General features: G+C 54.8%; 1 protein-coding gene across 1 annotated transcript; it reads right to left on the bottom strand.

Moving 5' to 3' along the window:
• Positions 1-30,201: 30,201 nt before the first annotated feature.
• Positions 30,202-53,893, bottom strand: LOC142924194 (uncharacterized). Its single transcript, XM_076066002.1, has 13 exons — positions 48,981-53,893; positions 47,779-47,878; positions 46,005-46,162; positions 44,332-44,468; positions 42,945-43,091; positions 41,783-41,921; positions 37,148-37,229; positions 35,296-35,468; positions 34,240-34,300; positions 32,988-33,105; positions 32,028-32,499; positions 31,240-31,529; positions 30,202-30,940 (listed from the first exon to the last, which is right to left on the bottom strand). Exons 1-13 carry the CDS (start codon positions 48,981-48,983, stop codon positions 30,601-30,603), a joined length of 2,220 nt encoding a protein of 739 aa, XP_075922117.1. The 5' UTR covers positions 48,984-53,893; the 3' UTR covers positions 30,202-30,600.
• Between the last annotated feature and the right edge of the window lie 18,196 nt (positions 53,894-72,089).

Below are 72,089 nucleotides of genomic sequence, written 5' to 3'. Positions count from 1 at the left end.
CAATCGCCCTCCTACTCACTCGTCCACCCACCCACTCACTCGTTCACCCTCCCACTCACTCGTTCACCCTAGCATACACTCGTTCACCCAAACACTCACCATTCAAATAACTCGTTCACCCACCCACTCACCCTCCCACACACTCGTTCACCCTCCCAATCCCACCTACTCACTCGTACACCATCTAACTCACTCGCTCAAGAATCCACTCCCTCACCCACCCACACACTCGTTCACCCTCCCGCTCACCCTTCCACTCACCTTCCCACTCACTCGTTCACCCACCCACTCACCCTCCCAATCACTTGTTCACCCTCCCATTCACTCCTCCACCCAACGACTTACTCGTTCACCCTTCCACTCACCCTCCCACTCACCCTTCCATCCATTCATTCCCCAACCCACTCACTCGTTCACACTCCCACTCACCCTCCTACTCACTCGTCCACCCCTCCACCCACCCACTCGCTCGTTCACGAATCCACTCACTCACGTTCACCCACACACTCACTGGTTCACCCTCCCACTCACGCTCCCACTCACTCGTCCACTCACCCTCCTACTAACTCTTCCATTCACCCACCCACTCACCCTCCTAATCTCTCGTTCACCCTCCCACTCGCTTATTCACCCTCCCACTCGCTCGTTCATCCTCCCACCCACCCACTCACCCTGCCACTCACTCATTCACCCACCCACCCACTCACCCTCCTACTCACTCATTCACCCTCCCACTCACTCGTTCACCCACCCACTAACCCTCCCACTCACACGATCAACCCCCACTCACTCGTTCAACCACAAACTCACCCTGCTACTCAATTGTTCACCCACCCACTCAGCCTCCCACTCACTCACTCCCACTTACTTACTCTTTAAATAATCTGTTCCCCCACCTACTCACTCGTTCCCTTCCGCTTACTCTCTCACTCAACACCCCACTCACTCGCTCACCCTCCCACACCCTCCCACTCACCCTCCTTCTCACTCTTTCACCCTGCCACCCACTTGTTTGCCCACCTACTCACCCTCCTACTCACCTTCCCACTCACTCGTTCACCGACCCACTAACCCTCCCACTCACTCGTTAACCCACCCACTCACCCTCACATTCATCTTCCCATCCACTCACCCTCCCGCTCACTCGTTCACACACCCACTCAGCATCCCACTCAATCGTTCACCCTCCCACTCACTTGTTCCCCCTCCCAAACCCTCCAAATCACACTCCCACTCACTCGTTCACCGACCCACTAACCCTCCCACTCACTCGTTAACCCACCCACTCACCCTCACATTCATCTTCCCATCCACTCACCATCCCACTCAATCGTTCACCCTTCCACTCGCTTGTTCACCCTCTCACTCACCTGTTAAATCACATACTCACCCTCCTTCACGCTTCCACTCACTCGTTCAATCTCCCACAATCTCCCATTCATTCGTTCACCTATCCACTAACCCACCCACTCACCATCCCACTCAATTCTTCACCCTCCCACTCACATGTTAACCCCTCCTACTTACCCTCCCACTCGTTCACCCACCCAGTCACTCTCCCACTTACTCGTTCACTCACTCTCCCACTCGGTGGTTCACGCTCCCACTCACCCTCCCACTCATCCTCCGACACATTCACCCTCCCACTCACTCCATCACCCACCCACTCACCCTCCCACTCACTTGATCACCCTCCCACTTACTCGTTCACCCAACCACTCACCCTCCTATTTCACGCTTCCACCCACTCGATCACCCTCCCACTCACTTGTTCACCCACCAACTCACCCTCCCACTCACTTGTTCACCCAATCACTCACCCTCCCACACACTCGTTCAATCTCCCACAACCTCCCACTCACTCGTTCCCTCACCCTCCCACTCACTCGTCCACCCTGCCACACCCTCCCACTCACCGTATCACTCACTAGTTCACACACCCACTCACCCTTCCACTTACTCGTTCACCCACCCACTCACCCTCCCACTCACTCGTTCACCCTACCACTCACTCTTTCACGTTCTACTCACTCGTTCACGCTACCACTCACTGATTCACCCTCCCAAACCCTCCAACCCACCTTTCTACTCACTCGTCTACCCTCCCACTGACCCTTACACTCACTTGTTCAACCTCCCACCAAACTGTTCACCAACCTACTCACCCTCCCACTCACGTGTTTACTTACCCTCCCACAGACTCGTTCACGCTCCCACTCAATTGTTCACCTTCCCACACCCTCCCACTCACTTCATCACCCTCCCACACCCTCATACTCACTCGCTCACTCTCCCACACTCACCCACCCACTCACCCTCCTACTCACTCGTTCACCCACCTACTCACCCTACCACTTACTCGTTCACCCACCAACTCATCCTCCCACTCACTCGTTAATCCACCCACTCACCTTCCTACTCACTTGTTCACCCTTCCATCCATTCGTTCCCCCACCCACTCAATCGTTCACCCTCCCTCTCACTCGTTCAATCTCCTACAACTTCCCACTCACCCGCCTAGTTACTCGTTCACCCTCCTGGTCACTCGTTCACCCACCCACTCACCCTCCCACTCTGTCGTTCGAAAATTTATAAAATTATGCAAATGTATGAAATTATAAAATTAAGCAAAATTATAAAATAATGAAACGTGTGTATTTCATGTTAATTGATGTTAATTTAGGGTAAGTGTGATGTCATCACTCGTATGTGTGATTAAACGTGTGTAAAATATCACGTGGAAAAGTAGGTATATGATCTATATGTGTGTGTTTCGGAGTATTATTAATGTGTGTCTGGCAAGAACAACCCCCTACCTCCTCGTTGGTGCCAGACGGCAATGCTTTGGTGGGTAGTGCCATGGGGGGGATGGCCTTTTTAGATTGTCCATTCCCCTCATGGCGGTTGTCACCAACTACAGCGGCCAATAGGGGGCTCTGGACGGGTGCGAGGGGCTGGTAACTTCTCCACCTTCAATTCATTACCCCAAAACAACGACTGAATTTTTTTATTAAAAAGCTTATGCCGGAGGCCCGGGGGGACAGGCGTCTATGACGTCTCCTGACCAAACCCCATTTGGCAGAGCCAGGAGACTGAATCCTTACCCTTGGGCCTCCTCTAGAAACAACAAAAAACCACTACGTGTGGCCACGTGGAATGTTCAAACTCCCACTGCGGAGGAGAAGCTGCAACTCCTCTGTTGGGAGCTGGTCTGGTACCGCCTGGATCTCTGTGGTATTCTGGCGGTCCGGTGGGGCAGGAAACTGCCAACAAACAGGGATTGGCTCTTCTTCTGAACAAAATAATGAAGGGAGCGTGCCGGTGAGGTGTGCGAAGCTGTAAGCCCCAGGCTACATTGGGCTCGCCTTCCCATCAACCAGAAGTGAGGAGTGTTGGTCGTGGTTACTTATGCCCCCACCGAAGACGAACATCCGTGGAGGGATGCAGGCAAGGCCGATGAGTCAGATGCCTTCTATGACCTCCTGTAAAAGGTGCAAGCTAAAGTTGCCCCTTGGAAAAGAGTCATCTTGTTGGGTGACTTCAATGCCCGAGTTGGTCATGATGCTAGCACCTGGTCTGGAGTGATTAGAAGGCATGGGCCAGATCAGCTCGATAACAACGGCAGAAGGTGGCTAGATTTTTGTGCAGCCCAGGGGCTTGTAATTACCAACATGCTGTTCCGGCTTCGGCGTATCCACACAACATCATGGATGCATGCCGGGTCTAAGCAAGAACATCTGCTGGACTACATAGTCATGGAAAAGCGGATGTGGGCCCATGTCCTTGACACCAGGACTTACCGTGGAGCTGATCTGCCCACTAACCATCGGCTTGTCATCTGTAAGATGACATGTCGATGGTCAGCCAGCCCTGTGAGTGGCTGGCTGAGGTGCCATCTGTTGAGAAATTACCAAAGGCGATCCGGAGTCTGAGACCAGGAAAGGCACGGGGCAGAGCTGATCTCCCAAGCGAAATGCTGAGGGAGGGTGGCGTTTGTGCACATGGCACATGCCATATTTTCTGTCCGTCTGCTACAGCAAAGACGTAGGGAATTCCAACAAGACCTACATCTCTGCATTATTGCCCTGGTCAAGGTCTATGATACCATCAGGCCTGGGCTCTGGGTTGTTCTTCATGATTTCAGAGTTCCTGACCCTCTGCTCACGATCATTAAGGACCTTCATGATGGTGAGCGGGCCCGGGTAAAACTACATGGCCGAGAGTCGGAGCCTTTCCCTGTACACCTTGGGGTGTGACAGGGATGTCCTCTGGCTCTCACATTTTTTAGCATCTATTTCAACCACGTAGTTCGTGAAGCCTTCAACAACTGTACCGGAGGAACTTCCATCTGGTACAGATACAATGGGAGGCTGATCGATGCCCAGGTGTGGTCAAGGGATGGCTCCCTATTGGTCAACCATGTTAGGTATGCTGCTGAACTGGAGCGTGCCACTAAGCAGTGGGGCCTTACCATCAGCTCCACCAAAACGAAGCACCTGTCTGGGTATTTTGTAGCATCGGACACTCCTCCCCCACAACTCTCAATTGGTGATGAGGCAGTTGTGGAGAGAGTGGAGAGTTTCCCATGTCTGGGCAGTGTGCTCATGACCGGCTCTGGTTTGACAGCAGAGGTCTCATTTCGAATCAGTCGAGCGGCATTATCTTTTCATCAGTTACTGTACATAACGCTGTGTGGAAGCTACCTGGTCTGTCGTCAATCCCCCTAATGGAACATCTTCGCTGGTTAGAAACATGTAGGCTGGCCTGCCTACGACCCATCCCCGGTTTATCCAGGCTGGCTTGTGAGGAGCTCACAAATCCTTGAAAGATCTGGACAAAGCCCATTGGTGAGCTCCTCCGGCAGGCAAGGCTGCGTTGGCTAGGTCATGTAGCCCGCCTGCCCAGCCACTGCGTGCCTAAACAGCTTTTGCTTGGCCGGATTAAGGGGGCTAAATGGGCGTGGCATGGGCTAAAGAAGAGATGAAGTGATGTGGTATAGGAGGATGTGGAGCTGAGTGGACTTGCCGATGACTGGATCCATCGGTGTCAAGGTCGGGCTCTTTGGAGGAGGCTCGTGAAGGATGATACTGGGCAATTGGAGGCAGTCGCCCTCCAACAACAACGGAGGGCAGAGGAGCGACGCTCGCAACAAGGAGCTGAGCGCCGGGTGGCTAAAGCACAGCAATTTGGCACAGTAGTGGGCACAGATGGTGCATCAGCCAGTCTTTTTTAGAATGAATCATCAGCCAGTCATCTCAGTCAGTCGACCCCTGGCACCTGGGTCTGCCCCGCAACCTCCTGGCAGCAGGTGTTCGACACTTCACGTGGCCTCAACGTGTACATAGCCTGGCAAAGGTGTCGTGGTGACGTCACCGCCACTTAGTGGCGAATGGCGGTGTGTTAGTTTGTATTACGATCAATAGGTGTGTGTAGTTACATGTATTATTATTATTGGCTTTTTCGTTGTCTTGGGGGTGTATTATGTGTGTCGTTATTTGTAATTGATGTGTGATTGTGAGGGTGGGGCTAGGCTTCATTGTCTAGGGGCGTATTGTGTGTGTGTGATTAACCTGTGTATCCATGTGTAATGCTTACCATCGTTGTTTAGGGGTGTATTCACAATTTTGATAATACAATAATTTTCATTTTAACTTTTACTGATTATGATTCTCGCTTAAACATTTACTGATCATGATTTTGTGTATTTATGTCTGGTCTCAGGACTGAGATCTCGCCACAGGATCTTATAATTAAGATAATTACGCATGAACTTAGGAAGGAAGCACTCACGATCTTCTGTGTAAGCAACTTTTATATCCAGGAACACTCTAATGTTAACACACTTATGTAGGTGGTGATACAATCTTGATTTGAAGCTTTTGTGACTGCGGGAATCTATACTCTTTGATTATTTCGGTAAAGTCACGTAGGTAGAAATAAAATAAAACAAATCATGATGTTTCGATTGCAACAGAAGCAATCTTCATGAGGTGGAACAACCACAGCAAGAAAAATGCTGAAGTAGGCGAGAGAGCTGCCGTGGCAAGAGGTTTTATCAGTAAGAAAGGCGGGAAGGGCAAGGGGAGATAGAGAGAGGGGGGAGGGGGTGTTGAGCAGGGGAAGGGGGGCTGTGTGAGCGCTAGGGGGAGAAGCAGTGACGCTGGGGGGGAAGTAGGCGGGGCTAGAAGTGGGAAGCTGAGTGTGGGACACGGGAGGAAAATAACTCGGAAAAATTATACTAGTGTAGAGTAGGAGTTAGTGACGTCATGTCACGCTCGCCCTCTGGTACGATGACGTCACGGATAGTGACGTCATGCACAGGGGGCGGGACGGTGACGTCATGTCCCCCTCGGGAATTTAAGCCGGAACCCGTCACGGGTTCAGGGTCGTCTGGAGAGTCCGGGAACGTCTACTGCACAGTCGGGACCCAGGGGGGGGGGGGGGGGGGGGAATTGGCACCAGGCTAGGGTAGCCTGCGGGTGTGCTAGGGACCTCCCCAGTACCTTTCCCCTGGGGTGTGGAGTGTAGGCACTGAGTGTGCAGTACACGGAGTCGTGTGCGGAGAAGTCTTTAATAAAACAACTGGCGTAAGCCCTTAATTAAACTGGCGTGAGCCCCTACACGAAGATCTGCCTCGGAGTCATCATTTACGCCTCACCAACTGACGTCAGGAGTGGACTTTTTCAAGGCGATGCTCTTGAAAAAGCGGAACCCACTTGTTGCGTCTTCCAACGACGCAGAGGCGGCAACCCGGGACCGGACGATCCCGGGCTCCGTGGCCCCGGTTATTGCGGCCACGGCTGGTGTGTCTACAGCACCAGTGAAGGACATCGGGCGCGCTGGGGAGACGCCATTACAGGTCCTCTAGCGACCACGTGGCAGGCCGCCGCCATCTTGACCATCGCGGTGGAGAAGCGGGCGGGACCGGCCATTTTGGAGGTGTCACGTGGTGCGCAGCCTGCTGCTGAAGCAGCTGTGGCACGGGAAGGAGCCGCAAGGAGAGGACGCCGTCGTCGCTTCGGAGGGCTGGTCGGCGTGCAAGATTCTTCCCAGCGCTCCACCCTGCCGTCCTCCGCTCGTCACAGCTTGTCAGGCGAGGTGTGACGCGACACACACCGGCCCCTGTTGACACCTCATCCATCTTGCGTGCGCCTGGTTGTGAGTTAATGTTATTTTTTATTGTTTTCCCGCCGGGATGCCGGGTGTCCAATCGCTTTTAATAATTTGCGTCTGTCCGTGGCGTTCATGATGGGTGTCCGCATATACCATTTTTGTTCATTACGGCGTCGGGATTGTTATGTTAAGGAGCCAGTTAATGATTAATTTGGCTAGGTGGGGGGTCTCGGGCTCCGTTAAGATCCAGTGGATTGCCGGGTTTATGATTTGTTGACACTTGTTGGTTGCCGTTGCGTAGTCGCGATTGTTTTGGGTATACAGTATGGAGCTTCGCTTGTGAGTGTTGTCAACGTGTGACTGTGGAAAACCCTGTTCATCATTGTTAATGTATAGCTGTGCTGTGATTGTTCAGTGTATAGACTGTATGAAGCATTGCTCGAGATGGTTGGCTGTATGCAGAATGCATAGACTGCATATACTGTATTACCCCATTTGGCGATTATTAGGCATTTTGTGTATACATTATTTTTTGCTGCTCAAATTGGAGTCCCATGGTAAATGTTGAGGGGGGTTTTGAAATGCAAGGTTCAAATTGTACGTGTTTGTGAGGGTGTGAGATTGCGATTGTGCGGGGGATGATTGCCTTGGTTTGTGGCTCTGCCGTCATTGGTACGGAGCATTTAAATTGAGACGGTGACATGCTGCCAGTGGTTGGAATTGTTGTGCTGGCTGTCAAATTTCTTGGGGCACAGATCCTGACCAGGAGGGTCCAGGGGGTGTTGCGTGCCTAACATGGCAGTTGTGGTCCCGTCATGCTATGGCTGACGGCTTGACCTGGCTGCCCGGAGATTGAAACACTCCGTGGTGTGGATAGCCTAGTGGGCTGGGCTCTCACATGGCTTGGAGAGTGGGGTCCTGTCATGCTACGGCTGACGGCTTGACCTGGCGGCCCGGAGGTTGAGACCCTCCGTGATGCATCTGGAGCTGGAGGCTCGCCCTGCCAGCCTGGAGATTGAGACACTCCGAGGCGCGTTGCAACAGAGGGCTGGTGATTCGTGGTGTTCGGGCGTTGTTGTCCAGTTGCGTTTAGACTGTATCCGTCAGTTGTTAGGGTGCATGTCGTGCAGTAAGTGAGCGCTAGGCAGTTCTTCCATCTTCGCTCTATCACAATCTGGTGGATGGAACGGGGGCTAGGGGTCGGGGAACCCTGCCACCCGTGTTGTGTGGGTGAAGGTGAACGTACAGTTGTACACCGGAGATCAAACTTGATTCGTTCCAACACCGATTTGTTCCAACACCAATTTGTTCGGGTTCTGGTGCATTCCATCTCCGAGGTTCTACTGTATTTGGGTTCATCGCGGCGTTGGTTGTGCATCCAAGGCGTCTGAATTTGTGTTATTTTGTTCTTCTCCTCTCTCGCGCTGGCCGGAATCCCCTCATCTCCACTACACAAGGGCCGGGTGTCTATTGTGTCCGCTGAGCCGGGCAGCACGAGTTGTGATGGCGCGAGCGATGCCGTGCCTTTGTGTGCGCCTGCAGAAGCCCCGCCAATAATTCCACCAGCGGCGCCTCACCTGGCGGATTGGCCGGCGGATTGGACACCTGCTAGCACACCGCCGATTCTGACGCCGACGCGCACGGAAGAACCGGCCGGCGTCACGCACACGCTCGCAGGGCATGCGGATACGGTGACGGCCAGTGAGGCCGTTTCTTCATCCCCTGCCTTCGTCAGACACGTTCCGGTGTCCCGTGTGGGGAGTTGTCTTCCCATTCGGGTTGCCGGGCTCTGCTCTCGTGATGGTTGCAGCCGGGTCGACTGATTTTTTTCACGGGGGGGTGATGTAGAGTAGGAGTTAGTGACGTCATGTCACGCTCGCCCTCTGGTATGATGACGTCACGGATGGTGACGTCATGCAGAGGGGGCGGGACCGTGACATCATGTCCCCCTGGGGGATTTAAGCCGGAACCCGTCACGGGTTCAGGGTCGTCTGGAGAGTCCGGGAACGTGTACTGCACAGTCGGGACCTGGGGTAGGGAGAAATTGGCACCAGGCTAGGGTAGCCGTGGGTGTGCTAGGGACCTCCCCAGGACCTTTCCCCTGGGAGAGCGATGGGACCCTGGGGTAGGGGGAAATTGGCACCAGGCTAGGGTAGCCGTGGGTGTGCTAGGGACCTTCCCAGTAACTTTCCCCTGGGGTGTGGAGTGTCGGAGAGGTCTTTAATAAAACAACTGGCGTAAGCCCTTAATAAAACTGGCGTGAGCCCCTCCACGAAGATCTGCCTCGGGGTCATCACTTATGCCTCAACACTAGTACCCGGCAGGTATGATGGAAACAACCACAACCAGTTAAGGCTTTACCTGGTTAATAGCATTCTTCCAATGATTGCTCAATTTGTATCCATCTTCTCGGTTGAAGTTATGTCTATGTTTATTTATCTGGATGGCTTCATGAACAAACCTTTGCTCGTTGCCCGAAGGTTTGCAGATCACCTTGGTCTCGGAAAAAACAATATCATGTGAGCCCACAGCGTTATAACAATGGTCAGCCACGGCAGAGGTATTGGTTCTGCCGTGTTTCAGATCTGCCTTGTGTTCGCAAACATGGTCCGAGACATGTCGTTTCGTTTCCCGAATGTATCTGCTACCGCAGATACAACTCAGTTTGTAGACTCCAGGATATTGCATGTCAGGGATTTCCTCCTTCACATATGGGATTAGATCACAGATTTTGTATACTGCATTGAATCGGACCTGGATCTTGTGTTTGTTTAAGATTTTAGAAATATTTTTGGTAACACCTGTTATGTATGGTAAAGTGATGGTTTTGATTGGCTTCTAACGGGATTGATTCTCTATTATTGGAGAAACAGTTTTGCGAATAATGCCGTCCGGGTACCCATTCATCTTGAGGGCCTGGTGTACATGTTCCAGTTCAATGGCTAGCTGGTGTTGGTCGGAAATGCAGTGGACCCTATGTTGTAGTGTTTTGATTAGGGAATTCTTCTGTGCTGGATGGTGGTGGGAATCAGGTTTCAGATAGGAATGTGTGGGTGGCTTTCCTGTGGACAGAGTGTCTGTTCTCAAACAAAACATCCAGGAATGGTAGCTTACCATCCTTCTCCACTTCCATGGTGAATTTTTTTCCATGAAAACATTTGCTATCACTGGTGATAAGAGGAACCCATGGGGGTACCTTCATTTTGTTTGTAGAAAGTACCATTCCAGGTGAAGAAAGTGTTGGTAAGGCAGTGCCTACTCATTGGTTTTCTCAGTAAAGTTACGTATGTAGAAATACAATAAAATTATATTAAAACAAAAAACAATCACGACGTTTCTATCACAACGCAAGCGATCTTCATCAGGTGTCAAGAACAAATCATGGAGGTAAATACAACAAAAAGATGAGAGACGAGAATTCAACAAACCTGAAAAAACATTATGTGAAGCACATCCAGTCAGGCCAACAACACAATTAGACACGTCCTGGCGGACCACGAATTTCAGAAGAGTGTAAAAATTAGTGTTTAACCTTTGGATTGCACATACCAGCATAGATAGAATGAAAAATACGAGGTACACGGTCAGTAGAAATACATATACAAGTCCACCAAGAGGTAAGGAGGGAGGAAAGATGGACAGGGAGGCAGAGAGATGTGGGGGGGGCGGAGGGATGAACAGAAGCTAAAATAGGAAATACGGTTGGAGGGGAGGAGGGGCCAGAGCGAGAGCGGCAGCTCAAACACGCACATCTTACGCATATAAAACGGCAGCTCAAAAAAGGACCACCTCCTGTAAATACAAAACGGCAGCTCAAAAAATGACCACCTCTTGTAAATACAAAACGGCAGCTCAAAAAGGGTACATCTTACACATAATTACAACGGTAACTTCCCCGTAGAAGTGTGATAATAAAGTATTAAAGCTTTCGTCACTGCATAAAATTACCCATTGTTTTTTTCATTAAAGTCACGTATGTAGAAATACAATAAAATTACATTTCGAACCAGTTAAGGCTTTGACTGGTTAATAACATCCTTCCAATGATCGAAACGTCGTTATTGTTTTTTGTTTTAACATAATTTTATTGTATTTTTACATACGTGACTTTACCGAAAAAACCAATGAGTAATTTTATGCAGTCACGAAAGCTTTAATACTTTATTATCACACTTCTACGGGGAAGTTACCGTTGTAATTATGTGTAAGATGTGCCCTTTTTGAGCTGCCGTTTTGTATTTACAAGAGGTGGTCCTTTTTTGAGCTGCCGTTTTGTATGTGTAAGATGTGCATGTTTGAGCTGCCGCTCTCGCTCTGGCCCCTCCCCCCCTCCAACCGTATTTCCTATTTAAGCTTCTGTTCATCCCTCCGCCCCCCCCCCCCCTCTCTCTGCCTCCCTGTCCGTCTTTCCTCCCTCCTTACCTCTTGGTGGACTTGTATATGTATTTCTACTGACCGTGTACCTCGAATTTTTCATTCTATCTATGCTGGTATGTGCAATCCAAAGGTTTAACACGAAATTTAACACTCTTCTGAAATTCGTGGTCCGATTTTGAGTACGGTTTTGAATCTGACCTGGATCTTGTGTTTGTTTAAGATTTTAGAAATATTTTTGGTTAATCTTGCGATGTATGGTAGAGTTAATGGTTTTAAATGGCTTCTCAAGGGATTGTTTCTCCATGGTTGGAGAAACAGCTTTGCGAATAATGCGGTCCGAGTACCCATTCATTTTGAGGGCCTGGTGTACGTGTTCCAGTTCACTGGCTAGTTGGTGTTGGTCGGAAATGCAGTGGGCTCTATGGTGTAGTGTTTTGATGAGGGAATTCTTCTGGGCTTGATGGTGGTGAGAATCAGGTTTCAGATAGGATTCTATGTGGGTGGTGATGTTGATGGTGTTAATGGTGGTGTTGGTGGTCGAGTTGGTGGTGGTGTTAGTGGTGTTGATAGTGGTGTTGGTGGTATTGATGTTGGTCGTCGAGCTGGTGGTGATGTTACTGGTGTTCGTGGTGGTGTTGGTGTTGATGGGGATGTTGTTGGCGGTGGTGTTGGTGGTGGCGTTGTTGGTGGTGGCGTTGTTGGTGCTGGTGTTGCTGGTGGTAGTGATGTTGGTGGTAGTGTTGGTAGTGGTGGTGTTGTGGGTGGTGTTATTGGTGGTGTTGGTGGTGGTTCCTACGATCCATCCTGGGTTTAACCTAGCTGGATTGTGTGAGGAGCTCACAGATCCTTGAAAGATCTGGACACATTTCCACCAGTAAGCTCCTCCGGCAGGCAAGGCTGTGTTGGCTGGGTCTTGTAGCCCGCATACCCAAGCAGTTTTTTTTTGGCCGCATAAAGAGGGCTAAACGGGTATGACATGGGCTGTAGAGTAGATGGACTCATGAAGTACGGGAGGTTGTGGAGCTGAGTGGATTTGCAGAAGACTGGTACCAGCGGTGTAAATATCGGTATCTGTAGAGGAAGCTCGTGAAGGATTCTACTGGGCAGTTGGAGGCAGTCGCCCTCCAACAACAACTGAGGGCAGAGGAGCGACATTCACAATGAGTGGAGCACTGGGTGGATAAAATTCAGCAAGTAGGCACTGTTAGGGGTGCAACTGGTGTATCTACCAGTCATCTCAGTTGGCCAACCTTTGAAACTCTGGGTCTGTCCTGTGATGTCTTGTTAGCGAGCCTTCGACACTTCACGTGGCCACAAAGTGCACCTGGCCTAGCACAGGCGCCGTGGTGACATCCCCGGTAATTAGTGGCGAATGTCGGTTCTTGTTTTTTTGTTTCGTGTTTTGGGTAAGTGGTGATGATGCGAGTTTGTGTTGATGATGTAGGTTCATGGTGTGAATGTGAATCCGCGTTTGTGACTTGACTCGTGTTGAGACGCGGTGCTGTCACGCCCCCTCGACTCTGTGTGATCCTCGCCTTCGTCTCCTGCTCCGCATGCAGAGACGCTTGAAGTTCTGTGCACCCTGCTCTGCAAGTTGCCACGATGGAGGTACGTGTGGCTCCTCCACTCGTGTGGTGAATTATGGATGGACGTGTGCTCTCCACTTTCTGTTTACCTACCTGTCATCTATACATATACCTGCATGTGCATCTGCTTGCCCGCCAGAGTGTGTGTGCATCTATCAGAGTATCTCCCCGAGATCCTGTCTGTGTACCTGCCTGTCTACACGTGAATGTTCTACAGTACTTTTATCTATCCACCACTGGATGAAGGCCTCCTTCCCTGAGACCCTGCTACCCCGCACAATCCTGTGATGTAATAATCCACCAAGCACCGATTTCGTCGCTCCATCTTTCTGGCAGCTGTCCTCTCAGGCGTGTTCCGATACTTGGCTGCAGCTCCATTGTTGTTCTTAACCATTGGCCATCGTTGTCCTGGCCCAGCCCCACTCCTCTTAACAGTTTGAAGGATCCAATAACCTGCGTGTGTCCTCTAAATCCACACGTGTCTCATTGTAAATCCAAGTGTGACATCTGATATTGGCCAAATATCCCAACGCTGAGAACTGACGAAATCTCGGAAGAACCATCCTGGAAGTCGAGCCCAGGATCTCAGAGATCCTGGCTCAGTGCCAGCCTCCTGCACTTTTCCTAACATCTTGCTAAAGCCTATGTGGTGGACCTTTGTTTGTGTGGAGAGGCGAGGAGTAAGGGCGAATCTTGCACCACGTGGAGTGCGCTGTCCTCAGAGGACACCGCCTCCATCTGCAGCAAATTGCAGCAAGGTAAGAACAGTCATGTGGGATGTCACAGAAGGCCATGGTGAATGGTGGAACATCACGATGGCCATGTTACATGGGGAAGTCACAGTAGCCAAGTTGCATGGGGGACTTAATGGCAACCATGTTGCATGAGGGACTGCATCATGGTGGCCATGTTGTATGGGGATCATTATCTGTGCTCTAGCCTTAGGACATCACGCTTTCAGATGCACTTCCGATATTAGAAAGCCACTGGAGCTATACACTTTTAAATCATCTAGATTGAAGACTCATTTCTTTAGAACTTCTTTCATGTTTAGTTTATTGTCCTTTCCCCACATATCCATTTAGCACAATTGGCTATGTATGGTGCAAAATAAGCTCAACATATATACAGACATAACTGGGATTGGCCAAAACATCCCAATCATTAATATATTTTGCCTACAAATTGCTTCAATTTTGGATCAAACAGCTGTTGTTATTCTCATGTCTGCACAAATCCTGGCTCTCTTTGGCCCTCACTTAACCAACTGTGAGAAGCGGGAACTCGCAGCCATGCAGCAAGTGTGGTACTTTGCACTCTACAACAAATCCTAGGGTGTCAACTACGGACAAAATTCCACTCTGGTGAAGCTTGCCACAAAACACCGGCTGTGGGCGTGGTCACAGGGCCCATCGGTAGCAGGGCTTGTGGCCTCTTATTATTGCACCTGAAGTACCAAACAGGGCTATCACACACGCACACACCAACGCACTTCAGAATCCCCTGAAATACTACACATGACTTGCTGAAAAAGATTGGAGGTCAAGGCCAGGTGATCCAGTGCCTTGATCACAAAAGGAACACCCTTTGAGGCCGACGTTTGTGTTAAGTCCGTCTCCACGGGCGGCCGTGCAATGTAGTGGTGACACTCATGCTTCGCAGCGAGGAGGGGGGCCTGGGTTCGACTCCTGATTCAGGCGCCGTCTTGTATGGAGTTTGCATGTTCTACCTCTGTTCTGCATCATTTCCTTCTGGGTTTTCATATCTTTCCTCCCTAAAGCTTAAAATACACGCAGACAGTGTAAACTGGTATTGGGGCAAAACATCCCATTGCTGAAAGATTACCTGCACTGTGTGCTGCCCCCCCCCCCCCCCCCCGCCTGTAACGTGGTTAACTAACTTAACAACCTTTCATAATATTTTTTAAGTGACCTGGCCACAAATTAAAGCTTAACAAAGTAGCATGTTGATTTTAAATGTGGAGGGGAAAACCAGTGGACCCACAGAAAAATCCAAGTGACCACGGAGAGAACATGCAAACCCCAAATGTACAGGTGTCAGGATCAGGATCGAACCTACGACCTCCTTCATACCACGTGGGGGAGATAACATATCGCCACCGCAGCAAGTTACTTTTGAGACGCACACGCCACCCATGCATTGTAATACTGTGGAGCTGCCATGTGTCACGGGTTCATTGGAGGCCAATTATCTTTTCTCCATTAGCCCTGTTACTTTTACCGAGCCACACCTCGACTCAATCAGCAGGGTGGCTACATGGCAGTGGTGATGCTTGTGCCTCTCGGCGAGAATTCCGAGCTTTGGTTCTCAATTCGGGCGCCTTTCTCTTTGGAGTTTTTATCTTCTCCCAAACGATAACCCTTCACCATCCGGCAACAAAGCCAATGAAATCAAGTTGTCAAGTGAGCAGATGTGCCAACTGATTTGGTTTATCTGCAAACCAACGACCTCAACCCACACGGAACTATGACTCTTAATATTGGTTGTGAATGTGCACGTACAATATTAACATGATTATCGTTATCAGAATCAGTGCGGCATTGCAGGGGATGGCACTGACGCTGTGTTTTTGTTGCTGCTTCTGCCTCTCTCACAGGGAGAGCCTTCATGAAGTGATTAGAAAAGCGGGGCTCCGGCGGTTGGACATGGTGATGGTGAAAACCTACACCAGGGGCATCCTCAATTCTTGTGCCACATTAATTCCAGGAAAAACGTCCACGCGAACATCAAGCCAGTGAGTGGACACAGCGTTTAGCCTTTATTTTGGTGCATAGGTGTATCTTTATTGGGGACTCGTTCCACAGAAAAAACCGGCCACATTGGTCACAGGATCAATATGTTCGCTCTGCCCATCTCACTGGAAGGAGGCAGGGTCACGCTATTTTTGGTGCAGATTATCCGGTATGAATTAAACTATAGTGTTGAGTCGTGTCGCTCTTGGGGATTCACCAGAGAGAAAACCGGCAACGTTGATGAGCATTGCCCCAAACTTTGGGAAACACGAACCGGAGCCGAAAAGAACGCAATTCTAAACGTGCGAAACGCGCGTTTTAGCCTGACAACTGCCCGTTGTCGAATTCCAAACTGTAAATGGAAAACGTCCGAAGACAAACGCGCAGTGGAAAGCCTCACGGAATCTGCACGCTCTCTTGTGCATGGCTTGTCTGTAACTCGTTAAAGGGCACTCGTGCAGCTGTGAAGCTCCATACAGCTCTCGTCAGAGCAATGGCAATCGGTTGTCGATAGAGCCACCCCCTTTACTTTGATGGTGCCTGAGAGTGCTTTGAATGTGATATCCATCTACTCACATCGCCAATCTTGACGCATTTGAAAGGGGCACCCCCCAGTGACAACTGTCAGAAAACAGCGAATGTTGCACTTGTTGACAGCCCTATGCCTCATCTAGTTCCCCTGTTTAGCATGTGTCGTGATACGTGATCGGTCCACTGCTGACTGAATTATATCAGCATAACCTCTGAGTTTGAATTCATTCTACTCCTCCTCCAGAAAAATGTTCTCGTCAAGCACACTGTGACTGACACTGTGAGGGTCACGGACTTTGGCACGAGCTTTTTTGTGGAAAGTCCACGTGAGTGACCTCACCTGGGTGTGTGGGTGCCTTCGTGTGGGTGTCTGTATGACTGTCTTTATGCATGGGTGTATCTGCGTCTGTCTGAGTGTCTGTAAGTGTCTGTGAGTTTGTCTGTGTGAGTATCTGAGCGTCTGTGTTGGTGTCTGTGTTGGTGTCATTGTGTATGGGTGTTTTGTGGGGGCTACCGTCCCCCGCCATCACCAAATTGTTGGGGCCGTTGCCCCCCGACTCCCCCGTTCCATTCATACCACTACCCCTCGGTTGTTCTGTGGGGTTCGGGTTAGCGACCTCCACCTCCTCACCTCCCGGGGCCCCTGACTTTGTTGCCGACTGCGTAGGCATGGCTCAATTAGTGGGGCCACCTGCTCTACGCTTACGACGTGCTACGTTGTTCCGTGGCGGCGTGCCGCGGTGAGCGCGCTCGCAAAGTAAAACCCCATCCCGCACGTGAACAAACAGGTACGGTGCGCCGACGCGTGATTCCCTCACACACACGCTCTACGCGCTCAGGCAATAACAAACACGACGCTGCTACCTGCCGAGCCCCGTGCACCAATCCCACGCGAGGGAGTGGGGGGTCGGGGGTGGGAGGCCAGGGGCGTCTGCCGTGCGCGTGCTGCTGATTGGAGGGGGTCACTTCGCTCCGATTTAAAGGGCCGTTCAAACAGCCGTGCAAATACGCGCACGCCAGGCGCTTAGCTCGCTACCTCGCTATAAACAATCGCGCAGGCACACGACCGCAACACAGTCACACAGGCATGCGAGCGCTAAGCACTACTGTAAACAATCGCACAGGTGCGCGAGCGCTAAATACCACCGAAAACAGTCGCGTAGGCACGCGAGCGCTAAGCACTACTGTAAACAATCGCACAGGTATGCGAGCGCTAAACACTACCGTAAACAGTCGCGTAGGCACGCGCACGCGCACGCTGAATACTCCGCCTCGTGGTAAACAACCGCGCATGCACGCGAACACCAAGCACGCTCTAACCTCCTCTTCACACTCCCAAAGACCACACGACACAGTTTATCCCCCTACTAGCTATTTTATTTACCGCGAGTAACCCGTTAAACTATGCGTGATTGTGTGGGTCAGTGGATGCCAGCCTATTCCCCCTGGGCTCCTAGGCTCAATTTATCCTGCCTATCGCTCCGCTCTCTACCCTCGATTAAATAGCTCAAACTCACCGCTCTCTCACTTATGCCTACGTCCACTCTGCTGCGCTGGAAGCTGTAGAAGGGCGATGCTGTGGGTCGTCTCCGTAGAGGGTTGAGCCTGGCTGCGTTGAAGCTCGTCACACGGACGTCTCGAACGGCTGACGCTAACACCTCGCTGCTCTCGATCTCTTGAAGAACTCTCCTACTGTCTCAATCACCTGCCTTTTATCCTACCTATCACAAAAGGCATTTCCGCGGACCTTGCTTGCCCGTGCCCTTTTGTACATTCAGACGCCTGGTTATTCTTGTCCCTTTGTTATCTAGATCCCTAATCCTGCCTATAACAAAGGCGTTCCGCTGTTCCCACACCCCGTGCCGCCCTGTCCATTCAGATGTCGGAATGATCCTGTCCCGTTGTTATTTGGATCCGTAATCTCAACTTTATAACAAAAGGCATTCAGATGCTTGCTTCCGCACCCGTGCCGCCCTGTCCATTCAGAGGCCTGGCTATTCTTGTCGATTTATTATCTAGATCCCTAATCCTAACAAAGGCATTCCGATCCGTACCCCTTTGGCCTCCGTACTCGTGCTTATGTGTGTGCGGTTTCACTCGCGGTGGCTCAACGGCTTCTGCCGTGACCACGTAACTTTAATATCAGGTCACGGCGCTGAGGTGCATGTCAGCCTCGGGGGTAGATCGCCCAATTGCCCGGCCGCAGGAAACCATGAAGCTTGATCCAATTAGGGGCTTCTGGATAAAAACCTGTCGGCCAGGTGACCTTCCCTCCCAGCTCTACGTGGGGTGTGCATGCATTCATGTGGGGGGTGGGTAGGGGCAGCGAGGGGCGCGCCGCATTGGCGCCGTCACTCCCCGGTGGCGGTGTCATCGCGGTGGGCACGGCCCCAATGAAGCGGCTCGGCTGTGGCGGCACCACACAACCCCTCGAGGTGTCAGTCCCCGTCCCGAGTTGACTAGAGCACCTCGCCTGGGTTGCCCCTATGAGGTAGCGCCGCGGGGTCCGCGGGACTCGTCCGGCTCTCGTGGCTGGCCTCGGCGGTGATGGCTCCGTCTCTCGGGGTTCTGGCGGCGGTCTCCTCCTCTACTCCAGTGGCTTTCTCCGGTCCTGGGTACCTGCGGGCGGGAAGACAAAGTCGGGGGCGGTAGGGTTCAGGGGCCGTCGTCCCCGTCTCTCCTGCCTTGGGTCGGGACCCCCTGGAGCCCGGGGCTCCGTGGGGCCCATATACTGTGCGAGGCCCCCGGGTATGGGGGTGTGGGGACCCCGGGGTTTCGGGGTGCTCGAACGGCGGGGTTCTCCCTCGCTGGGGCCGTCCTCCATGGGTTTAGCTGCTGGACATTGACCACCATCTCCCGGCCCCTCTCTCCCCGCTGAATCAGTACAGTCCAGGGGGAGATCTGTTGCCCCACGGTCCAGGGTCCCCGCCAGTAGGTGGTTAGCTTCCCCACCTGTCCGGCCCCAACGCGAGGGGTGTGCAGCCACACCTTAGAGCCCGCCGAGTAGAAGGGGGGCTCTATGCGGGGTCGGGCGCCCTGTTCCTGCCGCTGGTGTGCGGCCTCGCCTTGCGGGTATGCCCGGACCCTAGCTCCTCGTAGGGTCTCCATCAGGTGCTCCACGGGGCGGCTCCCTTCCTCCCGTTGTGGTGGAGGGACACCGAACAGTAGATCTGCGGGCAGGCGAGACTCGGGTCTGTCCTGTAGATGTGTGTACTGTGGTGGCGTAGGCGAACAGGGCATAGGGGAGGTGTTCGTCCCAGTCCCGTTGATTCGCGGCCGCCATGTGTTTAAGCTTCCCGGCTAGAGTCTGGTTCATCCTCTCTACCATCCCATTTGCCTGGGGGTGATACGCCGTAGTTCAGTCCTTCTGGATCCCGAACTCCCGGCACAGCGCCTGGAATAGCTCTGCCTTGAACTCACTACCCTGGTCGGTGATGACTCGTTCGGGGATCCCTTTCTTAAGTACGTAGTGTTCCACGAATACTCGGGCCACTACGAGGGCTGTCTTATCGGGAATGGCCACCGCTACGGGATAGCGTGTGAAGTACTCCACCGCTACGAGAATATATCAGTTGCCCCGGTGGGATCGCGGGAATGGCCCTTGCAGGTCAATCCCAACCAGCTGATTCGTTCGACTGACGCGGAACGGCTTCAGGGGTACCTGATATCGCGGTGGTTTTGGCCCGCATTGCTGACACACGTGGCAGCCCTGTACCCAGGCGGCCATGTCTTGTGCTAACTTGGGCCAGAGATATTGGCGATGCAGGATTTCCCGAGTGCGCCGTTCCCCGTCATGGCCCCCGAGCGGGTGGTCGTGCACCAGCCTTAGCAGCTGGGGTCGCACCTGGGCGGGAACACAGATGCACCCAGGCTGGCCGGCTTTGGTCAGCTCTCGTACCACCCCGTTCTGCACGCACAACCGGGCGTACAAACCACTCCAGGGTCCTGGTAAGGCGTCCTTCTTCTCCCGTAGGGCCGCTTCCACCACCGCCAGATCTGGATCCTGCAGCTGGGTCCGTCTCAGCTGCTCGTCGTCCAGGCCCGGGAAGGCGCAGCCGACGTCCTCTTGGATCTGATCGGGTGGGGTTGCGCGACCCGTCGGGCCCCGGGGTGTGGGCTCCGTGCCCACCGGGTGGTCCTCTGGGTCCCTGATCTCTCCTGCCGGGGTCTCCGTGGCACATACTGCACTGTCTCTCATTGGAGGAGGGTTAGTCTTGGCGTGCTCCTGGGGGCCTGCCACCTGCTGGCAACGGCCCCCCGTGAAGCACGGGCAGACTTCCTCCGCCCTTGTTTCGGCGCACACCGCGGGTTGCCTCGACAAGGCGTTTGCGTTTGCGTGTGTACGCCCCGCTTGGTACTCGATTTGCAGGTTATACTCCTGCAACTGTGCCAACCATCGGGCCATCTGCCCCCGTGGTTCCTTGCTCGTAAGGAGGAACTGCAGGGCATAATGGTCAGTGCATGCCCGACATTTCCTGCTGTACAAATACGGTCATAACTGTTTACACGCGAAGATCACGGCATACAGTTCTTGACGGGTCACGCAATAATTCAGCTCGGCCCCACTCAGGGTCCGACTGGCGTATGCGATGACCCGCTCCATCCCACCCTGCACTTGTGACAGCACCGCGCCCAGCCCACTGCTGCAGCGTTGGTGTCTAAAATAAAATCAGTGGTGAAATCGGGGAAAGCTAGGGTGGGGGTGTGGGTGAGGTGGTCTTTGAGGGTGGTGAAGGCCGTCTGGCAGGCCTCCGTCTACTGATAAGGGTTCTTAGGGGAGGTGAGTTGGGTGAGGGGGCTTGCAACCTCGCTGAATCCCTTTACGAATCGGCGATAATAGGTGGCGAGCCCCAAGAATGATCTGATTTCCGTCAGGTTCCTTGGCCGTGGCCATTCCACTACGGCGCGCACCTTCTCTGGATCGGTGCGCACCCCTGCCTTGCTTACTCGGTGTCCGAGGTACCCCACCTCGCGCTGCGCAAGGTAACACTTACGCGGCTTGAGCTTGAGATGAGCTACTCGCAATCGTTGGACACCTCTCGCAGCCTAGACCAGTGCTCAGACAGAGAACTGCTGAACACTATCACGTCGTCCAGGTAAATCAGGCACTGTTCCCACTGCAAGCCCCGAATTACCAACTCGATCAACCGTTGGAACGTCGCGGGCGTGTTAGTGAGTCCGAACGGAAGCACTCGAAACTCGAACAGTCCCATCGGGGTGGTAAATGCGGTTTTTGGCCGATCCTCCTCCGCCATCTCCACCTGCCAGTACCCGGACGCCAGATAGAGGGTGGAAAAATACCGTGCTCCTGGGAGGCTGTCAAAGGTGTCATCGATGCGCGGTATGGGGAAGGCGTCGCCGAGGGTGACTGCGTTCAACTTTCGCTAATCAACGCAGAACCGGGTCGACCCATCCCTTTTCATCACTACCACCACTGGGGCAGACCAGGGGCTCGCCAAGGGCTGGATTATGTTATCACGTAGCACTATCCGCGACTGGCTCCTTGATCTGGGTCCGTTCAGGTGCGCCCACTCGGTATGCGGGGAGTTTGATAGGTCGGGTTTCACCTGTGTCAATTTGGTGTTTAACAAGGTCTGTCCGGCCTACATCTGAATCGTGCTCACCGAACACGTCGGCGTACTCCTGCAATAACCTGCGCAGCTGGTCGGCCTCCCCCTTAGGTAAATCTGCCCAAGGTACATGTAACGCATCATGTAGGGGGACGATCTCGGCTTGGGGAGTGGGGCTGACTCGCCAGGCCAGGTCCTGGTTGTCCTCGGGGCGGCCAGGGTCCTCTGCCCAGAGGGCAAACACCGAGTCGTTAGAGTGTCGTGCGTGCAGGGGGTGTATGGTAGCTACTGGGGTGCGTCGTCATAGCATCGCCGGGCTACTGTGTGGGTTAAACACCCGCATGAACAGTCGGCCGCCATCTGCGTTTACCAGCGTGGCTGACCCTACAACTCCGTACCGTGCTGCCAACTCCGAGTGAGGAGTTAGCATTACCTCGCCCGATCGTCGGTGTGTGGGGTCGGCGGAGGGGGTTGCCACTCGCACCAGCATCTCGGCGAGTGGCCCGATGGTGACGGCCGACACCAGTGTAGCGGCCACGGGTGTGAAGCGAGGGCGATTCGGCTCGGGTCCCAGGAACGGGATCCGCTCCCCACTGCCCTCCACGGTGGCGCATCGCTGGCGGGGCTGCACGTTGAGCCCCAGCTTTTCCAGCAGGTCCGTACCTGCAATACACTCGTGGCATAACACACTCGAGACATAGAATTCCTGTGTGCACACCTGGTGTCCGAAACGGACCTCGAGGGAGATCCTTCCCAGCAACCCCATCCCGGCTCCGCTCGCTGTGTGCAGCGGGCGATCCGGGGCCTGCAGGCGGCTCACGTCAACCCCGAGCACGCTGCAGTGTGCGGCGCTCACGAGTGAGGCTACGTCCCCCGTGTCCAGTAGGATCCGGGTGCGCTGCCCGTTCACCTGTCCTTCCACCAGCGACGTGGCCCCCGTGATTCCTGCCACCAGCTCCCGCAGCCAGTCGCCCGTCCTCACCGCATCCTTGGGTGTTGGGGTCGGAATCTGCGTGGGGGTCACTCGCTCACCATTATTATTATTGTCGTTTGTTTCGGGACCTCATTGATTGCACTCCTAGGTGGTCCACTCTCTAGGGGGCGTTGGCGCTTAACCCTGGCACGTTTCTAGCGTGGGTGATCTGAGGACAGTCTCTCACTAGATGTCCCCTGTGGTCGCACAGGTAACATGCCTGGGGGGCGGTTCCGTAGGAGGTCCCCTGTCCACCCCCTTTCCCCCTTCCCGTACGTAGCTGCCCAAGGTCGGCTTCTAACTGGGTCACCCGTCCGGCCAGTCCCCCTACTGTGGAGCGTAGCTCACCCATTTCGGATTGAATGGTTTTTACATTTTTGTTCGCTTCGTCCCGTATATCTTTTATACCCGTCTGTATCCCCGCTACCCAGCCCGGGGTTGTCTCGCAGGGCCCCGTAGACTCTCTTGCTCGACCCTTTATCGTGCGGGTGAGTCCCTCTTGCTCCTCCTCTTCCTTTTCCTCTGGGCCCAGGCTCGCGATGGCTCGCTCTCGTCCTGGGCCCCGGAGCTGCGCGCGTTGGCTGGAAAGTCTTTCACACTTACGCGCGCGCTCAACTAGGGCATTAAAGGAAAGGCGGATGCAGCTTAGATCGGGGTGCCACCATGAGGTGCGAGTCAAGTATTGTAGGATTTTCTCGGAGGCAAGGTCCTCAACTGCCTCCGCCGTGTACCCTGGGTGTGCGAGCTGCATTAGCGTACGCACGTCCTCGGCATAGTCACACAAATCCTCGTTGGGTTGGCGGCGGCGTGCCTCTAAGGCGGTCTTTGCCTCCTCCTCATTGCTCACGCCGAACCCAAGTCAAGTTGGCGCATTAGCTCTGCTAGCTGGGTTTGTGTGCTCGCGGGTAGGGTTTCTGTGAAGTCAGCCGCCCGTCCATCTAAGTGTATGGTTAGTTGCTCTAACTCCTGTGCGTCTGTCCACCCATTATTTTTTTTAGCCCCTAAAACGTTGCGGGCAAACGCCTTCAATGACGGGGTCCCCTGGCCAATAAATATATGCCTTATTTTTATGTGGGGTTACGCGGGGGTTCGTACCGCTTCTGACGCCAAACTGTGGGGGCTACTGTCCCCCGCCATCACCGAATTGTCGGGGCCGTTGCCCTCCGACTCCCCCGTTCCATTCATACCACTACCCGCCGGTTGTTCTGTGGGGTTCGGGTTAGCAACCTCCACCTCCTCACCCCCCCGGGGCCCCTGACTTTGTTGCCGACCGCTTAGGCATGGCTCAATTAGTGGGGCCGCCTGCTCTACGCTTATGATGCGCTATGTTGTTCAGTGGCGGCGTGCCGCGGTGAGCGCGCTCGCAAAGTAAAACCCCGTCCCGCACGTGAACAAACAGGTATGGTGCGCCGATGTGTGATTCCCTCACACACACGCTCAGGCAATAACAAACACGATGCTGCTACCTGCCGAGCCCCGTACACAAATCCCACGCGAGGGAGTGGGGGGTCAGGGGCGGGAGGCCAGGGGTGTCTGCCATGCGCGGGCTGCTGATTGGAGAGGGTCACTTCGCTCCGATTTAAAGGGTCGTTTAAACAGCCGCGCGAATACGCGCATGCCAGGCGCCTAGCTCGCTACCTCGCTATAAACAATCGCGCAGGCACGCGACCGCAACACAGTCACACAGGCATGCGAGCGCTAAGCACTACTGTAAACAATCGCACAGGTACGCGAGCACTAAACACCGCCGAAAACAGTCGCGCAGGCACGCGCACGCTGAACACTCCGCCTCGTGGTAAACAACCGCGCATGCACGCGAACACCAAGCGCGCTCTACCCTTCTCTTCACACTCCCAAAGACCACACGACACAGTTTATCCCCCTACTAGCTATTTTATTTACCGCGAGTAACCCGTTAAACTACGCGTGATTGTGTGGGTCAGTGGATGCCAGCCTATTCCCCCTGGGCTCCTAGGCTCAATTTATCCTGCCTATCGCTCTGCTCTCTTCCCTCGATTAAATAGCTCAAACTCACCGCTCTCTCACTTATGCCTACGTCCACTCTGCTGCGCTGGAAGCTGTAGAAGGGCGATGCTGTGGGTCATCTCCGTAGAGGGTTGTGCCTGGCTGCGTTGAAGCTCGTCACATGGACGTCTCGAATGGCTGACCCTAACACCTCGCTGCTCTCGATCTCTTGAAGAAGAACTCTCCTACTGTCTCAATCACCTGCCTTTTATCCTACCTATCACAAAAGGCATTTCCGCGGACCTTGTTTGTCCGTGCCCTTTTGTCCATTCAGAGGCCTGGTTATTCTTGTCCCTTCATGATCTAGATCCCTAATCTTGCCTATAACAAAGGCGTTCCGCTGTTCCCACACCCCGTGCCGCCCTGTCCATTCAGATGTCGGAATGCTCCTGTCCCATTGTTATTTGGATCCGTAATCTCAACTTTATAACAAAAGGCATTCAGATGCTTCCGCACCCGTGCCGCCCTGTCCATTCAGAGGCCTGGCTATTCTTGTCCCTTTGTTATCTAGATCCCTAATCCTAACAAAGGCATTCCGATCCATACTCGTGCTTGTGTGTGTGCGGTTTCATTCGCGGTGGCTCAACGGCCTCTGCCGTGACCACGTAACTTTAATATCAGGTCACGGCGCTGAGGTGCATGTCAGCCTCGGGGGTAGATCGCCCAATTGCCCGCCCGCAGGAAACCATGAAGCTTGATCCCATTAGGGGCTTCTGGATAAAAACCTGTCGGCCAAGTGACCTTCCCTCCCGGCTCTACGTGGGGTATGTGTGCAATCATGTGGGGCGGGGGGGGAGAAGGGGCAGCGAGAGGCGCGCCGCGTCGGCGCTGTCACTCCCCGGTGGTGGTGTCACGGCGGTGGGCACAGCCCCGATGGAGCGGCTCCGCTGCGGCGGCACCACAGTCTCTGTGGCTGTGTGCAAGTATTCGTCTCTAAGTGTCCGTCTGACTGTCTCTGTGTATCTGAGTGTCTGTACTTGTGACTGTTTATGTGTGTAATGTTGATGCTGTTTAAGTCAGTGTGTTAACACACATATGTATGTTGTTCTTGTGATTATTGTGCAGCTATGGATGTTCATGGGACCCTGGAATACTTTTCTCCGGAACTGTTGCTGGGCTATAGCTTGACCTGTGGAGAGGATATGTGGGCACTGGGCTGCACGGTGGCGGAGTTGGCGACGGGCAGGGAATTTTTTTGGTCCGACAGCCACGTGATCCCCCTCTCTTTCCTTGGTGTCGTGGGCCATGGGGGGGGGGGGGCGGGGGGGGGCGGGGGGGGCAGGAGGGTGGGTGGCCACTTTGTGATCTGTGAATAATGGCCGTCGTATGTTGCGTGTGGTTGTGTGTACACGTGTGCATCTTGCATGTGTGGGGGTGCGGTAGTGTAGCGGTTAGCCTGCTGTGCTAGAAACTGAGTTCGAGTCCAGCTCATGGCCAACACCAGTGACGATGATCTAAAGTGGTCCTGGGCCTCCCCTAGTTCGAGTCAGTCTCAACTGAGTACCTGGTGGAGTGTGTGAAGTACCTTGGTCAACGTGGCCCGCCACCCCTGTCTTTGTGTGCTGCTGCTTTTGCTATTCAATACTAACAGCACTTGCCCCATACAGTGTGCCGAAGCTATACGGGTGACCTTTGTCTTCATATCAACCGTGTGCAGATTCTGGGGATGCCTCCAAGGTACATGGTGGATGCAGCTCCCAACAGAACGCAGTTCTTTGGTGAGTTGAAGGGTGGTGCGAGTGACGGACCGGATTCTGTTTTAGGGAGTGGCCTCGGTGTGTTATATTTTTTTGGAGGGAGCCTCTTTGTATTTTAAATTATTTGGGTGTGTGGGTGGGTAAATTAGTATGTGGGAAAGTGGGTGGTTATGTGGGTGAGTAGGCGAATAGGTTGGTGAGTGGGTGGGTCGGTGTGTGGATAGGCGGATAGGTGAGTGATTGGGTAGGTGGAAGAGTGGATGGGTGGGTGGGTAATGTGTATGCGTTGGTTGATGGATCGGTCAGTAAGTGGGTAGGTGGGTGACGTGGTGGTTGGTGACTTGGTCTCTCCCGCTGTGCATGGCTCCTGCAGACCATCGGGGGAAGATGTTCTGCCCAGGCAAGAAAAGGGTGCCGGGGTGCTTCCAACTTCACAGGGTGCTCAAAAGCGATGACCCGGAGTTTGTCGAATTCAACAGCTCATGGCTGCGGTAAGAACCACCTACCACTCCCACCACCTCCCCACTAAGTTTGCTCCCCTCCATGTGATCGCGACTGCTCTCCACCGATCACCAGAAAGATGTGGAGCCGAGTGGACCTGCCAATAAGCGGTACCACCGGCGTGAAGTTAGCCCTCTGTGGAGGAGTGGGAGGTTTGTGCAAGACGCTGCTGGGCATCAGAGGACTGCCACTGCTACTGCTGCTTCCGCTGCTGCTGTGCGTTCCTCGACCTCTTGGGAGAAGGGAAGGAACATCAAAGCTCTCACCATGACTCTCTAACCACGTGGCTGCGTGTGTCCCCCATGCGTATCTCAACAGATGGGATCCGAATTGTCGCATGACGCCAGCGCAGGTGCTGGCTCATAGCTGGCTCGGGACCGTGGCCACCAGCACCACCACCAGCAAAGCCACCACCACCACTGCTGCTGCTGGCAGTGTGAAGAGCTCTTGAGCTGCTGAGCCACGGTAAGCCACTACCTGCTTGTCTCGTGGTCAAGGAAGTCTATAGGGGCGTGCGGGGCCTGGGGCTAATCACAACGTGTGGGCCTTCGAATTGCGGATAAATCCTCTTTCGGTCTTAATTAGAATGATGCATGTGATGTCATTACTTGTGAGACATTCCGGTGCGATAGCCTACGTGTTAAACGGAAGTAATGTCTGACACTGTGACACCGAAGCGCAGGGCCCCCCAAAGCATGGGGCCCGGTGTAGTCGCCCCCATACACCGTACCTGGGGAACGACTCTGCTCCTGTGTGTGTGTTTAGTATCGATTTTTTTTATGACTACGACTACGCCTATTTAGCCAGCACGAGCCTCACTCAGTCTCAAGAGTCTTTTTCAGGAGGGTCCTGCCAAGTTGTTTGCAGTACAGAACAAATTTACTGCTACTGCTGCTGTGTGATCCGAATTGAGTGATTTGAAGATTCAATTTCCAACATTGGCGGGGATGTCCATCCAACACTTGTTGCACAGCGTGTGTGTGAGGCTTCCACTGCCAAACCCAAAGGAATGGAAGTGAAATTTTAATGTGCAATTTTATTGATGGACTTTGTGTTGTCTTGGTGTGGTCTGGGGCAGTTTTTTATTGTTTTTTTTTGCCTTACCCAAGCTTGCATTGAGTATTGAAAAACTGACAGGATTTGATTTAAACAATTTGTATTTATATGCTTTATTTTTTTGTGTGACTTCCTTACACTTTGCACTTCTTTTGGTTTTGTTTGGTTGTTGTAATCTGCTCAACACCCACTCACCAATCACTCTCACGCCTGCCTACCCACCCACTGACTCTGACACCCACCCACCCACCACTCACTCTCACACCCACCCACCCACCACTCACTCTCACACCCACCCACCACTCACTCTCACACGCATATACCCACTCTCACACACACCACTCACACCGACCCACCCACCATTCACTCTCACGCCCACCCACCACTCTCACGAATCACTCACGCACACCCGCCCACTCACTCACTCACACCCACTCACCACTAATTCACGACTCTCATGCCCACCCACTAACCCTCACCCACACCCACCCACCACTCACTCTAACACTCTCCCACCCACCCACCCACTCACTCTCACACCCACCCACCACTCACTCTTACAACCCACCCACCACTAACTCTCACACCCACCCACTCTCACGCCCGCCTACTCACTCACCACTCACTCTCACATCCAGCCACCAAACACTCACCACTCACTCTCACGTCCACCCACCACTCACTCTCACACCCACCCACTCTCCCGCCCGCTCACTCACCACTCACTCTCACGCCCGTCCAATCACTCACCACTCACTCTCACACCCAGCCACCAAATACTCACCACTCATTCTCACACCCACCCACTCTCACGCCCGCTCACCCACCCGCCACTCATCCTCACACACACTCAACACTCATTCTCACACCCACCCGGTGTTTGCGGTCGCGTGCGTATTTACCGAGCGCGTTTTACGCAGGGGGTTTACGTGGCGGCGATCGCATTAAGGGTTCGGCGTGGTGCGTAATTCTGGCGTGTGTGCAAGTAAGGCTGCGCTGCGCACTAACTCATTACCTGCGCCAGCGCTCGCGCAGCAGCCGCGCTATTTTTAGCGCGTGCACGTGGTGGGCAGCAGGTCCGGTTGTGCGCGCGCCCGCAGCCCCCGCAGCGTGAGTGGTGGTTTACGTGGGGGGTGGGAGGCAGAATAACGTGAGGCGGTGGAGAGCCAGCAACGAGCCATGCCCGACAGAGAGGATGCTGGTGCGGGGAGGCCGATGACTCGATCGGCGGCAGCCCGGCGTAAAAGAGGAGGTCCAAGGGGGAGAGGAGGAGGGGGGCATCAGCCCTCACACACCATCTAGCCATTTCTAGCGTATATACGGTGCTCAGCCGCCATCTTGTGTGGGGAAGGCGCCCAACCACCAGGCGGCCACCCACCATTATTTCACGTGGAAGGCGTCCAACCGCCATCTTACGTAGGAAAGGCGCACAAACGCCCTCTTAGGTAAGGAAGACGGCAAACCGCCATTGTGCGTGGGGAAGGTGCCCAACCGCCATTTTACGTTGGAAAGGTGGCCAATCGCCATCTTAGGTAGGGACTTTGCCCAACCACCATCTTGCGTGGGGAAGCCGCACAACCGCCATTTTACGTGGGGAAGGCGCCCAACCGCCATTATGCCCACCCTAGCTGGGCATTATGAACCCACTCTAGCTGGGCATTATAACCCCACAAACGCCCTCTTAGGTAAGGAAGACGGCAAACCGCCATTGTGCGTGGGGAAGGTGCCCAACCGCCATTTTACGTTGGGAAGGTGGCCAATCGCCATCTTAGGTAGGGACTTTGCCCAACCACCATCTTGCGTGGGGAAGCCGCACAACCGCCATTTTACGTGGGGAAGGCGCCCAACCGCCATTATGCCCACCCTAGCTGGGCATTATAACCCCACCCTTCCTGACCATTATAACCCACCTTACCTGGCCATTATAACCCCACCCTACCTGGACATTATGAACCCAGACCCCCACACGGCACTGACGATCGAAGGCACCAAACCCCACGAAAAAAAACGTCTGCAACGTTTTTCACATACTGGTGACTTCATATATAATTATAACAATCATATTTACAATAATAATATACAAAACTACACACGTACAATGCAATTTTAACACACACCACGTGTTAGGGTTGTAGCCTGAGATAAGGGGGGCCCTGGGTAAGCTACTGGTGAGTGTGTGGTGGGGTGAGCGTGTGGTGAGTGCAGTGAGTGGCTGTGTCCAGTCCATGTCTGGCGGCCGCTCTTCAGTCGTCTTCCACAGCTGGTCTCCACGATAGTGAGTGTGGTGAGTGGGTGTGTGGGGTGAGTGAGTGTGGGTGGCTGGGTGTGTGTGGGGTGACTGTGTGTGGGTGGGTGGGTGGTGCGGTGCTGCTGCTCGTGGTGGTGGTGGTTGGCACCGACTCCACCACCACCCCCCCGCTACTCTGCCGTGGGCTGCCCACCACACAGCAGCAGGCGGCGGAAGATCGAGGAGAGCGCCCTGCCCATATGGGCCAGACCCCTTTGCTTCTTTTTCTTCTTCTTCTCCTGCTGCTGTTGCACCTCCTCCTCTTCCATCTGCTCATCCTCTTCTGTCTTCTCGTCCACTTCCATCTGCTCCTCGTCTTCTGTCTTCTCCTCCACTTCCATCTTCTCCTCTTCCTCTGTCTCATCCTCCGTCTGATCCTCGTTCTCCTCCTCCTCCACCTCCTCTGTCTCATCCTCATCCAGCGATGATGACAAGGATGATGATGATGGGGGCTTTTTCTCCGACTCAGCTCTGTGAAGAGAGAGGCAGCAGCACCACAGCAGCACATCATCATAATCATCGTCATGCTGGTACTACAGCCAGAGGTCGCGATCGGTCCCCACGGCCAGAAGTGGACCTGGCCATCACAAATGAAAGCAGCTCAACCAAGTGGCTGATGTCATCATCATCATCGTCACGTGGGGATTCATAGCGGCAGACCAAATACTAAATTCATATAGATGCATCGAGACCCATACTCAGAGACCCATACAGACTCACAACGACCCATACTCAGAGACCCTGCACTGAGCATACAGAGGGAGTCTCACCGTAGATCCGCAGCTCCAAAGGCCTCGCTGGTGATGGGGGTGGCCTCGATGGTGGTGGGGGTGGCCTCGCTGGTGGTGGGGGTGGCCTCGCTGGTGGTGGGGGTGGCCTCGATGGTGGTGGGGGTGGCCTCGCTGGTGGTGGCCTGGATGGTGGTGGGGGTGGCCTCGATGGTGGTGGGGGTGGCCTCGACGGTGGTGGGGGTGGCCTTGACGGTGGTGGGGGTGGCCTCGACGGTGGTGGGGGTGGCCTCGACGGTGGTGGGGGTGGCCTCGACGGTGGTGGGGGTGGCCTCGACGGTGGTGGGGGTGGCCTCGACGGTGGTGGGGGTGGCCTCGACGGTGGTGGGGGTGGCCTCGATGGTGGTGGGGGTGGCCTCGATGGTGGTGGCCTGGATGGTGGTGGCGGTGGCCTCGATGGTGGTGGGGGTGGCCTCGATGGTGGTGGGGGTGGCCTCGATGGTGGTGGGGGTGGCCTCGATGGTGGTGGGGGTGGCCTCGATGGTGATGGGGGTGGCCTCGATGGTGGTGGGGGTGGCCTCGATGGTGGTGGGGGTGGACTCGATGGTGGTGGGGGTGGCCTCGATGGTGGTGGGGGTGGCCTCGATGGTGGTGGGGGTGGCCTCGATGGTGGTGGGGGTGGCCTCGATGGTGGTGGGGGTGGCCTCGATGGTGGTGGGGGTGGCCTCGATGGTGGTGGGGGTGGCCTCGATGGTGGTGGGGGTGGCCTCGATGGTGGTGGGGGTGGCCTCGATGGTGGTGGGGGTGGCCTCGATGGTGGTGGGGGTGGCCTCGATGGTGGTGGGGGTGGCCTCGATGGTGGTGGGGGTGGCCTCGATGGTGGTGGGGGTGGCCTCGATGGTGGTGGGGGTGGCCTCGATGGTGGTGGGGGTGGCCTCGATGGTGGTGGGGGTGGCCTCGATGGTGGTGGGGGTGGCCTCCATGGTGGTGGGGGTGGCCTCCATGGTGGTGGGGGTGGCCTCCATGGTGGTTGGGGTGGCCTCCATGGTGGTGGGGGTGGCCTCCATGGTGGTTGGGGTGGCCTCCATGGTGGTGGGAGTGGCCTCGATGGTGGTGGACTCGATGGTGGTGGGGGTGGCCTCGATGGTGGTGGGCGTGGCCTCGATGGTGGTGGGGGTGGCCTCGATGGTGGTGGGGGTGGCCTCGATGGTGGTGGGGGTGGCCTCGATGGTGGTGGTCTCGTTCTGGAGCCAGCCGTGACTCAGCGCCTGCTCCGGTGTCATGCGGAGTTCTGGATCCCACCTGGGGAGGCGGGGGGGATGGAGACAGGGGAGGTGAGGATTTGACGTTCCCATCTGTACGTGTGTGTGTACGTGTGTGTGTGTAATGGACAGCGGTGGTGTTATGAACCCGGCAGAAACCCGAGTTAGATTCCTGCACACGGCCAACACCAGTGACAGCAATTATATTATCTGAACTGGTCCTAGGCCTCCCCTAGGTCGACTCAGCCTCAAATGAGTACCTAGTGTAAACATCGCCACTGGGGAGACAAAGGTGGCCGGACGTGGTGGTGCTAGCCACCCACCTCCTCTGTGTGTGCCACAGTGCCGGAGGCCTTCATAGGCGGTGCTGCTACTCGCTACTACTAACAGCACTTGCCCCTACAATCTGCTAGAGTCTACACGGGGGATCTTTGTCTGTGTATAGGCGCTGCTACTCGCTAGTACTAACAGCACTTGCCCCTACAGTCGGCTTGAGGCTACACGAGCGGTATGTGTCTGTGTTCTTACTGCAAGCAGCTGCTAATGAAGGCCACAAGCTGAGCTCCACATCCCCGCAGCACCAAACGCAGGGGGACACTTGCCGGGAGTCGTTTCCTGGCCGGGCAGTGAGGCTGGCCGGCCTCATCTGTAGGACAGAGACAGAGAGAGATATACATACACACAGAGAGGGAGATAGAGACAGAGAGATACACAGAGAGACAAAAAAAGAGGAAGAGAGACAGAGAGAGAGACACATACACAGACAGAGAGATGGAAAGAGAGACACACAGAGAGAGGCACGCACAGTGTCACCAACCACCTACCCACCTACCCACCCACTCACCACCACACCGCTACCCCTACAACACCACCACCTCACCCCCACACCACCTCCACTACCACCTCTACGCCACCACCAAAGCACGACCACCACCTCACCACCACACCACCACCACCTGACCACACCACCACTACCACCATACCACGACACCGCTACCCCTAGAACACCACCACACCACCACCATCGCCACCACCAACACCTCACCACCACTACCTCACCACTACCTCACCACAACCACACCAAAACCACACCACCACCTCACCACCACACCACCACCACCTCACCACCACACCGCTACCCCTACAACACCACCTCACCACCACCACCACACCACCACTATCCATTGCCATACCACCACCTCACCAACACCACCACACCACCTCCACTACCCCATCTACACCACCATACCACCACCACCTCACCACCACCACCACACCATCACCACCTCACACCACACCGCTAGCCCTATACCACCACCACATGACCACTACTTCACCACCATTATTGCCACCTCTACACCACCACACCACCACTACCACCATACCACCACACTGCCACCTCTACACCACCACCACACCACCACCCCGCCACCACCACACCACCACTATCGCCACCACTAACACCTCACCACCACTACACCTCACGACCATCACACCACCACCTCACCACTATCCACTGCCACACAACCACCACACCATCACCTCACCACCACCTCACCACCTCCACTACCACCTCTACACCACTACCACCTCTACACCACCACCACCTCACCACCACCACCTCACCACCACCACCACCACACCATCACCACCTCACCACCACACCGCTAGCGTTACACCACCACCACCACCACCTCACCACTACCTCACCAGCACTTCACCACCACCACACCACCACCTCACCACCACCACACCACCATCACACCACCCTTCAACTCACCAAAGTATGCCGCTCTTTTGCGAGCTTTCTCCACCATTTCTTTTGGAGGCATGCCCAGGATCTGCGCAACCATTTCAAGACAGACACACAGAGGGACACACGCATGTTACACGAATGTTACACGCGTGTTACACACGGGGACCCATACAGAGACCCATAGAGATCCAGAGACTTATATAAAACCATAGGGACTCACAGAGACCCATATGGATCCACAGAGACCCATAGAGAGACCCATACGGACCGACAGAGACCCATACATAGACCCATAGAGGTCCAGAGACTCATATAAAACCATTGAGACTCAGAGGCCCACACTAAAACTGAACTATTTTGATTTCACCAGGGAAGGCCCCACTGAGCTACGTGGCTGTTTTTCATTGGCTGTACGACGAAAGACCTGAACGTGACATTATCGTTGTTGCTCAGCGCATCTAGCATCATGGGTGAGTAGGTGGGTGGGGGGAGGGTGAGTGGGTGGGTTAGTGGATAGGTAGGTGGGTGGGTGAGTGGGTAGGTAGGTGAGTGGGTGAATGGGTGGGTAGGTCGGTGGGTAAGTGGGTGGGTGAGTGGGTGAGTGGGTGAGTGGATGGGTGAGTGGGTGAGTGGGTGAGTGGATGGGTGGATAGGTCAGTGGGTGTGTAGGTGGGAGGGTTACTGGGTGGGTAGGTGGGTGAGTCAGTGAGGAGGTGGGTGGGTGAGGGGGTAGGTGGGTGGGTGAGGGGGTGGGCGAGTGGGTGGGTAGGTGGATGAGTGAGTGGGTGGGTAGGTAGGTAGGTGGGTGAGTGGGTGGTTACGTGGGTGTGTAGGTAGGTGGGTGGCTGGGTAAGTAGGTGGGTGAGTGTGCGGGTAAGTAGGTAGATGGGTGGGTGGGTAAATGTGTAGGTGAGTGAGAGGATGCGTAGGTAGGTGGGTGGGTAGGTGAGTGGGTGGGTGGTTGGGTGGCTGGTTGGGTGACTGGCTGACAGGGTTGGGTGACTGAGTGACTGGCTGGGTGACTGGCTGGCTGTGGGCCAGGTCGTCGCTCGAGGCCCCCCAGGGAGGCTCCCCAGTCACCTCGATGCAGCAAGCCAGGTGGTCGTCGCGGCTGAACGAGAGGAAGAGTTCCCTGTCGGTGGCCAGCTTGGCGACGGTGCAGCCCAGCGACCATGTGTCCACAGCGCAGGTCGCCGGGTAGCCGAGAAGCACCTCGGGGGCCACGTAGGCGAGGGTTCCTCCCACGTGCGAGGCTGTGCAGACGACAACAGCAGCGATGATGATGAAGATTGTAGACTAGGTACGTGTGTGTAGGTGGGTGGGTGGGTTGGGTGGCTGGGTTGGGTGGCTGGGTTGGGTGGCTGGGGCAGTGGCTGGGTGGGGGGTGGATGGTTAGGCGGGTGAGTGGGTGGGTGGATGGATACATGGATGGGTGAGTGGGTGGGCGGATGGGTGAGTGGGTGGGTGGGTGGATTCATGGGTGGGTGACTGGATGGGCAGGTCAGTGGGTGAGTGGGTAGGTGGCTGGATGGGTCGGTGGGTGGGTGGGTGCATAGATGGATGGGTGGGTGGGTCAGTGGCTGGGCGGGTGGGTGGATGGCTGGGTGGGTGAGTGGGTGAGTGGGTGGGTGAGTGGGTGGATATCCGGCTGGGTGGGTGGGTGGGTGGCTTGATGGCTGGGTGGGTGGATGGCTGGGTGGGTGGGTAGATAGATGGATGGGTGGTTGAGTGGGTGTATGGGTGGATGGGTGTATGGGTGGATGGGTGTGTGGGTGGGTCGCTGGATGGGGGGGGTCGGTGGGTGGGTGGATGGGTGGGTGGATGGGCGCGTGGGTGAGTGGGTGGATGGCTACCTGGCTGGGTGGATGAGTGGGTGGGTGGGTAAGTGGGTGGATGGCTGGCTGGCTGGCTGGGTGAGTGGGTGGGTGGGTGAGTGGGTGGATGGCTGGCTGGGTGGATGGGTGAGTAGGTCGCTGGATGGATGAGTGGGTGGGTGGATGGCCGGGTGGGTGGTTGGGTGAGTGGGTGGCTGGATGGCTGGGTGGAGGGGTGGATGGGTGGGTAGATGGATGGCTGGGTGGGTGGGTGGGTGGGTGGATGGCTGGGTGGGTGGATGTATGGATAGATGGATGGGTGGGTGGGTGAGTGGGTGGTTGGGTGAGTGGGTGGCTGGGTGAGTGGGTGGCTGGGTAGCTGAATCAGTGGGTGGGTGGGTGAGTGGGTGGATGGCTCGCTGGGTGGGTGCGTGGATCGCTCGGTGAGTGGGCGGGTGAGTTGGTGGCTGGATGGCTGGGTGGGTGGGTGTCTGGATGACTGGGTGGGTGGATGGATGGGTGGGTGAATGGCTGTGTGGGTGGGTGCATGGATGGATAGATGGATGGATAGATGGATGGGTGGGTGGGTGGGAGAGTGGGTGGGTGGGTGGGTGGATGGGTCGGTGGGTTGATGGGTTGATGGGTTGATGGGTGGATGGGTGAATGGATGTGTGGGTGGGTGGGTGAGCGGGTGGGTGGATGGGCTAGTGGGTGGATGGGTGGGTGGGTGGATGGGTGGGTGGGTGAGTGGGTGGCTGGATGGCTGGGTGGGTAGATGGATGGGTGGATGGCTGGGTGGGTGGGTAGGTGCATGGATGGATATATGGATGGGTGGGTGAGTGGGTTGGTGGATGGGTCAGTGGCTGGGTGGGTGAATGGGTAGGTGGGTGGCTGGGTGGGTGGATGGGTGGGTGGATGGATGGGTGGGTGGGTGGATGGGTCAGTGGGTGGGTGGATAGGTGGGTGGATTGATGGGGGGGTCGGTGGGTGGCTTGATGGGTGGGGGAATGGATGGGTTGATGGCGAATGGATGTGTAGGTGGGTGGATGGGTGGGTAGATGGGTATGTGGGGGTGTCAGTGGGTGGATGGGTGGGTGTGTGTGGGTGTCTCCACTCACTTTTGCCATCCACAAAGAAGCTTGAGGCGAAGTTCCTGACCCTGACGATGCCATCCGCGATGTTCGCCAACAGAACGTTGCTCTGGATGGGGAGTGAGCCGCAGGGAGGGAATTCACACCCAGCATGGTAAAGGCGGTGAGCGTCGTTTACGACCGAGCGTCTGTGCAGGGGGACTGCCTCCGCTCACAGACGTTCAACTTACGAAGTTTCAGAGATATGCGCAAAAAAACAGTGACCTCTACATCTGCAGAACGTGAAGAACCTGTGGCATCTACATCAACAGAACATGAACAACCTGTGGCACCTACAGAACGGGAAGAACCAGTGGCATCTACATCAACAGAACATGGAAAACCAGTGGCATCTACAGAACGTGAAGAACCAGTGGGATCTACAGAGCATGAAGAACCAGTGACATCTTCATCTACATAACGTGACGGAACAGTGGCATCTATATTTACAGAACGTGAGGAACCAGTGGCATCTACATCTACAGAACGTGAAGAACCAGTGGTATCTACATCTGCAGAACGTGAAGAGCCAGTGGCATCTACATCTGCAGAACGTGAAGAACCAGTCGCATCTACATCCGCAGAACATGAGGAACTATTTGCATCTACATCTGCAGAACATGAAGAACGAGTGACATCTACATCTGCAGAACGTGAAGAACGAGTGGCATCTGCATCTGCAGAACGTGAAAAACCAGTGGCATCTACATCTACAGGACGTGAAAAACCAGTGCCATCTACATCTACAGGACGTTAAGACATAGTGGCATCTACATTTGCAGAACGTGAAGAACCAGTGGTATCTACATCTGCAGAACATGAAGAACACCAGTGACATCTACATCTGCAGAACATGAATAATCAGTGGCATTTACATCTGCAGAGCGAGCACCAGCACCCCAGCGTGTACAACAACCGCCATTCGCCACTAAGTGGCGGTGACGTCACCACGACGCTTGTGCCAGGCCATGTGCACCTTGAGGCTACGTGAAGTGTCGAACGCCCGCTGGCAGGAGGTTACGGGGCAGACCCAAGTGCCACGGGTCGACTGACTCAGATGACTGGCTGATGCACCACCTGTGCCCCCTACTGTGCCAACCTTCTGTGCTTTAGCCACCCGGTGCTCCGCTCGTTATTGTGAGCGTCGCTCCTCCATCCTCCGTTGTTGTTGGAGGGCAACTGCCTCCAACTGCCCAGCAGCGTCCTTCACGAGCCTGCTCCACAGAGGCCGATCTTGACACCACTGGTACCAGTCATCGGCAAGTCCACTTAGCTCCACGTCCTTCTGTGCCACATCACTCCATCTCTTCTCTAGCCCGTGCCGCGCCCATTTAGCTCCCTAGATCCGGCCGAACAAAAGCTGTTTCGGCATGCGGTGGCTGGGCATGCAGGCTACATGACCCAGCCAACGCAGCCTTGCCTGCCGGAGGAGCTCACCGATGGAACCGTGCCAAGATCTTTGAAAGATTTGTGAGCTCCTCACACAATCCAGCCAGGTTAAACCCAGGATGGATCGTAGGCAGGCTAGCCTATATGTTTCTAACCGGCAAAGATGTTCCATTAGGGGGGTCCACGTTTCGCAAGCGTAGAGAAGGGAGGGAATAACCGTGGCCGAGAAGACCTGAAGCTTAGTGCGGAGCGACAGACCAGGTAGCTTCCACACAGCGTTACGCAACCAATGAAAAGATATTGCCACTCGACTGATTCGGAGTGAGACCTCTGCTGTTAAACTGCAGCCGGTCATAAGCACACTGCCCAGGTATGGGAAACTCTCCACTCTCTCCACAACTGCCCAATCACCGATTGAGAGTTGTGGGGGTGGAGTGTCCAATGGTACAAAATACCCAGGCAGGTGCTTAGTTTTGGTGGGGCTGATGGTAAGGCCCCATCTCTTAGTGGCACGCTCCAGTCTCAGCAGCAGCATCTCCAACTCCTCCTCTGAATGAGCAGCTATTACCAAATCATCGGCATACATAACGTGGTTGAGCAATAGGGAGCCATCCCTTGACCGCACCCGGGCATCGATCAGCCCCTCATTATATCTGTACCAAATGGAGATTCCCCCGGTACAGCTATTGAAGGCTTAACGAACTACGTAGTCAAAATTGATGTGAAATAATGTGGGAGCCAGAGGACATCCCTGTCGCACCCCAAGGTGTACAGGTAATGGCTCTGACTCCCGGCCACGTAGTTTTACCCGGGCCGGCTCACCATCATGAAGGTCCTTAATGATCGTGAGCAGAGGGTCAGGGACTCCAAAAGCACGAAGATCAAGGTCAATAAAGCAGAGATGTAGGTCTTGTTGGAATTCCCTACACCTCTGCTGTAGCAGACGGACAGAAAATATGGCATCTGTGCAGGACCGCCCTTTCCTGAAACCACATTGGGGCTCCGCAAGCCTCTCCTCAGCGTGCCTGGCAAGGCGATGTTGAATAATCCTTGCCAGGACCTTTCCCGGCACACTGAGGAGTGAGATGCCCCTGTAGTTGTTACAGTTTTTGCGGTCCCCCTTCTGCCAATCCTGCGGAACCCATCCAGTGGTCCAGACTGTTGTTATGAAGTCATATAGGGCAGTCTGTGCACAAACGCCACCCTCCCTCAGCATTTCGCTTGGGAGATCATCTCTACCCGGTGCCTTTCCTGGTCTCAGACTCTGGATCACCTTCAGTACTTCCTCAACAGATGGCACCTCAGCCAGCCACTCACAGGGGGTGACTTCTTCCAATATTTGAGGCACTGCAGCCTCAGCAGGATCATCCCCACTTTGTGCCACGATGTTTTCCTGGCTGATGGATTTCCCCTCCCCCAGGACCTCACAGAAATGCTCAGCAAATCTGCAAACCTGTTCCTGGGGGTCAGAGATTGGATCACCGTTTTTTCCCCTAATGATGGTAATAGGTGTGGCGCTGCAGGTTACTTTTTTGATGGAGTTAAATAGAGATTTGTGATCGCGGGCCACTGAGGCAGACTCCATCTCCTCAGCAACCTGCGACCACCACCCATCATTGCAGCGCCTCACGGCTCTCCAAACCTCCGAGCGAAGGCTGTGGTAAGCCTCCTCATTCTCTGACGTGGGATTCTGTAGCCAATGACAGTGGGCCTGTCGCTTTTTCTCAACCAACCTCAACACCTCCTCTGTCAGTCAGGGTCTCTGGGGAGGTCTGGACCACGTACCCAAAGCAGCCATTGCAGCTGCATGAGTCACAGTCCTAAACCTCGCCCATTTACCCTCGACATCAGGAGGAGTGGGGGACAATGCCAACCCCAGCCGCAAGCGATGATGAAATTCTCACTTGCAACTTTCATCAGATAACTGAGACCAGGCCACTTTAGGTTGGAATGGGGTCCTGGGTGTACACCCAACACCGGAGTGGAAGAATGGCAGGTGCATCTTACAGATGACTAGTCGATGGTCAGAGGGCAGATCAGCTCCACGGTAGGTCCTGGTGTCAAGGACATGGGCTCGCATCCTCTAGTCCGTCACTATGTAGTCCAGCAGATGTTCTTGCTTGGACCCGGCATGCATCCATGATGTTGTGTGGATGCGCCGATGCCGGAACAGCGTGTTGGTAATTACAAGCCCATGGGTTGCACAAAAATCTAGCAGCCTCCTACCGTTGTTATTGAGCTGATCTGGCCCATGCCCTCCAATCACTCCAGACCAGGTGCCAGCATCATGACCAACTCGGGTATTGAAGTCACCCAACAAGATGACTCTATCCTGAGGGGCCACTTTAGCCAGCACCTGTGGCACGAGGTCATAGAAGGCATCTGACTCATCGGCTTTGCCTGCATCCCTCCACGGATGTTCGTCTTCGGAGGGGGCATAAATAACCACGAACACCACTCCTCTCCTCCGGTTGATGGGAAGGCGAGCCCAAAGTAGCCTGGGGCTTACAGCTTCCCACACCTCACCGCCACGCTCCCACGCCCCCTTCATTCTTTTGTTCAAAAGAAGAGCCACATCCTGTTGTTTGGCAGTCTGTTGCCCCGAGTAGAGGACTGTCCACCCCTCATGGTGGCAGGAGCCAGAACCGGTCCACCGGACCTCCTGAATGCCACAGAGATCCAGGCGGTACCGGTCCAGCTCCCGACAGAGGAGTGGCAGCCTCTCCTCCGCAGTGAGCGTTCGAACATTCCACGTGGCCACACGAAGTGGCTTTTCGTTGTTTCTGGAGGAGCCCCGAGTGTAGAGATTCAATCTCCTGGCTCCGCCAATTGGAGTTTGGCCAGGAGACGTCAAAAATGCTTGTCCCCCTGGGGCCTCCGGCACAAGCTTATTAGTTACATATTTCAGTCGTGGTTTAGTGGTAAAATTTTGAAGGTGGAGGGGTTACCAGCCCCTCGCACCCATCCAGAGCCCCCCGTTTAGCCACTGTGGTGGTCACAGACGCCATGAGGGGAGTAGCCAATCGGAATTGGCCCTCCCCCCACAGCACTGTCCACGACAGAGTTGCCCATCCGGCACTGCGAGGAGTTAGCGGGTTGTTTTACCGTGTACTCACCCACACACGCAGACACACCCACACACAGACACTCACACACACACACTCACACACAGACACCCACACACATATACACCCACACACACAGACACCATTACACAGCATGCACTCCACTCACGGGCTTGATGTCCCCGTGTACGATGCCCCGGGACTTGGTGTGGGCCAGGAAGTGGAGGATGGCCCTAGTGTACGACCTCACCGCATCCTCGTGACTTTGCCACAGCGTCATCTGTCTGAGCACGCAATGGAGTTTCGCCCTGCCACGCGGAGAGACAGCGACCATGTCAGTCACATCAGCGACGACGTCAGCGACGACGTCAGTGACATCAGCGGTTAGCGTGCTGCGCTGCGAACCTGGCGAACTGGGCTCGGTTCCCGCTCATGGCCAACACCCAGTGACGATTATCTGAACCGGTCCTGGGTCTACCCTAGGTCGACTCAGCCTCAAATGAGTACCTGGTGCGATGTGTAAACATCGCCACTGGGGAGACAAAGGCGGCCGCGCGTGGTGTTGGCCACCCACCCCCTCGTGTGCCGTGCCGGCCTTTAAAGGTGCTCGCTAACAGCACTTGCCACTACAGTCTGTTAAGGCTATATGGGGGATCTTTGATCTTTGTGTGCGTATGTTGAAATTCATTCACACCGTACGTAGCCAAGCATGCTAATGTGTGGGTCTCTATGGGTGTCTGTGTGGGTGTCTCTGTGGGTCTCTATGGGTCTCTGTGGGTCTGGGGGTCTGTGGGTCTCTGTGTGTGAATGTATGCAGAACTTCTTTTGCACCATACATAGCCAACCGTACTAATGTATGGGTATGGGTGTCTCTATGGGTCTGTATGGGTGGTGGTGGTGTTGTGGTGGTGGTGTTTGGTGGTGGTGGTGTTTGGTGGTGGTGTTTGGTGGTGGTGGGTGCTGGTGGGTGATGGTGGATGGGTGGTGGGTGGGTGGTTATGGTGGGTGGTTGGGTGAGGGGTTGTGCTGGTGATGGTGGGTGGTTGAGTGGGTGGTGTGGTGGTGATGGTGGGTGGGTGGTGGAGGGTGAGTGGGTGAGTGGTGTGGTGGTGAGTGAGTGAGTGGGTAAGTGGTGGTGGTGAGTGAGTGAGTGGGTGAGTGGTGGTGGTGGTGGGTGAGTGGTGGTGGTGGTGGTGATGGTGAGTTAGTCGGTGGTGGTGGTGAGTGAGTGGGTGGTGGGTGAGTGAGTGAACGAGTGAGTGGGTGAGTGAATGTTGGTGGTGAGTTAATGAGTGAGTGAGTGGTGGTAGTGGTGCTGGTGGTGTGCGTACTTCAACAGCTCCATGACAAGGCATTTGTGGCCTCGAAAGTAGAAAGTCTCCAGGACCCTGACTACGTTGTAGTCCACGTTGCTACGGTCGCTCTGGAGCTCCATGGACATTAGCAGCTCTGTTCTCTGGTGCTTTTCTTCCCTGGAGCTGCGAGCGAGTGAGCAAGTTCACAGAACGAGAGAGAGAAAGAAAGAGAGACAGATAGAGAGAAAGAGACATAAAGAAACAGAGATCAAGACAGAGACAGACAGAGAGAGACAGAGACAGAGAGTTTAGACTTTAATATACAGTGGGTCTGTGTGTGGAACACTGAGTAGTAGTAGTGGGTCTGTGTGTGGAACACTGAGTAGTAATAGTGGGTCTGTGTGTGGAACACTGAGTAGTAGTAGTGGGTCTGTGTGTGTAACACAGAGTAGTAGTAGTGGGTCTGTGTGTGTAACACTGAGTAGAAGTCGTATTGGATCTGTGTGTGTAACACTGTGTAGTAGTAGTGGGTCTGTGTGTGTAACACTGAATAGTAGTAGTGGGTCTGTGTGTGTAACACTGAGTAGAAGTCGTATTGGATCTGTGTGTGTAACACTGTGTAGTAGTAGTGGGTCTATGTGTGTAACACTGAGTAGTAGTAGTGGGTCTGTGTGTGTAACACTGAGTAGTAGTGGGTCTGTGTGTGTAACACTGAGTAGTAGTAATGGGTCTGTGTGTGTAACACTGAGTAGTAGTAGTGGGTCTGTGTGTGTAACACTGAGTAGTAGTAGTGGGTCTGTGTGTGTAACAGTGAGTAGTAGTAATGTGTCTGTGTGTGTAACACTGAGTAGTAGTAGTGGGTCTATGTGTGTAACACTGATTAGTAGTAGTGGGTCTGTGTCTGTAACACTGAGTAGTAGTAATGGGTAATGCGTAGTTGGTCTGTCGCTATCAATATTATCCACAATAGAGGTGAGTTTGGGTTATATGACGTAAATATAAATGTTGTGTCATTAAACCCGCCACACTGACACACGCCCAATTGGTTGAGGTGGTTTGTCACCTAAACACAAAACGCTTGGCCAGCTCGTTACTTGCTCAGCACTTAACTGGTTGTTGTGTTGGAAAGTGTCAAAGTCAATTGTCAGTGTTGTGGTGGGGTTCGTCTCCAACACACAACCAGTGGTGGTGGTGGTGGTGAGGGTGGTGGGGAGGTGGTGGTGGGGTGGGAGTGTCGCTGTGGAGGTGGTGGTGGGGAGGTGGTGGTTGAGCGATGGAGATTCAAGTAAAGGATGTTCAGTCATTGTTTGTTGTTGTGGTTCACAGCCAGCAGCAGTCCCATAGTGTGTGTTTGTTTATTGTTCTTGTTATTGGTGGTGTTATTGTTGTTGTTGACTGCACTGCTGCGCCAGGGCCCACTCACGTGGAGGGCGAGGCGAGGATCTTGAGAGCCACCATCGTCCGAGTCTTGTGGTCCAGACACCTCACCACCACGCTCTGCCCACCCTGCCCAATCTTCCTGTCCAGCTGGAAGCGGTAGTAGAAGTGCTCGTTCTGGACCTGCAGGGGTCACGGGAGGTCAGGGTGGGGGTCACGAGGAGGTCACATGTAGCCAACAGTGCTAATCTGTGGGTCACTGTGGGTGTCTGTGGGTGTCTCTGTGCGTCTCTATGTGTCTGGGTGTCTCTGTATGTGTGTATGTTGAACTTCTTTCGCACTGTACGTAGCCAACCGTGCTAATCTGTGGTGCTTTATGGGAATCAGTGTCTCTGTGTGGGCCTTCATGATAGTGAACAGGCCCGGGTAAAACTACGTGGCCGGGAGTCAGAGCCATTCCCTGTACACCTTGGGGTGTGACAGGGATGTCCTCTGGCTCCCATATTATTTAACATCTATTTTGACCACGTAGTTCGTGAAGCCTTCAATAGCTGTACCGGGGGAATCTCCATTTGGTACAGATATAATGGGAGGCTGATCGATGCCCGGGTGCGGTCAACGGATGGCTCCCTATTGCTCAACCACGTTATGTATGCCGATGATTTGGTAATAGCTGCTCATTCAGAGGAGGAGTTGGAGACGCTGCTGCTGAGACTGGAGTGTGCCACTAAGAGATGGGGCCTTACCATCAGCCCCACCAAAACCAAGCACCTGCCTGGGTATTTTGTACCATCGGATACTCCACCCCCACAACTCCCAATCGGTGATGGGGCAATTGTGGAGAGAGTGGAGAGTTTCCCATACCTGGGCAGTGTGCTTATGACCAGCTACAGTTTAACAGCAGAGGTCTCACTCAGAATCAGTCGGGCGGCAATATATTTTCATCGGTTGTGTAACGCTGTGTGGAAGCTACCTGGTCTGTCGCTCCGCACTAAGCTTCAGGTCTTCTCGGCCACGGTCATTCCCTCCCTTCTCTACACTTGCGAAACGTGGACCCCCCAAATGGAACATCTTCGCCAGTTAGAAACATTTAGGCTAGCCTGCCTACGATCCATCATGGGTTTAACCAGGCTGGATTGTGTGAGGAGCTCACAAATCTTTGAAAGATCTGGGCAAGGTCCCATCGGTGAGCTCCTCCGGCAGGCAAGGCTGCGTTGGATGGGTCATGTAGCCCGCATGCCCAGCCAACGCATGCCGAAACAGATTTTATTCGGCCGGATCAAGGGGGCTAAACGGGCGCAGCACGGGCTAGAGAAGAGATGGAGTGATGTGGTACAGGAGGATGCGGTGTCAAGATCAGCCTCTGTGGAGGAGGCTCGTGAAGGACGCTACTGGGAAGTTGGAGGCAGCCGCCCTCCAACAACAACGGAGGGCGGAGGAGCGACGGTCACAACAATGAGCGGAGCGCCGGGTGGCTAAAGCACAGCAGGATGGCACAGTAGGGGGCACAGGTGGTGCATCAGCCAGTCATCTCAGACAGTCGTCCCGTGGCACCTGGGTCTACCCCGTGACCTCCTGGCAGCGGGCGTTCAACACTTCACGTGGCCTCAAGGTGCACCTCGCCTGGCACAAGCGTTGTGGTGACGTCACCGCCACTTAGTGGCGAATGGCGGTTGTTGTTGTTGTGTCTGTGTCTTTGTGTGTGTCTGTGAGTCTCACAAGGATGTAGTTGTTGTCGTCGTCGTCAAATTCTCCGTTCTTCACTCCCCCTCGTGAGCTTCCTTCCCCGTCCAGAGTGAAGAACCAAACTTCCTGCATGGTGGCCAGCTCCAGCTTCTGGCGCTCAGTCAAGTGAGGCTTGAAGAGACTCAGGATCGCTGCACACGTGACAACAATAACAACTTAAACTATAAACTAATTTTATTTACGCACACACCGGGTTAAGCCCCCCACCGAAGTGACTGGTATCATCATCCTAATCGTCGTCATCATCGTCATCATCATTATCATCATTGTCATCGTCGTCGTCATCATTATCATTGTCATCATCGTCGTCATCGTCATCATCGTCGTCATCGTCATCATCATCGTCGTCATCTTCATTATCATCATCGTCATCATCATCGTTGTCATCGTCGTCATCATCGTCATCATCATCGTCGTCATCATCATCGTCGTCATCATCATCATCATCGTCAACATCGTCATCAACGTCATCGTCGTCGTCATCATCACCGTCATCATCATCGTCACCATCGTCGTCATCACCATGTGGGAGCCATTTGCTCTAAGTGCACGTTGATACAGACTTATAGAGACTCATAGAGAACCACAGAGATCCTCAGAGACCCACAAAGAACCATACTCATATAGAACTATAGAGACCCAAGGAGACCCATAGAGCCCCACAGAGATGCACAGAGACCCTCATAGACCCACAGAGACCCATACTCATATAGAACCAGAGACCCACAGAGACCCACTCATATAGACCATAGAGCCCCACAGAGATGCATAGAGACCCTCATAGACCCATACTCATATAGAACCAGAGACCCACAGAGACCCATATTCATATAGAACCATGGAGACCCACAGAGACCCACACAGAACCATACTCATATAGAACCATAGAGACCCAAGGATACCCATAGAGCTCCACAGAGACGCAGAGACCCTCAGAGACCCACTGAGACCCATATTCATATAGAACTAGAGACCCACAGAGACCCATACTTATATAGAACCATAGAGCCCCACAGAGACGCACAGAGACCCTCATAGACCCACAGAGACCCATACTCATATAGAACCATAGAGACCCACAGAGACTGCCACTCATATAGAACCAGAGACCCACAAAGACCTATACTCATATAGAACCATATAGACCCACAGAGACCGATACTCAGAGACCCACGGAGCGGTACAGGGTGCGTGTACGGATGATGAACTTCGTTCGCACTGCACGTAGCTAACCGTGCTAAGGTATGGGTCTCTGTGGGTGTCTATGGGTGTCTCTGTGGATCTATGGTTCTTTGTGGGGTGTATCTGTGTGTTTATGGGTCTCTATGGGTGTCTCTATGTGTCTTTGGAGTCTCTTTGGGTATCTCTGTGTGTCTATGGGTCTCTATGGGTGTCTCTATGTGTCTATTGGTATATCTGTGAGTCTCTATGTGTCTATAGGTGTCTCTGTGGGTCTAAGGGTCTCTATGGGTGTCTCTGTGGGTGGCTGGGTGTCTGTGGGTCTCTATGTGTGTCTCTGTGGGTCTCCGTGTTGGTCACTGCGTGGATTTGTTCCCCTTCACATTTTGAGGAATCACCATCGTCACGCTTTTATCAAAGTGTTTTTTCGCTGCTGCTGTGCATTTCCAGGCGATGACAATGATGATGATTTGATGATATCAGGCCACTTGGTTGATCTGCTGCTATTTGAGCTGCTATCATTCTTAGACTTTGATGATTTTCCTGCTCATCTCTCTCTCTCTCTAACCTTTGGGTGATTTGCTGCGGATTAATCCGGTGCCGGAGGTGAACGCACTCCACGTGGTGATAGACGGAGGCTGCCTCCCACTCGGTCCAGCTCGACTTGTCTACACACACACATAAACACACACACGTACAAAGACAAAGATCCCCCGTATAGCTTGTAACAGACTGTTGGGGAAAGTGCTGATAGCGAGCCCCTATGAAGCCCAGCATGGCACACGAAGGGGTAGGTGGGCAGCACCATGCCCGGCCGCCTTTGTCTCCACAGTGGCGATGTTTACACACCACACCAGGTACTCATTTGAGGCTGAGTCGACCTACGGGAGGCCCAGGACCGGTTCAAATAATCGTCACTGGTGTTGGCCATAAGCGGGAATCGAACCCGGGTTGCCAGGTTCGTGGCAGTGCGCAAACTGCTACACTACCGCTCCCCACATACACATAAATAAAAAATAAAGATCCCCCATATAGCCTTAACAGACTGTAGGGGGCAAGTGCTGTTAGCGAGCACCTATGAAGGCCGGAACGGTACACGAGGGGGTGGGTGGCCAGCACCACGCCCGACCGCCTTTTTCTCCCTAGTGGCAATGTTTACACACCGCACCAGGTACTCATTTGAGGCTGAGTCGACCTAGGGGAGGCCCGGGACCGGTTCAGATAATCGTCACTGGTGTCGGCCGTGAGCGGGAATCGAACCCGGGTCGACAGGTTCATAGCGCAGCGCGCAAACCGCTACACTATCGCTACACACATACACACACACATAGACAAAGGTGCAGTAGACTCGTCAACACACACACAAAGACAACGGTCCCCTTGAGGCTGTAACAAAACTGTGTTCAAAGGTGTGGGTGTTTGTAAGTGTGGGTGTTCATGAGTGTGGGTGGTGTTCGTAATTGTGGGTGTTCGTAGGTGGGTAGTGTTCGTAAGTGTGGATCTTTGTAAGTGTGGGTGGTGTTCGTAAGTGTGGGTGTTCGTAGGTGGGTAGTGTTCGCAAGTGTGGATCTTTGTAAGTGTGGGTGGTGTTCGTAAGTGTGGGTGTTCATAGGTGTGGGTGGTGTTCGTAAGTGAGGATGTTCGTCAGTGAGGGTGTTCGTCAGTGAGGGTGTTGGTGTGGTGTTTGTAAGTGAGGGTGTTCATCAGTGTGGGTGGTGTTTTGTAAGTCCTGGTGTGGTTCATATGTCGAGCAAAAGGGGTCACGCATACCATGGCGCTAATTCTGAGAGTAGCGTTGTTGTGCTCCGTAAATATCTCGGTGTCTCTGCGTGGAGAGTGGAGGGGGGGGGGGAAGGAGGAGAGAGTCAGTGGAGGGCGAGGTCACCGCGATCACAAGTGGACTCTCATCGTCAACACGGACTCACACATTCATCACAAACTCACATCCTCACCACGAACCCGCATCCTCACTACGGACTCACACCCTCACCAATAACCCACAATACAAACCCCATTCACCAAGAACCCACAACAGGGATCCACACACTCACCAAGAACCCACAAAACAGACAAACACACTCTTACCACGAGCCCACAACACGGACCCACACACTCACGACGAACCCACAACACGGACCCACACACTCACCACGAACCCGCAACACGGACCCACACACTTCCCACGAACCCACAACACGGACCCACACACTTACCACGAACCCACAACACGGACCCTTACACTCACCAAGAACCCACAACACAGACAAACACACTCTTACCACGAACCCGCAATACGGACCCACACTCTCACCACGAACCCACAATACAAACCCACAATACAAACCCACACTCACCAAGAACCCACAATACGGATCCACACACTCACCAAGAACCCACAACACAGACCAATACATTCACCACGAACCCGCAACACGGACCCACACACTCACCACGAACCCACAACACGGACCCACACACTCACCATGAACCCACAACACGGACCCACACACTCACCACGAACCCACAACACGGACCCACACACTCACCACGAACCCACAACACGGACCCACACACTCACCACGAACCCACAACATGGACCCACACACTCACGACGAACCCACAACACAGACCAACACACTCACCAGGAACCCGCAATACGGACCCACACTCTTACCACGAACCCACAACACGGACCCACACACTCACGACGAACCCACAACACGGACCCACACTCTCACCACGAACCAACAATACAAACCCACACTCACCAAGAACCCACAACACGGACCCACACATTCACCAAAAACCCACAACACAGACCAATACATTCCCCACGAACCCGCAACACGGACACACACACTCACCACGAACCCACAACACGGACCCACACACTCACCACGAACTCACAACATGGACCCACACACTTCCCACGAACCCACAACACGGACCCACACACTCAACACGAACCCACAACACGGACCCACACACTCACCACGAACCCACAACACGGACCCACGCACTCACCACGAACCCACAACACGGACCCACACACTCACCACGAACCCACAACACAGACCAACACACTTACCAGGAACCCGCAATACGGACCCACACTCTTCCCACGAACCCACAACACGGACCCACGCACTCACCACGAACCCACAACACAGACCAACATACTCACCACGAACCTGCAACATGGGCCCACACACTCACCACGAACCCACAACACGGACTCATACACTCACCACGAACCCACAACACGGACCCACACACTCACCACGAGCCCACAACACGGACCCACACACTCACCACGAACCCGCAACACGGACCCACACACTTCCCACGAACCCACAACACGGACCCACACACTCACCACGAACCCACAACACGAACCCACACACTTAACACGAACCCACAACACGGACCCTTACACTCACCAAGAACCCACAACACAGACAAACACAATCTTACCACGAACCCGCAATACGGACCCACACTCTCACCACGAAACCACAATACAAACCCACAATACAAACCCACACTCACCAAGAACCCACAATACGGATCCACACACTCACCAAGAACCCACAACACAGACCAATACATTCACCACGAACCCGCAACACGGACCCACACACTCGCCACGAACCCACAACACGGACCCACACACTCACCATGAACCCACAACACGGACCCACACACTCACCACGATCCCACAACACGGACCCACACACTCACCACGAACCCACAACACGGACCCACACACTCACCACGAACCCACAACATGGACCCAAACACTCACGACGAACCCACAACACAGACCAACACACTCACCAGGAACCCGCAATACGGACCCACACTCTTACCACGAACCCACAACACGGACCCACACACTCACCACGAACCCACAACACGGACCCACACTCTCACCACGAACCCACAATACAAACCCACACTCACCAAGAACCCACAACACGGACCCACACACTCACCAAAAACCCACAACACAGACCAATACATTCACCACGAACCCGCAACACGGACACACACACTCACCACGAACTCACAACACGGACCCACACACTCACCACGAACTCGCAACATGGACCCACACACTTCCCACGAACCCACAACACGGACCCACACACTCAACACGAACCCACAACACGGACCCACACACTCACCACGAACCCACAACACGGACCCACGCACTCACCACGAACCCACAACACGGATCCACACACTCACCACGAACCCACAACACAGACCAACATACTCACCACGAACCTGCAACATGGGCCCACACACTCACCACGAACCCACAACACGGACTCATACACTCACCACGAACCCACAACACGGACCCACACACTCACCACGAGCCCACAACACGGACCCACACACTCACCACGAACCCGCAACACGGACCCACACACTTCCCACGAACCCACAACACGGACCCACACACTCACCACGAACCCACAACACGAACCCACACACTTAACACGAACCCACAACACGGACCCTTACACTCACCAAGAACCCACAACACAGACAAAGACACTCTTACCACGAACCCGCAATACAGACCCACACTCTCACCACGAACCCACAATACAAACCCACAATGCAAACCCACACTCACCAAGAACCCACAATACGGATCCACACACTCACCAAGAACCCACAACACAGACCAATACATTCACCACGAACCCGCAACACGGACCCACACACTCACCTCGAACCCACAACACGGACCCACACACTCACCATGAACCCGCAACACGGACCCACACACTTCCCACGAACCCACAACACGGACCCACACACTCACCACGAACCCACAACACGAACCCACACACTTAACACGAACCCACAACACGGACCCTTACACTCACCAAGAACCCACAACACAGACAAACACAATCTTACCACGAACCCGCAATACGGACCCACACTCTCACCACGAAACCACAATACAAACCCACAATACAAACCCACACTCACCAAGAACCCACAATACGGATCCACACACTCACCAAGAACCCACAACACAGACCAATACATTCACCACGAACCCGCAACACGGACCCACACACTCGCCACGAACCCACAACACGGACCCACACACTCACCATGAACCCACAACACGGACCCACACACTCACCACGATCCCACAACACGGACCCACACACTCACCACGAACCCACAACACGGACCCACACACTCACCACGAACCCACAACATGGACCCAAACACTCACGACGAACCCACAACACAGACCAACACACTCACCAGGAACCCGCAATACGGACCCACACTCTTACCACGAACCCACAACACGGACCCACACACTCACCACGAACCCACAACACGGACCCACACTCTCACCACGAACCCACAATACAAACCCACACTCACCAAGAACCCACAACACGGACCCACACACTCACCAAAAACCCACAACACAGACCAATACATTCACCACGAACCCGCAACACGGACACACACACTCACCACGAACCCACAACACGGACCCACACACTCACCACGAACTCGCAACATGGACCCACACACTTCCCACGAACCCACAACACGGACCCACACACTCAACACGAACCCACAACACGGACCCACACACTCACCACGAACCCACAACACGGACCCACGCACTCACCACGAACCCACAACACGGACCCACACACTCACCACGAACCCACAACACAGACCAACATACTCACCACGAACCTGCAACATGGGCCCACACACTCACCACGAACCCACAACACGGACTCATACACTCACCACGAACCCACAACACGGACCCACACACTCACCACGAGCCCACAACACGGACCCACACACTCACCACGAACCCGCAACACGGACCCACACACTTCCCACGAACCCACAACACGGACCCACACACTCACCACGAACCCACAACACGAACCCACACACTTAACACGAACCCACAACACGGACCCTTACACTCACCAAGAACCCACAACACAGACAAAGACACTCTTACCACGAACCCGCAATACAGACCCACACTCTCACCACGAACCCACAATACAAACCCACAATACAAACCCACACTCACCAAGAACCCACAATACGGATCCACACACTCACCAAGAACCCACAACACAGACCAATACATTCACCACGAACCCGCAACACGGACCCACACACTCACCTCGAACCCACAACACGGACCCACACACTCACCATGAACCCACAACACGGACCCACACACTCACCACGAACCCACAACACGGACCCACACACTCACCACGAACCCACAACACGGACCCACACACTCACCACGAACCCACAACATGGACCCACACACTCACGACGAACCCACAACACAGACCAACACACTCACCAGGAACCCGCAATACGGACCCACACTCTTACCACGAACCCACAACACGGACCCACACACTCACCACGAACCCACAACACGGACCCACACTCTCACCACGAACCCACAATACAAACCCACACTCACAAAAAACCCACAACACGGACCCACACACTCACCAAAAACCCACAAAACAGACCAATACATTCACCACGAACCCGCAACATGGACACACACACTCACCACGAACCCACAACACGGACCCACACACTCACCACGAACCCGCAACATGGACACACACACTTCCCACGAACCCACAACACGGACCCACACACTCAACACGAACCCACAACACGGACCCACACACTCACCACGAACCCACAACACGGACCCACGCACTCACCACGAACCCACAACACGGACCCACACACTCACCACGAACCCACAACACAGACCAACACACTCACCAGGAACCCGCAATACGGACCCACACTCTTCCCACGAACCCACAACACGGACCCACGCACTCACCACGAACCCACAACACAGACCAACATACTCACCACGAACCTGCAACATGGGCCCACACACTCACCACGAACCCACAACACGGACTCATACACTCACCACGAACCCACAACACGGACCCACACACTCACCACGAACCCACAATACAAACCCACACTCACCAAGAACCCACAACACGGATCCACCCACTCACCAAGAACCCACAACACAGACAAATACATTCACCACGAACCCACAACACGGACCCACACTCTCACCACGAACCCACAATACAAACCCACACTCACCAAGAACCCACAACACGGACCCACACACTCACCAAAAACCCACAACACGGACCAATACATTCACCACGAACCCGCAACACGGACACACACACTCACCACGAACCCACAACACGGACCCACACACTCACCACGAACTCGCAACATGGACCCACACACTTCCCACGAACCCACAACACGGACCCACACACTCAACACGAACCCACAACACGGACCCACACACTCACCACGAACCCACAACACGGACCCACGCACTCACCACGAACCCACAACACGGACCCACACACTCACCACGAACCCACAACACAGACCAACACACTTACCAGGAATCCGCAATACGGACCCACACTCTTCCCACGAACCCACAACACGGACCCACGCACTCACCACGAACCCACAACACAGACCAACATACTCACCACGAACCTGCAACATGGGCCCACACACTCACCACGAACCCACAACACGGACCCATACACTCACCACGAACCCACAACACGGACCCACACACTCACCACGAGCCCACAACACGGACCCACACACTCACCACGAACCCGCAACACGGACCCACACACTTCCCACGAACCCACAACACGGACCCACACACTCACCACGAACCCACAACACGAACCCACACACTTAACACGAACCCACAACACGGACCCTTACACTCACCAAGAACCCACAACACAGACAAAGACACTCTTACCACGAACCCGCAATACGGACCCACACTCTCACCACGAACCCACAATACAAACCCACAATACAAACCCACACTCACCAAGAACCCACAATACGGATCCACACACTCGCAAAGAACCCACAACACAGACCAATACATTCACCACGAACCCGCAACACGGACCCACACACTCACCACGAACCCACAACACGGACCCACACACTCACCATGAACCCACAACACGGACCCACACACTCACCACGAACCCACAACACGGACCCACACACTCACCACGAACCCAGAACACGGACCCACACACTCACCACGAACCCACAACATGGACCCACACACTCACCACGAACCCACAACACAGACCAACACACTCACCAGGAACCCGCAATACGGACCCACACTCTTACCACGAACCCACAACACGGACCCACACACTCACCACGAACCCACAACACGGACCCACACTCTCACCACGAACCCACAATACAAACTCACACTCACCAAGAACCCACAACACGGACCCACACACTCACCAAAAACCCACAACACAGACCAATACATTCACCACGAACCCGCAACACGGACACACACACTCACCACGAACCCACAACACGGACCCACACACTCACCACGAACTCGCAACATGGACCCACACACTTCCCACGAACCCACAACACGGACCCACACACTCAACACGAACCCACAACACGAACCCACAACACGGACCCACACACTCACCACGAACCCACAACACGGACCCACGCACTCACCACGAACCCACAACACGGACCCACACACTCACCACGAACCCACAACACAGACCAACACACTTACCAGGAACCCGCAATACGGACCCACACTCTTCCCACGAACCCACAACACGGACCCACGCACTCACCACGAACCCACAACACAGACCAACATACTCACCACGAACCTACAACATGGGCCCCCACACTCACCACGAACCCACAACACGGACTCATACACTCACCACGAACCCACAACACGGACCCACACACTCACCACGAGCCCACAACACGGACCCACACACTCACCACGAACCCGCAACACGGACCCACACACTCACCACGAACCCACAACACGGACCCACACACTCACCACGAACCCACAACACGGACCCACACACTCACCACGAACCCACAACATGGACCCACACACTCACGACGAACCCACAACACAGACCAACACACTCACCAGGAACCCGCAATACGGACCCACACTCTTACCACGAACCCACAACACGGACCCACACACTCACCACGAACCCACAACACGGACCCACACTCTCACCACGAACCCACAATACAAACCCACACTCACAAAGAACCCACAACACGGACCCACACACTCACCAAAAACCCACAACACAGACCAATACATTCACCACGAACCCGCAACACGGACACACACACTCACCACGAACCCACAACACGGACCCACACACTCACCACGAACCCGCAACATGGACCCACACACTTCCCACGAACCCACAACACGGACCCACACACTCAACACGAACCCACAACACGGACCCACACACTCACCACAAACCCACAACACGGACCCACGCACTCACCACGAACCCACAACACGGACCCACACACTCACCACGAACCCACAACACAGACCAACACACTCACCAGGAACCCGCAATACGGACCCACACTCTTCCCACGAACCCACAACACGGACCCACGCACTCACCACGAACCCACAACACAGACCAACATACTCACCACGAACCTGCAACATGGGCCCACACACTCACCACGAACCCACAACACGGACTCATACACTCACCACGAACCCACAACACGGACCCACACACTCACCACGAACCCACAATACAAACCCACACTCACCAAGAACCCACAACACGGATCCACCCACTCACCAAGAACCCACAACACAGACCAATACATTCACCACGAACCCACAACACGGACCCACACTCTCACCACGAACCCACAATACAAACCCACACTCACCAAGAACCCACAACACGGACCCACACACTCACCAAAAACCCACAACACGGACCAATACATTCACCACGAACCCGCAACACGGACACACACACTCACCACGAACCCACAACACGGACCCACACACTCACCACGAACTCGCAACATGGACCCACACACTTCCCACGAACCCACAACACGGACCCACACACTCAACACGAACCCACAACACGGACCCACACACTCACCACGAACCCACAACACGGACCCACGCACTCACCACGAACCCACAACACGGACCCACACACTCACCACGAACCCACAACACAGACCAACACACTTACCAGGAACCCGCAATACGGACCCACACTCTTCCCACGAACCCACAACACGGACCCACGCACTCACCACGAACCCACAACACAGACCAACATACTCACCACGAACCTGCAACATGGGCCCACACACTCACCACGAACCCACAACACGGACCCATACACTCACCACGAACCCACAACACGGACCCACACACTCACCACGAGCCCACAACACGGACCCACACACTCACCACGAACCCGCAACACGGACCCACACACTTCCCACGAACCCACAACACGGACCCACACACTCACCACGAACCCACAACACGAACCCACACACTTAACACGAACCCACAACACGGACCCTTACACTCACCAAGAACCCACAACACAGACAAAGACACTCTTACCACGAACCCGCAATACGGACCCACACTCTCACCACGAACCCACAATACAAACCCACAATACAAACCCACACTCACCAAGAACCCACAATACGGATCCACACACTCGCAAAGAACCCACAACACAGACCAATACATTCACCACGAACCCGCAACACGGACCCACACACTCACCACGAACCCACAACACGGACCCACACACTCACCATGAACCCACAACACGGACCCACACACTCACCACGAACCCACAACACGGACCCACACACTCACCACGAACCCAGAACACGGACCCACACACTCACCACGAACCCACAACATGGACCCACACACTCACCACGAACCCACAACACAGACCAACACACTCACCAGGAACCCGCAATACGGACCCACACTCTTACCACGAACCCACAACACGGACCCACACACTCACCACGAACCCACAACACGGACCCACACTCTCACCACGAACCCACAATACAAACTCACACTCACCAAGAACCCACAACACGGACCCACACACTCACCAAAAACCCACAACACAGACCAATACATTCACCACGAACCCGCAACACGGACACACACACTCACCACGAACCCACAACACGGACCCACACACTCACCACGAACTCGCAACATGGACCCACACACTTCCCACGAACCCACAACACGGACCCACACACTCAACACGAACCCACAACACGAACCCACAACACGGACCCACACACTCACCACGAACCCACAACACGGACCCACGCACTCACCACGAACCCACAACACGGACCCACACACTCACCACGAACCCACAACACAGACCAACACACTTACCAGGAACCCGCAATACGGACCCACACTCTTCCCACGAACCCACAACACGGACCCACGCACTCACCACGAACCCACAACACAGACCAACATACTCACCACGAACCTACAACATGGGCCCCCACACTCACCACGAACCCACAACACGGACTCATACACTCACCACGAACCCACAACACGGACCCACACACTCACCACGAGCCCACAACACGGACCCACACACTCACCACGAACCCGCAACACGGACCCACACACTCACCACGAACCCACAACACGGACCCACACACTCACCACGAACCCACAACACGGACCCACACACTCACCACGAACCCACAACATGGACCCACACACTCACGACGAACCCACAACACAGACCAACACACTCACCAGGAACCCGCAATACGGACCCACACTCTTACCACGAACCCACAACACGGACCCACACACTCACCACGAACCCACAACACGGACCCACACTCTCACCACGAACCCACAATACAAACCCACACTCACAAAGAACCCACAACACGGACCCACACACTCACCAAAAACCCACAACACAGACCAATACATTCACCACGAACCCGCAACACGGACACACACACTCACCACGAACCCACAACACGGACCCACACACTCACCACGAACCCGCAACATGGACCCACACACTTCCCACGAACCCACAACACGGACCCACACACTCAACACGAACCCACAACACGGACCCACACACTCACCACAAACCCACAACACGGACCCACGCACTCACCACGAACCCACAACACGGACCCACACACTCACCACGAACCCACAACACAGACCAACACACTCACCAGGAACCCGCAATACGGACCCACACTCTTCCCACGAACCCACAACACGGACCCACGCACTCACCACGAACCCACAACACAGACCAACATACTCACCACGAACCTGCAACATGGGCCCACACACTCACCACGAACCCACAACACGGACTCATACACTCACCACGAACCCACAACACGGACCCACACACTCACCACGAACCCACAATACAAACCCACACTCACCAAGAACCCACAACACGGATCCACCCACTCACCAAGAACCCACAACACAGACCAATACATTCACCACGAACCCACAACACGGACCCACACTCTCACCACGAACCCACAATACAAACCCACACTCACCAAGAACCCACAACACGGACCCACACACTCACCAAAAACCCACAACACGGACCAATACATTCACCACGAACCCGCAACACGGACACACACACTCACCACGAACCCACAACACGGACCCACACACTCACCACGAACTCGCAACATGGACCCACACACTTCCCACGAACCCACAACACGGACCCACACACTCAACACGAACCCACAACACGGACCCACACACTCACCACGAACCCACAACACGGACCCACGCACTCACCACGAACCCACAACACGGACCCACACACTCACCACGAACCCACAACACAGACCAACACACTTACCAGGAACCCGCAATACGGACCCACACTCTTCCCACGAACCCACAACACGGACCCACGCACTCACCACGAACCCACAACACAGACCAACATACTCACCACGAACCTGCAACATGGGCCCACACACTCACCACGAACCCACAACACGGACCCATACACTCACCACGAACCCACAACACGGACCCACACACTCACCACGAGCCCACAACACGGACCCACACACTCACCACGAACCCGCAACACGGACCCACACACTTCCCACGAACCCACAACACGGACCCACACACTCACCACGAACCCACAACACGAACCCACACACTTAACACGAACCCACAACACGGACCCTTACACTCACCAAGAACCCACAACACAGACAAAGACACTCTTACCACGAACCCGCAATACGGACCCACACTCTCACCACGAACCCACAATACAAACCCACAATACAAACCCACACTCACCAAGAACCCACAATACGGATCCACACACTCGCCAAGAACCCACAACACAGACCAATACATTCACCACGAACCCGCAACACGGACCCACACACTCACCACGAACCCACAACACGGACCCACACACTCACCATGAACCCACAACACGGACCCACACACTCACCACGAACCCACAACACGGACCCACACACTCACCACGAATCCAGAACACGGACCCACACACTCACCACTATCCCACAACATGGACCCACACACTCACCACGAACCCACAACACAGACCAACACACTCACCAGGAACCCGCAATACGGACCCACACTCTTACCACGAACCCACAACACGGACCCACACACTCACCACGAACCCACAACACGGACGCACACTCTCAACACGAACCCACAATACAAACTCACACTCACCAAGAACCCACAACACGGACCCACACACTCACCAAAAACCCACAACACAGACCAATACATTCACCACGAACCCGCAACACGGACACACACACTCACCACGAACCCACAACACGGACCCACACACTCACCACGAACTCGCAACATGGACCCACACACTTCCCACGAACCCACAACATGGACCCACACACTCAACACGAACCCACAACACGAACCCACAACACGGACCCACACACTCACCACGAACCCACAACACGGACCCACGCACTCACCACGAACCCACAACACGGACCCACACACTCACCACGAACCCACAACACAGACCAACACACTTACCAGGAACCCGCAATACGGACCCACACTCTTCCCACGAACCCACAACACGGACCCACGCACTCACCACGAACCCACAACACAGACCAACATACTCACCACGAACCTGCAACATGGGCCCACACACTCACCACGAACCCACAACACGGACTCATACACTCACCACGAACCCACAACACGGACCCACACACTCACCACGAGCCCACAACACGGACCCACACACTCACCACGAACCCGCAACACGGACCCACACACTTCCCACGAACCCACAACACGGACCCACACACTCACCACGAACCCACAACACGAACCCACACACTTAACACGAACCCACAACACGGACCCTTACACTCACCAAGAACCTACAACACAGACAAAGACACTCTTACCACGAACCCGCAATACGGACCCACACTCTCACCACGAACCCACAATACAAACCCACAATACAAACCCACACTCACCAAGAACCCACAATACGGATCCACACACTCACCAAGAACCCACAACACAGACCAATACATTCACCACAAACCCGCAACACGGACCCACACACTCACCACGAACCCACAACACGGACCCACACACTCACCATGAACCCACAAAACGGACCCACACACTCACCACGAACCCACAACACGGACCCACACACTCACCACGAACCCACAACACGGACCCACACACTCACCACGAACCCACAACATGGACCCACACACTCACCACGAACCCACAACACAGACCAACACACTCACCAGGAACCCGCAATACGGACCCACACTCTTACCACGAACCCACAACACGGACCCACACACTCACCACGAACCCACAACACGGACCCACACTCTCACCACGAACCCACAATACAAACCCACACTCACCAAGAACCCACAACACGGACCCACACACTCACCAAAAACCCACAACACAGACCAAAACATTCACCACGAACCCGCAACACGGACAAACACACTCACCACGAACCCACAACACGGACCCACACACTCACCACGAACCCACAACATGGACCCACACACTTCCCACGAACCCACAACACGGACCCACACACTCAACACGAACCCACAACACGGACCCACACACTCACCACGAACCCACAACACGGACCCACGCACTCACCACGAACCCACAACACGGACCCACACACTCACCACGAACCCACAACACAGACCAACACACTCACCAGGAACCCGCAATACGGACCCACACTCTTCCCACGAACCCACAACACGGACCCACGCACTCACCACGAACCCACAACACAGACCAACATACTCACCACGAACCTGCAACATGGGCCCACACACTCACCACAAACCCACAACACGGACCCACACACTCAACACGAACCCACAACACGGACCCACGCACTCACCACGAACCCACAACACGGACCCACACACTCACCACGAACCCACAACACAGACCAACACACTCACCAGGAACCCGCAATACGGACCCACACTCTTCCCACGAACCCAAAACACGGACCCACGCACTCACCACGAACCCACAACACAGACCAACATACTCACCACGAACCTGCAACATGGGCCCACACACTCACCACGAACCCACAACACGGACTCATACACTCACCACGAACCCACAAAACGGACCCACACACTCACCACGAACCCACAATACAAACCCACACTCACCAAGAACCCACAACACGGATCCACCCACTCACCAAGAACCCACAACACGGACCAATACATTCACCACGAACCCACAACACGGACCCACACTCTCACCACGAACCCACAATACAAACCCACACTCACCAAGAACCCACAACACGGACCCACACACTCACCAAAAACCCACAACACGGACCAATACATTCACCACGAACCCGCAACACGGACACACACACTCACCACGAACCCACAACACGGACCCACACACTCACTACGAACTCGCAACATGGACCCACACACTTCCCACGAACCCACAACACGGACCCACACACTCAACACGAGCCCACAACACGGACCCACACACTCACCACGAACCCGCAACACGGACCCACACACTCACCACGAACCCACAACACGGACCCACACACTCACCACGAACCCACAACACGGACCCACACACTCACCACGAACCCACAACATGGACCCACACACTCACTACGAACTCGCAACATGGACCCACACACTTCCCACGAACCCACAACACGGACCCACACACTCAACACGAGCCCACAACACGGACCCACACACTCACCACGAACCCGCAACACGGACCCACACACTCACCACGAACCCACAACACGGACCCACACACTCACCACGAACCCACAACACGGACCCACACACTCACCACGAACCCACAACATGGACCCACACACTCACGACGAACCCACAACACAGACCAACACACTCACCAGGAACCCGCAATACGGACCCACACTCTTACCACGAACCCACAACACGGACCCACACACTCACCACGAACCCACAACACGGACCCACACTCTCACCACGAACCCACAATACAAACCCACACTCACAAAGAACCCACAACACGGACCCACACACTCACCAAAAACCCACAACACAGACCAATACATTCACCACGAACCCGCAACACGGACACACACACTCACCACGAACCCACAACACGGACCCACACACTCACCACGAACCCGCAACATGGACCCACACACTTCCCACGAACCCACAACACGGACCCACACACTCAACACGAACCCACAACACGGACCCACACACTCACCACGAACCCACAACACGGACCCACGCACTCACCACGAACCCACAACACGGACCCACACACTCACCACGAACCCACAACACAGACCAACACACTCACCAGGAACCCGCAATACGGACCCACACTCTTCCCACGAACCCACAACACGGACCCACGCACTCACCACGAACCCACAACACAGACCAACATACTCACCACGAACCTGCAACATGGGCCCACACACTCACCACGAACCCACAACACGGACTCATACACTCACCACGAACCCACAACACGGACCCACACACTCACCACGAACCCACAATACAAACCCACACTCACCAAGAACCCACAACACGGATCCACCCACTCACCAAGAACCCACAACACAGACCAATACATTCACCACGAACCCACAACACGGACCCACACTCTCACCACGAACCCACAATACAAACCCACACTCACCAAGAACCCACAACACGGACCCACACACTCACCAAAAACCCACAACACGGACCAATACATTCACCATGAACCCGCAACACGGACACACACACTCACCACGAACCCACAACACGGACCCACACACTCACCACGAACTCGCAATATGGACCCACACACTTCCCACGAACCCACAACACGGACCCACACACTCAACACGAACCCACAACACGGACCCACACACTCACCACGAACCCACAACACGGACCCACGCACTCACCACGAACCCACAACACGGACCCACACACTCACCACGAACCCACAACACAGACCAACACACTTACCAGGAACCCGCAATACGGACCCACACTCTTCCCACGAACCCACAACACGGACCCACACACTCACCACGAACCCGCAACATGGACCCACACACTTCCCACGAACCCACAACACGGACCCACACACTCAACACGAACCCACAACACGGACCCACACACTCACCACGAACCCACAACACGGACCCACGCACTCACCACGAACCCACAACACGGACCCACACACTCACCACGAACCCACAACACAGACCAACACACTCACCAGGAACCCGCAATACGGACCCACACTCTTCCCACGAACCCACAACACGGACCCACGCACTCACCACGAACCCACAACACAGACCAACATACTCACCACGAACCTGCAACATGGGCCCACACACTCACCACGAACCCACAACACGGACTCATACACTCACCACGAACCCACAACACGGACCCACACACTCACCACGAACCCACAATACAAACCCACACTCACCAAGAACCCACAACACGGATCCACCCACTCACCAAGAACCCACAACACAGACCAATACATTCACCACGAACCCACAACACGGACCCACACTCTCACCACGAACCCACAATACAAACCCACACTCACCAAGAACCCACAACACGGACCCACACACTCACCAAAAACCCACAACACGGACCAATACATTCACCACGAACCCGCAACACGGACACACACACTCACCACGAACCCACAACACGGACCCACACACTCACCACGAACTCGCAATATGGACCCACACACTTCCCACGAACCCACAACACGGACCCACACACTCAACACGAACCCACAACACGGACCCACACACCACGAACCCACAACACGGACCCACGCACTCACCACGAACCCACAACACGGACCCACACACTCACCACGAACCCACAACACAGACCAACACACTTACCAGGAACCCGCAATACGGACCCACACTCTTCCCACGAACCCACAACACGGACCCACGCACTCACCACGAACCCACAACACAGACCAACATACTCACCACGAACCTGCAACATGGGCCCACACACTCACCACGAACCCACAACACGGACCCATACACTCACCACGAACCCACAACACGGACCCACACACTCACCACGAGCCCACAACACGGACCCACACACTCACCACGAACCCGCAACACGGACCCACACACTTCCCACGAACCCACAACACGGACCCACACACTCACCACGAACCCACAACACGAACCCACACACTTAACACGAACCCACAACACGGACCCTTACACTCACCAAGAACCCACAACACAGACAAAGACACTCTTACCACGAACCCGCAATACGGACCCACACTCTCACCACGAACCCACAATACAAACCCACAATACAAACCCACACTCACCAAGAACCCACAATACGGATCCACACACTCGCCAAGAACCCACAACACAGACCAATACATTCACCACGAACCCGCAACACGGACCCACACACTCACCACGAACCCACAACACGGACCCACACACTCACCATGAACCCACAACACGGACCCACACACTCACCACGAACCCACAACACGGACCCACACACTCACCACGAATCCAGAACACGGACCCACACACTCACCACTATCCCACAACATGGACCCACACACTCACCACGAACCCACAACACAGACCAACACACTCACCAGGAACCCGCAATACGGACCCACACTCTTACCACGAACCCACAACACGGACCCACACACTCACCACGAACCCACAACACGGACCCACACTCTCAACACGAACCCACAATACAAACTCACACTCACCAAGAACCCACAACACGGACCCACACACTCACCAAAAACCCACAACACAGACCAATACATTCACCACGAACCCGCAACACGGACACACACACTCACCACGAACCCACAACACGGACCCACACACTCACCACGAACTCGCAACATGGACCCACACACTTCCCACGAACCCACAACATGGACCCACACACTCAACACGAACCCACAACACGAACCCACAACACGGACCCACACACTCACCACGAACCCACAACACGGACCCACGCACTCACCACGAACCCACAACACGGACCCACACACTCACCACGAACCCACAACACAGACCAACACACTTACCAGGAACCCGCAATACGGACCCACACTCTTCCCACGAACCCACAACACGGACCCACGCACTCACCACGAACCCACAACACAGACCAACATACTCACCACGAACCTGCAACATGGGCCCACACACTCACCACGAACCCACAACACGGACTCATACACTCACCACGAACCCACAACACGGACCCACACACTCACCACGAGCCCACAACACGGACCCACACACTCACCACGAACCCGCAACACGGACCCACACACTTCCCACGAACCCACAACACGGACCCACACACTCACCACGAACCCACAACACGAACCCACACACTTAACACGAACCCACAACACGGACCCTTACACTCACCAAGAACCTACAACACAGACAAAGACACTCTTACCACGAACCCGCAATACGGACCCACACTCTCACCACGAACCCACAATACAAACCCACAATACAAACCCACACTCACCAAGAACCCACAATACGGATCCACACACTCACCAAGAACCCACAACACAGACCAATACATTCACCACAAACCCGCAACACGGACCCACACACTCACCACGAACCCACAACACGGACCCACACACTCACCATGAACCCACAAAACGGACCCACACACTCACCACGAACCCACAACACGGACCCACACACTCACCACGAACCCACAACACGGACCCACACACTCACCACGAACCCACAACATGGACCCACACACTCACCACGAACCCACAACACAGACCAACACACTCACCAGGAACCCGCAATACGGACCCACACTCTTACCACGAACCCACAACACGGACCCACACACTCACCACGAACCCACAACACGGACCCACACTCTCACCACGAACCCACAATACAAACCCACACTCACCAAGAACCCACAACACGGACCCACACACTCACCAAAAACCCACAACACAGACCAAAACATTCACCACGAACCCGCAACACGGACACACACACTCACCACGAACCCACAACACGGACCCACACACTCACCACGAACCCACAACATGGACCCACACACTTCCCACGAACCCACAACACGGACCCACACACTCAACACGAACCCACAACACGGACCCACACACTCACCACGAACCCACAACACGGACCCACACACTCACCACGAACCCACAACACGGACCCACGCACTCACCACGAACCCACAACACAGACCAACATACTCACCACGAACCTGCAACATGGGCCCACACACTCACCACGAACCCACAACACGGACCCACACACTCAACACGAACCCACAACACGGACCCACGCACTCACCACGAACCCACAACACGGACCCACACACTCACCACGAACCCACAACACAGACCAACACACTCACCAGGAACCCGCAATACGGACCCACACTCTTCCCACGAACCCAAAACACGGACCCACGCACTCACCACGAACCCACAACACAGACCAACATACTCACCACGAACCTGCAACATGGGCCCACACACTCACCACGAACCCACAACACGGACTCATACACTCACCACGAACCCACAAAACGGACCCACACACTCACCACGAACCCACAATACAAACCCACACTCACCAAGAACCCACAACACGGATCCACCCACTCACCAAGAACCCACAACACAGACCAATACATTCACCACGAACCCACAACACGGACCCACACTCTCACCACGAACCCACAATACAAACCCACACTCACCAAGAACCCACAACACGGACCCACACACTCACCAAAAACCCACAACACGGACCAATACATTCACCACGAACCCGCAACACGGACACACACACTCACCACGAACCCACAACACGGACCCACACACTCACTACGAACTCGCAATATGGACCCACACACTTCCCACGAACCCACAACACGGACCCACACACTCAACACGAACCCACAACACGGACCCACACACTCACCACGAACCCACAACACGGACCCACGCACTCACCACGAACCCACAACACGGGCCCACACACTCACCACGAACCCACAACACAGACCAACACACTTACCAGGAACCCGCAATACGGACCCACACTCTTCCCACGAACCCACAACACGGACCCACGCACTCACCACGAACCCACAACACAGACCAACATACTCACCACGAACCTGCAACATGGGCCCACACACTCACCACGAACCCACAACACGGACCCATACACTCACCACGAACCCACAACACGGACCCACACACTCACCACGAGCCCACAACACGGACCCACACACTCACCACGAACCCGCAACACGTACCCACACACTTCCCACGAACCCACAACACGGACCCACACACTCACCACGAACCCACAACACGAACCCACACACTTAACACGAACCCACAACACGGACCCTTACACTCACCAAGAACCCACAACACAGACAAAGACACTCTTACCACGAACCCGCAATACGGACCCACACTCTCACCACGAACCCACAATACAAACCCACAATACAAACCCACACTCACCAAGAACCCACAATACGGATCCACACACTCGCCAAGAACCCACAACACAGACCAATACATTCACCACGAACCCGCAACACGGACCCACACACTCACCACGAACCCACAACACGGACCCACACACTCACCATGAACCCACAACACGGACCCACACACTCACCACGAACCCACAACACGGACCCACACACTCACCACGAACCCAGAACACGGACCCACACACTCACCACGAACCCACAACATGGACCCACACACTCACCACGAACCCACAACACAGACCAACACACTCACCAGGAACCCGCAATACGGACCCACACTCTCACCACGAACCCACAACACAGACCAACACACTCACCAGGAACCCGCAATACGGACCCACACTCTTACCACGAACCCACAACACGGACCCACACACTCACCACGAACCCACAACACGGACCCACACACTCACCAAAAACCCACAACACACACCAAAACATTCACCACGAACCCGCAACACGGACACACACACTCACCACGAACCCACAACACGGACCCACACACTCACCACGAACCCACAACATGGACCCACACACTTCCCACGAACCCACAACACGGACCCACACACTCAACACGATCCCACAACACGGACCCACACACTCACCACGAACCCACAACACGGACCCACGCACTCACCACGAACCCACAACACGGACCCACACACTCACCACGAACCCACAACACAGACCAACACACTCACCAGGAACCCGCAATACGGACCCACACTCTTCCCACGAACCCTCAACACGGACCCACGCACTCACCACGAACCCACAACACAGACCAACATACTCACCACGAACCTGCAACATGGGCCCACACACTCACCACGAACCCACAACACGGACTCATACACTCACCACGAACCCACAACACAGACCAATACATTCACCACGAACCCACAACACGGACCCTCACACTAGACCACGAACCCACAACACGGACCCACACACTCTTACCACGAACCCACAACACGGACCCACACACTCACCATGAACCCACAACACGGACCCACACACTCACCACGAACCCACAACACGGACCCACACACTCACCACGAACCCACAACATGGACCCACACACTCACCACGAACCCACAACACGGACCCACACACTCACCACGAACCCACAACACGGACCCACACACTCACCACGAACCCACAACACGGACCCACACACTCACCACAAACCCACAACATGGACCCACACACTCACCACGAACCCAGAACACGGACCCACACACTCACCACGAACCCACAACACGGACCCACACACTCACCACGAACCCACAACACGGACCCACACACTCACCACGAACCCACAACACGGACCCACACTCTCACCACGAACCCACAACACGGACCCACACGCTCACCACGAACCCACAACACGGACCCACACACTTACCACGAACCCACAACACGGACCACACACTCACCAGGAACCCACAACACGGACCCACACACTCAACACGAACCCACAACACGGACCCACACACTCACCACGAACCCACAACACAGACCAACACACTCACCACGAACCCACAACACGGACCCACACACTCAACACGAACCCACAACACGGACCCACACTCTTCCCACGAACCCACAACACGGACCCACACACCACGAACCCACAACACAGACCAACATATTCACCACGAACCTGTAACATGGGCCCACACACTCACCACGAACCCACAACACGGACTCATACACTCACCACGAACCCACAACATGGACCCACACACTCACCACGAACCCACAATACAAACCCACACTCACCAGAATCCACAACACGGATCCACCCACTCATCAAGAACCCACAACACAGACCAATACATTCACCACGAACCCACAACACGGACCCACACACTCACCACGAACCCACAACACGTACCCACACACTCACCACGGACCCACACACTCACCACGAACCCACAACACGGACCCACACACTCTTACCACAACACGGACACACACACTCACCACGAACCCACAACACGGACCCACATACTCACCACGAACCCACAACACGGACCCACACACTCACCACGAACCCACAACACGGACCCATACGCTCACCACGAACCCACAACACGGACCCACACACTCACCACGAATCCACAACACGGACACACACAGCTCACCTCGTAAAGATTTTCGAGTGGATGGCTTCGACAGAACCTGCTCGAAAGTCGATGATGAAAATGAAGCAGCCGTAGATCCAGCAGCAGCCGCCTCCTTCACATCCGTCTAAAATTCTGAAGAGACGTTATTGCAGCCACGCCCCGTCGAGTGACGTCTTACAACGCGACCACGCCCACCGACAGCTCCTCCCCTGGGCACCACCCACCACCCCCGCGTCTACTTCCGGGTTATGGAGATTGGAGGCGGCGTCGGGAAAATCTGAACCCTATCTGGGCCTCCTCTAGGTCGACGCAGCCTGAAGGTGCCTACACGGGACTCAGTGTGATGAGTCTGTGGGTCTCTGTGTGGTGAGTTTATGGGTCTCTGTGGTGAGTTTGTGGGTCTCTGTGTGGTGAGTCTGTGTGGCGAGTCTGTGGATCTCTGTGG

This window comes from Petromyzon marinus, chromosome 10 (assembly GCF_048934315.1).
Source record: "Petromyzon marinus isolate PM22_M1 ecotype Great Lakes invasive population chromosome 10, UKy_Petmar_22M1.pri1.0, whole genome shotgun sequence".
Taxonomy (NCBI): domain Eukaryota; kingdom Metazoa; phylum Chordata; class Hyperoartia; order Petromyzontiformes; family Petromyzontidae; genus Petromyzon; species Petromyzon marinus.
Note: the sequence above shows the minus strand (reverse complement) of the source record. Positions and strands in the feature narration are given on the sequence as shown.

What these genes read in the sequence shown, in the direction of transcription:
- LOC142924194 (XM_076066002.1), bottom strand. An exon ending in CCGCAGCAAATCACCCAAAG is followed by an intron (nt 46,163 to 47,778) that starts GTTAGAGAGAGA and finishes TCACGTGTGCAG; the next exon opens with CGATCCTGAGTCTCTTCAAG. An exon ending in ATCCTCGCCTCGCCCTCCAC is followed by an intron (nt 43,092 to 44,331) that starts GTGAGTGGGCCC and finishes ACTCGCTCGCAG; the next exon opens with CTCCAGGGAAGAAAAGCACC.